We start from the raw sequence: 72,089 nt of genomic DNA, 5'->3' as shown, positions 1-72,089 counted from the left end.
AAAGTAAATTAAACTCATACTCCTATGAAAATTTCCAAAACGTAATTATCAAAATGCACTTTAGTTTCGATATTCAGGTAATATTTAAATTTAATACACTGCGTCATTTTAGGTACGTCACTACAAATACAATTATGTATATATTAGAAAAGGAGCTGATATTTTCTGACAATGAAAGTCTCTACAGATGGCTGCAGCGTTTAATAGTTAATTGTAGCTTTTTCTCAAGTTTTAATAACAAATTTATTACAGAATATACTGTAAAAATGACTCTAGAATCATGAGCTAAAATGATACAAAAAGGGTAAACTTTGGACAATAAAGTTTTTTAAAGATCAAGCAACTTTTGAAAAAGGAAAAATGCTTTTAAATTGGTCTTTAAAAATATTAGCCTGGCAACCCTGTGCTCGCGGTTCTTGCCTTGGAGCACTCATGCGTCTCCAATGATCACCATTGTAACTGCTCTCTCCCAATCAACTATCATTTTATTAATGCAATTACAATCCTATAAAACGAGATAGTGCAGAAACTAAGAAATCTTCATGACGTCGCTCAGTATTCTGAATGCATGCGATATCGTGAAGTTATCTTTGAAACTCTGTTATTAGGTATGACTCGTGTTCTTGCGATTGGAACCAACCAGCATTTTTTTTTTTGAGACATGTATAAGCGCTTCCAGATTTAACTACAGGTATGATGAGAGGCAATAAACGTGTATGGTTTCCTTCTCGCAACATTTCTACGTAATCAGTGACACCTTGGATATCACTTCACTCGTTTCCGTAGGCAGGCACTTATGATTTATCGTCGTTCAGTTTATTAGATGATCGTGGTTTCTTGGCGAAATGAAGTGTAAATCATTGCAGATGCGTATAAATTGAGATTTTAAGGGGAAAGAAAACAAAGATGCCAGTGAATGACAAGAGTGCACGAAAGGCGAAATGACAATTCATTATTAAAGGACAATTTCGGGAATCATCAAGCAGATTTAAAATTTGATCAGGTTGCGATTGTATTTGCCAACTGCAGGCAATCAACCTTTTTAAAATGGAGTGACATTCGATCACTCCATTTTAAAAAAAAAGACATGATGAAAAAACATAAAAACGCTATGCACGATTTTAAATGCACACATCTGAATATGTATGCGGTGAAAATTTCTTTTGACTGAATTTAGATACTTTTCTTGAAAGCCAATGTTTGCATACTTCTGTTCACTCTGAGATATGGTGGAAACTTAATACAAATGTGAATTAGAAAAAGTACGTACAGCAATTAAGATTTGGCTATTTGACCGCATGAGCTTGAGAATTCATTTGATGTACAGGGAGAAACGGACAATTCTCAGATCCCGTTCGTAGCAGTCGTTGATACTCGCGAAAACCCGCACAGAATGAGAATGACTTCAAGAAATGTGTTATACACAGAAGAGTGCTGATTTTAGATATTAAAAATGTTCAGCACTTCTACTCGATGAGACGGAAAAAAAATATATCAAATATGTAGGGATGGTATTCTCAGTCGATGCATTTGCCATTTTGAGGAATGGTTTACGGAGAACGTGAACGTGCGATTCCTACCCTCCGGACACAGTAAATGAGAGGGTAGTTTCATGGTAGTGAAATACTTAGCAAGTAGTTGTGCTTAAGGGATTTTTTTTTACTTATTAACTGTGCATGGAAAAGATTTGCCAAGAAGCTTGGGGAAGAAAATGAAAGTCGTTGCATTTGGCTTAAAATTAGAAATCATTACACTGAACCCTAATTTTTCATTTCTCTGATGAACGCAATCTTTGAGGGTTGACTGGGAAGTGTCAGTGCTGGCTGGTAGCCTAATGATTGGGGAGGTAGCTTCCATCGTATGTGTGAGTGATTCGAGGAGTGGTGGATCGATCGTGCTTCGCTCAGGGCGAGGCTTCATTCTGCTGAACTTTATTTCGGCAAGATACGGGACTGAGAGCCTATGGATGTCTACAAAAACAATTTCCCCATCATGTTTTGCTTGATTTATCTTCTTATGTTTTTGCAGCTGGTAAAGTTGACAGTACAGGTCTCTTTGCAATTTCTGTACTTAGAGTATTGATAATCTTTGTACAAATGCCGCATTCATGGGAAATCAATACACTTGACACACATTGGATCACTCGAGCAGAATTGTGAGTTTTGCGAGAATTGTATCGTTACCTCGGGCGTATCTTAGTGATGTAGTGGTTTCACAGTGACCGAGATAGGTCACTGTGGACCGTTTTCGATATCCGCACCAAAGAAAGTGGTAGGGGCTGTTGCTCACTCTCTAGCTAATGGGAGGAAATTAGGTAGCAAGTAGGTCAGTTTTTCAATTCGTTAATTGACAGGGAGGCCTCTGATGATCATTTTAAGTTGTTTGCCTTCGAGGAATTCAAAAAATAGGGTTTCCTGTCAAGGATGAGACATGAATGATATGGTAATCATCAGCTGATGCAAGAAAAATTCTGAGTTTATTACCTAGAATAATGTTGACTATAATTCTTTTCATAAAGATTTAAAATTTCTTCAAGTAGAGTCTTTGGATTCTCTGTCATCGGCAATGATGGCGATGGCTTTATATTATTATTGGTTCTTTGGTTCGCATTTCTCCTCAGAAATTATGCCCTAGTCTTAGTTTTGTATTTCCTTGCTTTAGGAGTGTTTCGATTCTGTTTACTTCGACTTGGATTGTTACAGGCGCAGTCAAATGTTGCATTGACAAGATTTTCTATTTCATTATTTTGGCTTTCGTTCTGGAGATTAGTTCGTATTAATTTTTTAAATCCAAGTTGTTGTTTGATCGGATTTCTTTCAGTGTGAAGCAGGAAACAAGAATTTTATACTTGTCCTTTTCCAGTTTGTATGAATCGGAATCGTATTCACTCGTAGAATTTTCTTCCGAGAATTTGGATTCATTAGAAGAGGTTAAATTTCAGGGAGAAGGAACATGCATGCCCTCTACGCCTGTTCAAGTCTGGAAGTGGCTTAAGATTTGATCCTGAAAATTAAACATAAATTCATTGTTTGACGTGAAATTTAACCAATTCTAGTTCGGTTCCATACAGTACGTACAGTGTTGAAATCGTGCTTGTTATTATTGCTACATCCCATTTATGTGCAGAATGCACGATTTGTTTGGAAACAAAAAGGTGAAAACATTGTAAAATATAGCGCTAAGGATATGAAATAATTCTGAAAGTGCCATGCTTTTCGTAGATGTGCTTTTTTAAATGTAACATTCGTATAGTAAAGCATAGTTACGCAGTTCCTTAACTAAATGAAAGATCCGAAGTTGCAAAACGAGATTTCAGCTTGCATTTCTCTTTTGCTAGCTTCATGCTTATTCAAATAAAATTGAATCCCATCAAAACTTGTAAAATTCTAAAATCTCATTCCTACTTTTTCAAGAAAGTCTTCCTAAATATAAGCAAATGTACCTTTTTTTTAAATAACGATTTCAGCTTCCAGTGGGAATTTTGATGCATTTAATGAATGAATACTCTTTATATTTAAATCCAATTTCTTTAATTCCAATTGTATCACAAGAAATGGTACATGTTCTTGAATTTTATAAGTTGAAACTTCCAATTTCAAAAATTTTGCTGAAGAAAGAATTGAAGCAAAAGTGCTAAGTGATCTTCCGAAAATAAAATGAGAGTACAACTCTTTGTACTTTTAAGTTAAAATATTATTTCAATCAATTTTGTAGATAAAGACAAAATTGCATTTCAAATGATTCTCACTCGTGTAATTAATCAATTTGAGCATATTAACTGATCAGGAAACAAAATTGAATGCTTGGCGAAAAACTTTTCATACAAGGCACAAAGGTATTCAGCTCTCAAAGAACTTCCGCATTTAAACACCGAAAAGTCATGTTTATTTTATGAACTGTATTCCACATACTTATATAGTAATTTTAACAGCAATTTCCAAATGCTTCTGAATGCATGCTATATCAGGGGAAAACGGGCATAAACATTCCTGTTTAACGAGAAGCTCATTGGTCACTTTTGAAAAAGTAAGTTCAATTATGTTTCGTAACAGTTCATCGGTCTCACCTTCAGTCTAGAAAATATTCAGCGTCAAATTATTTTTTCCTTTGTTAGTTTAAAATTTCATTTGCTTGCGTTAAGTCACTGTGCATAATACCGTGCATAAGACTATTCTCAAAGTTCCTGAAAATTTGTCATGCGCAATTAGCTTTAGAATTTTTTAATGTTTAGCTAATGAAAATGTTTTTCCTCTAAATTATGGTTTTTAAAATCAAAATAACGAATCAAAATTTCTACTGAAATATTTCGGAGTGAGTACTGAACAAATTTTAGCATAAGTACTTTTATTATTATAACATTTACATAAAATAAAAAACGCATCAAAATTTTGCCAATACAATTTAAAGTTAAAGCGAATAAATAAAATGCAGAGTGAAATCAATTTGTTTTGAAAAAGAAAATATTTTTATTTGATTTTTTTTTAATCATAACCTATTCCAAATGTCACAAGATTATTTGCCGTACGATGAGAAGCAATACGATCTTCCTTATTACAAAATTCATTTTTTCAGTAAAATTCGGAGGATTCATTAGTTTACATAATCCTTGCATATAGCGGATATTTTTCTCGAATATATTTTCTTTGCTTAGATTTGCCATTAATTGCTATTAATAAAATTTTAAAAAAATTTAGTTCATATTTAAATATTGCACTTCCCGCGGAGATTTTCTTAGAAATATACTTTGTTTCGATTGTTTATTTCAGTGAACAGTCTGTTATAAACAATGAATAAATCTAACAAACCGGAAATGAAATTTGTCATCTTTTACGCATTTATGTGAGAAAATTTGAATCTTCATCCACTAGTGGTCAAATTAACATTTTAAACAAATTAATTTTAAATAACTGAAACACTGGAATTTTTTTTCTATAGTTGATTTAGTTCAGACTATTTCCATCAATGACGAATAAATAATTCATGATAGATTTGAGTTTCTATGAAAAATAGACCCATTCCGTTTGATGGAAAACATAACTGAACAGTGAAATGTTCCGAATATGCTATGGTCAATGTTGTTAATAAAATTAATAGGAATAATATATATAATATATGAAATACTTGATAAAAATGAAAAAAACTCTTGATATCCTGAAATTTTACAATTTCTGCTATTTTTTTTTTTTTTCAAAAATTCAGATCTTTAGTTACAATTTATGAATTAAAAAATAAAATAAATTTATTGAAAAAATATTTTTAAATCTCATAGAAAAAATGAAACCTCTTAGAAAAGTTAAAATAAAATTAATTTTCCACAACAGCGAGTAAACAGAAAACTTTAAAAATATGTTTAAGTAGTTTTCTTTGCGAAATATGATTATAGAATTTGAGCTCACAATTTCTTGGCTGCAAAGAAAGTTTTATAAATATTCCATCTGTAACTATTTGTTGCAAAAGAAAAAAAAATACTTTTCTCAAAGATTCTTCTTTTAAAATAACGTTAGAATTCCATAGTATATAATTTCATTTGATGCCTGCCTATATATATTTAAAGCCATTGATAAAAATTTCATTGTTTCTCAAAAGCATTTTCTTCTGGTATTAATTTTTAAAAAAAATTGAAATTAATCATAAATGGTAATATGAATGTTCTTTAAATTAGAGTAAATCGTTTGCCAATTGAAGTTCTCCAATAGAATGTTCATAAAATGAATTTAATCAAAAGGTTATCATATTATACAGTAATCTTTGAAGTTAATATATGCAACCTTCTGGCTTGTACTAGCTGCTGCCCCACGTTGAGATTTGACTGTGCTGCCTTGAATTCTGCCATAAATATGTCTGCTGCAGTAATTTTTGGCTCATTTGTCTGCTGCCAGGCTGCATTGACTAGTGGCTCAGGTGCTGTCCGACTATCTTGTGGTACCTTGACTTCTGCCAGACTATTGCCTGGTGGCTTGACTTCTAACAGACAATTGTGAAGCGACTTGAATGTCGTGCCAGACAATTGTGAAGCGACTTGAATGTCGTGCCAGAATATTGTGAAGCGACTTGCTTGTCGTGCCAGACAAATGTGAAGCGACTTGAATGTCTTGAATGTCGAAAAGTGTCTTAACTGACTCCCGCAGACTGCCGCCTCGAATTGTGTCTGAACTGAATCTCGCAGACTGCCATCAAAGAAAAGTGTTTGAAATACCTCTCGCAGACTGCCGTCAAAGAAGTGTCTGAACTGCCTGTCCCAGACTGCCGAATCTAATTGTGTCTGAACTGCCTGTCCCAGACTGCCGCCTCTAAATGTGTCTGAACTGCCTGTCCCAGACTGCCGCCAAAGAATTGTGTCTGTACTGCCTCTCGCAGACTGCCGCCAAAGAATTGTGTCTGTACTGCCTCTCGCAGACTGCCGCCAAAGAATTGTGTCTGTACTGCCTCTCGCAGACTGCCGCCAAAGAATTGTGTCTGTACTGCCTCTCGCAGACTGCCGCCAAAGAATTGTGTCTGAAATGACTCTCGCAGACTGCCGATAAAGAAGTGTCTGAACTGCCTCTCGCAGACTGCTGCCAAAGAAAAGTGTCTGAACTGCCTCTCGCAGACTGCTGCCAAAGAAAAGTGTCTGAACTGCCTCTCGCAGACTGCTGCCAAAGAAAAGTATCTGAACTGCCTCTCGCAGACTGCTGCCAAAGAAAAGTGTCTGAACTGCCTCTCGCAGACTGCTGCCAAAGAAAAGTGTCTGAACTGCCTCTCGCAGACTGCTGCCAAAGAAAAGTGTCTGAACTGCCTCTCGCAGACTGCTGCCAAAGAAAAGTGTCTGAACTGCCTCTCGCAGACTGCTGCCAAAGAAAAGTGTCCGAACTGCCTCTCGCAGACTGCCGCCAAAGAAGTGTCTGAACTGCCTCTCGCAGACTGCCGCCAAAGAAAAGTGTCTGAATTGGCACTCGCAGACTGCCGCCAAAGAAAAGTGTCTGAACTGCCACTCGCAGACTGCCGCCAGAGAAAAGTGTCTGAACTGCCACTCGCAGACTGCCGCCAGAGAAAAGTGTCTGAACTGCCACTCGCAGACTGCCGCCAGAGAAAAGTGTCTGAACTGCCACTCGCAGACTGCCGCCAGAGAAAAGTGTCTGAACTGCCTCTCGCAGACTTCCGCTAAAGATAAGTGTCTGAACTGCCTCTCGTAGACTGCCGCCTCGAATTGTGTCTGAACTGCCTGTGTGCCAAAAAACTGTAGTGTCTCTTGCCAAAAAACTGTGTGTAGTATCTCTTGCCAAAAAACTGTGTGTAGTATCTCTTGCCAAAAAACTGTGTGGAGTGTCTCTTGCCAAAAAACTGTGTGGAGTGTCTCTTGCCAAAAAACTGTGTGGAGTGTCTCTTGCCAAAAAACTGTGTGGAGTGTCTCTTGCCAAAAAACTGTGTGGAGTGTCTCTTGCCAAAAAACTGTGTGGAGTGTCTCTTGCCAAAAAACTGTGTGGAGTGTCTCTTGCCAAAAAACTGTGTGGAGTGTCTCTTGCCAAAAAACTGTGTGGAGTGTCTCTTGCCAAAAAACTGTGTGGAGTGTCTCTTGCCAAAAAACTGTGTGGAGTGTCTCTTGCCAAAAAACTGTGTGGAGTGTCTCTTGCCAAAAAACTGTGTGGAGTGTCTCTTGCCAAAAAACTGTGTGGAGTGTCTCTTGCCAAAAAACTGTGTGGAGTGTCTCTTGCCAAAAAACTGTGTGGAGTGTCTCTTGCCAAAAAACTGTGTGGAGTGTCTCTTGCCAAAAAACTGTGTGGAGTGTCTCTTGCCAAAAAACTGTGTGGAGTGTCTCTTGCCAAAAAACTGTGTGGAGTGTCTCTTGCCAAAAAACTGTGTGGAGTGTCTCTTGCCAAAAAACTGTGTGGAGTGTCTCTTGCCAAAAAACTGTGTGGAGTGTCTCTTGCCAAAAAACTGTGTGGAGTGTCTCTTGCCAAAAAACTGTGTGGAGTGTCTCTTGCCAAAAAACTGTGTGGAGTGTCTCTTGCCAAAAAACTGTGTGGAGTGTCTCTTGCCAAAAAACTGTGTGGAGTGTCTCTTGCCAAAGAACTGTGTGGAGTGTCTCTTGCCAAAGAACTGTGTGGAGTGTCTCTTGCCAAAAAACTGTGTGGAGTGTCTCTTGCCAAAAAACTGTGTGGAGTGTCTCTTGCCAAAAAAACTGTGTGGGCTCTCTTGCCAAAAAAACTGTGTGGGCTCTCTTGCCAAAAAAACTGTGTGGGCTCTCTTGCCAAAAAAACTGTGTGGGCTCTCTTGCCAAAAAAACTGTGTGGGCTCTCTTGCCAAAAAAACTGTGTGGGCTCTCTTGCCAAAAAAACTGTGTGGGCTCTCTTGATGTATATAAAATTTCATTGGTGTGTATATAAAATTTTCATTTAAATGTATTGTAAAACTGTGTGGGCTCTCTCTTGCCAAAAAACTGTGTGGGCTCTCTCTTGATGTATATAAAATTTTCATTTAAATGTATTGTAAAACTGTGTGGGCTCTCTGTTGCCAAAAAACTGTGTGGGCTCTCTGTTGCCAAAAAACTGTGTGGGCTCTCTGTTGCCAAAAAACTGTGTGGGCTCTCTGTTGCCAAAAAACTGTGTGGGCTCTCTGTTGCCAAAAAACTGTGTGGGCTCTCTGTTGCCAAAAAACTGTGTGGGCTCTCTCTTGCCAAAAAACTGTGTGGACTCTTTCTTGCCAAAAAAAAGGTGGACTCTTTCTTGCCAAAAAACTGTGTGGACTCTTTCTTGCCAAAAAACTGTGTGGACTCTCTCTTGCCAAAAAACTGTGTGGTTTCTCTCTTGATGTATATAAAATTTTCATTTAAATGTATTGTAAAACTGTGTGGACTCTCTCTTGCCAAAAAACTGTGTGGGCTCTCTGTTGCTAAAAAACTGTGTGGGCTCTCTCTTGCCAAAAAACTGTGTGGGCTCTCTCTTGCCAAAAAACTGTGTGGGCTCTCTTGCCAAAAAACTGTGTGGACTCTTTCTTGCCAAAAAACTGTGTGGACTCTTTCTTGCCAAAAAACTGTGTGGACTCTTTCTTGCCAAAAAACTGTGTGGGCTCTCTCTTGCCAAAAAACTGTGTGGGTTCTCTCTTGCCAAAAAACTGTGTGGGCTCTCTTGATGTATATAAAATTTTCATTTAAATGTATTGTAAAACTGTGTGGGTTCTCTCTTGCCAAAAAACTGTGTGGGCTCTCTCTTGATGTATATAAAATTTTCATTGGTGTATATAAAATTTTCATTTAAATGTATTGTAAAACTGTGTGGACTCTCTCTTGCCCAAAAAACTGTGTGGGCTCTCTCTTGCCCAAAAAACTGTGTGGGCTCTCTCTTGCCAAAAAACTGTGTGGGCTCTCTCTTGCCAAAAAACTGTGTGGGCTCTCTCTTGATGTATATAAAATTTTCATTTAAATGTATTGTAAAACTGTGTGGGCTCTCTGTTGCCAAAAAACTGTGTGGGCTCTCTGTTGCCAAAAAACTGTGTGGGCTCTCTGTTGCCAAAAAACTGTGTGGGCTCTCTCTTGCTAAAAAACTGTGTGGGCTCTCTCTTGCCAAAAAACTGTGTGGACTTTCTTGCCAAAAAACTGTGTGGACTCTTTCTTGCCAAAAAACTGTGTGGACTCTTTCTTGCCAAAAAACTGTGTGGACTCTTTCTTGCCAAAAAACTGTGTGGACTCTTTCTTGCCAAAAAACTGTGTGGTTTCTCTCTTGCCAAAAAACTGTGTGGGCTCTCTCTTGCCAAAAAACTGTGTGGGCTCTCTTGATGTATATAAAATTGTCATTGGTGTATATAAAATTTTCATTTAAATGTATTGTAAAACTGTGTTGGCTCTCTCTTGCCAAAAAACTGTGTGGGCTCTCTGTTGCCAAAAAACTGTGTGGGCTCTCTTGCCAAAAAACTGTGTGGGCTCTCTTGCCAAAAAACTGTGTGGGCTCTTTCTTGCCAAAAAACTGTGTGGACTCTTTCTTGCCAAAAAACTGTGTGGACTCTTTCTTGCCAAAAAACTGTGTGGACTCTTTCTTGCCAAAAAACTGTGTGGACTCTTTCTTGCCAAAAAACTGTGTGGACTCTTTCTTGCCAAAAAACTGTGTGGGCTCTCTCTTGCCAAAAAACTGTGTGGGCTCTCTCTTGCCAAAAAACTGTGTGGGCTCTCTCTTGCCAAAAAACTGTGTGGGCTCTCTTGCCAAAAAACTGTGTGGGCTCTCTTGATGTATATAAAATTTTCATTTAAATGTATTGTAAAACTGTGTGGGTTCTCTCTTGCCAAAAAACTGTGTGGGCTCTCTCTTGATGTATATAAAATTTTCATTGGTGTATATAAAATTTTCATTTAAATGTATTGTAAAACTGTGTGGACTCTCTCTTGCCAAAAAACTGTGTGGGCTCTCTCTTGCCAAAAAACTGTGTGGGCTCTCTCTTGCCAAAAAACTGTGTGGGCTCTCTCTTGCCAAAAAACTGTGTGGGCTCTCTCTTGCCAAAAAACTGTGTGGGCTCTCTCTTGATGTATATAAAATTTTCATTGGTGTATATAAAATTTTCATTTAAATGTATTGTAAAACTGTGTGGACTCTCTCTTGCCAAAAAACTGTGTGGACTCTCTTGCCAAAAAACTGTGTGGACTCTCTCTTGCCAAAAAACTGTGTGGACTCTCTCTTGCCAAAAAACTGTGTGGACTCTCTCTTGCCAAAAAACTGTGTGGACTCTCTCTTGCCAAAAAACTGTGTGGACTCTCTCTTGCCAAAAAACTGTGTGGACTCTCTTGCCAAAAAACTGTGTGGACTCTCTCTTGCCAAAAAACTGTGTGGGCTCTCTCTTGCCAAAAAACTGTGTGGGCTCTCTCTTGCCAAAAAACTGTGTGGGCTCTCTCTTGCCAAAAACTGTGTGGCGCTCTCTTGCCAAAAACTGTGTGGCGCTCTCTTGCCAAAAACTGTGTGGGCTCTCTTGCCAAAAACTGTGTGGGCTCTCTTGCCAAAAACTGTGTGGGCTCTCTTGCCAAAAAACTGTGTGGGCTCTCTGTTGCCAAAAAACTTTGTGGGCTCTCTGTTGCCAAAAAACTGTGTGGGCTCTCTCTTGCCAAAAAACTGTGGGGACTTTCTTGCCAAAAAACTGTGTGGACTCTTTCTTGCCAAAAAACTGTGTGGACTCTCTCTTGCCAAAAAACTGTGTGGTTTCTCTCTTGCCAAAAAACTGTGTGGTTTCTCTTTTGCCAAAAAACTGTGTGGGCTCTCTTGATGTATATAAAATTTTCATTGGTGTATATAAAATTTTCATTTAAATGTATTGTAAAACTGTGTGGGCTCTCTCTTGCCAAAAAACTGTATGGGCTCTCTCTTGCCAAAAAACTGTGTGGGCTCTCTCTTGATGTATATAAAATTTTCATTTAAATGTATTGTAAAACTGTGTGGACTCTCTCTTGCCAAAAAACTGTGTGGGCTCTCTCTTGCCAAAAAACTGTGTGGGCTCTCTTGCCAAAAAACTGTGTGGACTCTTTCTTGCCAAAAAACTGTGTGGACTCTTTCTTGCCAAAAAACTGTGTGGGCTCTTTCTTGCCAAAAAACTGTGTGGGCTCTTTCTTGCCAAAAAACTGTGTGGGCTCTCTCTTGCCAAAAAACTGTGTGGGCTCTCTCTTGCCAAAAAACTGTATGGGCTCTCTTGATGTATATAAAATTGTCATTGGTGTATATAAAATTTTCATTTAAATGTATTGTAAAACTGTGTTGGCTCTCTCTTGCCAAAAAACTGTGTGGGCTCTCTGTTGCCAAAAAACTGTGTGGGCTCTCTCTTGCCAAAAAACTGTGTGGGCTCTCTTGCCAAAAAACTGTGTGGGCTCTTTCTTGCCAAAAAACTGTGTGGACTCTTTCTTGCCAAAAAACTGTGTGGACTCTTTCTTGCCAAAAAACTGTGTGGACTCTTTCTTGCCAAAAAACTGTGTGGGCTCTTTCTTGCCAAAAAACTGTGTGGGCTCTTTCTTGCCAAAAAACTGTGTGGGCTCTCTCTTGCCAAAAAACTGTGTGGGCTCTCTCTTGCCAAAAAACTGTGTGGGCTCTCTTGCCAAAAAACTGTGTGGGCTCTCTTGATGTATATAAAATTTTCATTTAAATGTATTGTAAAACTGTGTGGGTTCTCTCTTGCCAAAAAACTGTGTGGGCTCTCTCTTGCCAAAAAACTGTGTGGGCTCTCTCTTGATGTATATAAAATTTTCATTGGTGTATATAAAATTTTCATTTAAATGTATTGTAAAACTGTGTGGACTCTCTCTTGCCAAAAAACTGTGTGGGCTCTCTCTTGCCAAAAAACTGTGTGGGCTCTCTCTTGCCAAAAAACTGTGTGGGCTCTCTCTTGCCAAAAAACTGTGTGGGCTCTCTCTTGATGTATATAAAATTTTCATTGGTGTCTATAAAATTTTCATTTAAATGTATTGTAAAACTGTGTGGACTCTCTCTTGCCAAAAAACTGTGTGGACTCTCTTGCCAAAAAACTGTGTGGACTCTCTCTTGCCAAAAAACTGTGTGGACTCTCTCTTGCCAAAAAACTGTGTGGACTCTCTCTTGCCAAAAAACTGTGTGGACTCTCTCTTGCCAAAAAACTGTGTGGACTCTCTCTTGCCAAAAAACTGTGTGGACTCTCTCTTGCCAAAAAACTGTGTGGGCTCTCTCTTGCCAAAAAACTGTGTGGGCTCTCTCTTGCCAAAAAACTGTGTGGGCTCTCTCTTGTCAAAAAACTGTGTGGGCTCTCTCTTGCCAAAAAACTGTGTGGGCTCTCTCTTGCCAAAAACTGTGTGGCGCTCTCTTGCCAAAAACTGTGTGGCGCTCTCTTGCCAAAAACTGTGTGGGCTCTCTTGCCAAAAACTGTGTGGGCTCTCTTGCCAAAAACTGTGTGGGCTCTCTTGCCAAAAACTGTGTGGGCTCTCTTGCCAAAAAACTGTGTGGGCTCTCTGTTGCCAAAAAACTGTGTGGGCTCTCTGTTGCCAAAAAACTGTGTGGGCTCTCTGTTGCCAAAAAACTGTGTGGGCTCTCTCTTGCCAAAAAACTGTGTGGACTCTTTCTTGCCAAAAAACTGTGTGGACTCTCTCTTGCCAAAAAACTGTGTGGTTTCTCTCTTGCCAAAAAACTGTGTGGTTTCTCTCTTGCCAAAAAACTGTGTGGTTTCTCTTTTGCCAAAAAACTGTGTGGGCTCTCTTGATGTATATAAAATTTTCATTGGTGTATATAAAATTTTCATTTAAATGTATTGTAAAACTGTGTGGGCTCTCTCTTGCCAAAAAACTGTATGGGCTCTCTCTTGCCAAAAAACTGTGTGGGCTCTCTCTTGATGTATATAAAATTTTCATTTAAATGTATTGTAAAACTGTGTGGACTCTCTCTTGCCAAAAAACTGTGTGGGCTATCTCTTGCCAAAAAACTGTGTGGGCTCTCTTGCCAAAAAACTGTGTGGACTCTTTCTTGCCAAAAAACTGTGTGGACTTTTTCTTGCCAAAAAACTGTGTGGACTCTTTCTTGCCAAAAAACTGTGTGGACTCTCTCTTGCCAAAAAACTGTGTGGGCTCTCTTGATGTATATAAAATTTTCATTGGTGTATATAAAATTTTCATTTAAATGTATTGTAAAACTGTGTGGGTTCTCTCTTGCCAAAAAACTGTGTGGGCTCTCTCTTGATGTATATAAAATTTTCATTGGTGTATATAAAATTTTCATTGGTGTATATAAAATTTTCATTTAAATGTATTGTAAAACTGTGTGGACTCTCTCTTGCCAAAAAACTGTGTGGACTCTCTTGCCAAAAAACTGTGTGGACTCTCTCTTGCCAAAAAACTGTGTGGACTCTCTCTTGCCAAAAAACTGTGTTGACTCTCTCTTGCCAAAAAACTGTGTTGCGCTCTCTTGCCAAAAAACTGTGGGCTCTCTTGATGTATATAAAATTTTCATTGGTGTATATAAAATTTTCATTGGTGTATATAAAATTTTCATTTAAATGTATTGTAAAATTGTGTGGACTCTCTCTTGCCAAAAAACTGTGTGGACTCTCTCTTGCCAAAAAACTGTGTGGACTCTCTCTTGCCAAAAAACTGTGTGGACTCTCTCTTGCCAAAAAACTGTGTGGACTCTCTCTTGCCAAAAAACTGTGTGGGCTCTCTCTTGCCAAAAAACTGTGTGGGCTCTCTCTTGCCAAAAAACTGTGTGGGCTCTCTCTTGATGTATATAAAATTTTCATAGGTGTATATAAAATTTTCTTTTTTGTATATAAAATTTTCATTTAAATGTATTGTAAAATAACATGGTTTGCTTCTCTTGTTTAGAGTGTATATTAAAGTTATCATATAATCTGAGCGTCACTTTTTAAGATAGTTTTAAATACATTGAGACATAATACTGGTAAATGTTAAATAGGAGATTCTGGAATTTTTGAAAATAACTTAGTTCGATTTCTTTTATAAATCGGCCATGTTTCTTATTTTGATGTTTTCAATTAATAATTTTATAATCGATGTGGGTTACTTTTCACAATGCTTTTTTACTCGTTCACTTCACTCTAGCAAGAAAATTTGTACATTGCTCGACTTCGATGGTTCTTTATCTCAGGAGCAATGTGAAAACATAAATGAATGCACAAAGAGAGAATATAACTACAATGTGGAGTTAAATGAAAAAAAAATTGGCGAAAATTGAGTGCTTACTAAATTTATCAGCAATTTAGCTTTCAGTCATGTTCGTGCGCCGTGACTGAAAGTTGACAGAGGAAAATTTCCAGAGTAATATCCTGGGATTATTATTTTTTGTGTTGTATAATTCAGATACCCATTTTTAGGACCAGTATTTTCGCAGTTATATTATTTTTTAAAAATTCTTCTTCAGAGTTTTTGGAAATCGTTAACTATTGATAACCTGTAGGTTTTTCTGAATGTCCATGATTTATATAAACCACGGCATGTTACTAATTTATCTTGCAGTTTTGTTCTGAAGTTTTCCTAATTAATCATTCCTTTTTACAGCAGTTTTATAAGATACGAGATGAAAAGCCAAAAATAAATCTATAAGCAACCAATTTCTTTCTTGATACATGAGGGTTTGAGTTTGTGCTGGGATGAAGTTTAGATTTCGCACTTGTGAATATATATTTAATTATTTGAATGAATTTAATTATTATTATTTAATGAATTTAATCAGTGTTAAGTCAATAAATGCGATTTCATTGTGTTGGTATACTGGTTTTGATGAGTTTTAGAGAACGAAGGTGATTTTTTCAAGCAAGAATAAAACTTTGCTTTAGTATTTCCGTATTGGCCATTTTTTGTTGAAGAAAAATTGGGCATCTATAGTTTATTAGAGCTCTTATCAGCGCAGAGCAGTTTCGGGACATTATTTCTGAAGACACTGAACCTCGTAAGATCTAGTAGTTAAATGTTCCTGGACAAGTATTAATGTTTGCTGGATTTTAAAGTGAGTTTTCTATTGGAGAGACAGAATATTAGTTTTGCAATACAATCTAACATTTTCATTTGAAAAATTTTATAGCTGTGACCATTTCAAACTCGGTCGAATGCTTTTGAATTATCAAGGAAGACTCGGTGGCGATTTTTGACAAAATAAAGACACAGGAGCTAAATTATTTTGATGCCTGTGGAAATATGTGTTATATAGGAGTCAATATTAAACAAATTTCAGATCATACTATTTTCAGAAAAAAATTCGTTGGAAAAACTTACTTTTCTATCGACTTGAAAAAGTTTTATCCTAAATGTCTTCTACAATTTTTAATAATTCAGTGTTAAATTTAGGAAAGAAAATGACTTTTTCTGATAGCCATTTTTCGAGGAACATTAAAAAGCGGTATCGGAAAATGAGGTGTTTTTTTCCTCACTGCTGAATAACTTCCATTGGAGAGCATTTGAGAATTGCAAAGCAACCTTCTCATTATTATTATTTTTTTGTCCTATAAATATGATCTGAAACTTTTACCAGGACTTTCTCCTGCTTAGCATGTATTTTAGTGTAGTTACAAACTTTCTCTCAATAAAAAAAATTCGGCTATAAAACTGCTTATTTAGTCCAAAGTTTTTTCGACTTTCGTCCTCACTGGTGGACATACTTGATTTATTTCAACCAGAATGGAACATAAATCCAAATGTCCACAGACTTACTTTTCCGAGAGGGCGTCCAAAATCTTGGAGAAAACCTCGAAAGCAGAATTTTTTGACAATCGCGGTATTTTTCTTGTATTAAAAGAAATTAAAAATATCACTGTAGAGCTTCTAAAAACTTTGATATAACTTGTTGAGCCATGGGTTGTATAAAAAAGTTGTATTAAGAGAGGATTTTTTTTTTTTGCAGCTTATGTATGCTAATATCAATCAAGACTTTGTCTTTATCAGTGGTGTAATCGTAAAATATGAAGTGCCTGAAAGTGCTGACCTGGATGACTATTGTTGGGGGAGGGAAGGTCTAAATAGAGTAAAATATTTTTGGCATTTAAAATGTATATTTTATTTAAATATCAAAATCGTGAAATAATAAAATATCGACCAAAGAAGCAATGAATACAGAGACAACACAAATTCGAAAGCGGGATATTTTTCAACTGATTTTATGCGTGTTTCATAATATGAAACAAATGACATTCCTATTTGCCCATTAGTTCTTATTTGCGAGATATGACAATGCCGTCATTCACATTAAAGTAGGTTTAGGATAGGCGTTAGATTAAAAATTTTTGCATAATTATATCTAAAGAATTCAAAACAAAAGTTCTTTTATTCCACATTCAAATATTCTTTTTACATTCTTGTATGAATTGTACGTAGCCTCTTTGCGGATCCTAAACTGCGATCATGTGAGTATCCAATCCATTCTCTTTGGTCAAAATCATTCACCTTTAATCTTTATTAGCATCACCGAATTTTTTCAGGAGAGTGATCTAAATGGCTGTGAAAGTAATAAACATTGAAATTCACATTATATCCAAGTTTTCTGAATCTGTTAAGCATGCTTTTAATCGTATCAACAAAGCATTGTGAGTAACAAAGCTGAAAACTGTCTTGATAACTAGAACAAATGAGATTCGATTTTTCACCCTGTCTCATTCATCGAACTTACTTGAGTGTCATGATTTCAATTATCATCGTTTAAGATGTTTTAATGCCTCAGCAGTGGACATGCAGATGCTTGTAGTGGGAACGCCCCCACAAAAATCTTTAGAAAAATTAATTGCTTTAAAAAAATTTAAAATCTTATTATCTTTCATTTTGTTGCCATTTTCCTGCATCTTATTGATAATGTTAAGAGACATTGCCATGTCATTTTATCAGTTTCTACTTTTACATAAAGACAAGCTTTTTGTATTTTACCGTATGTCTGGCCCAGTATGGTCAGGTTGTTGCACCACTAAACCCCACAACCCAATCCATTTATCGAACCTACGAAAAGGGCACTCTGATTACAAAAGCTTCAATTAATTTTTTCTAAAACTTATGTATTCAGTTCAAGATTTTTTTATCCCCTATTTGTATAAAGCATGAATACTGTTATTAAAAGAATATTGAAATATAGTAGTGCTTTTGTAATCAGAGTTAATAATGCTTCGCAAAAGTGTGGTATGCAGTAAGATAAGTGAATTTTCATAACTTCTTGTTGCGCTTTGACCCTGATTTCCATTCAGTTAGAGGCATTTCTTTCCCTGCTTGTCGGGATAGATCGCACTATTTTATTTTAATTCGGAACTAGTGTATTCATTGCTCATATGGCTAATTCAAGTGACAAAGTTTTTAGGGTTGCGTTAAGAATATTTTATATATTACTAAATATGGATGCCGAGAAGCAGTAAGCTGTGACCTATTCCGTTGACACATCCTCCAAAACGGGTCGTTTACACTGCCAATGTTTCGATTAACACTGTTTAAAAGATTTGTCTAGAAGATAGACATGAACTGAATCAAAAATTTGCTTCACCTAAAAAAAATTAATGATTTGAAATTCTTTTCGCTAATGTTTGCTAATGACTTACTGCTTTTATTAATTTGAAAAAAGCAATTATATTTACGAAGGTAAGAACTAGATAAAGGTCCAGCTCATTTAAGGAGGTTTACTTTCTTTTTAAAGAACTGGTGAAGTAAACGTTTTGGCTCCGCTACGTTCTTGAATATTTTGAATAGTTGAGTGTATAGAGGTAACATTGGACGATTCAATTTGGTTCTAATAACAAAGTTCAAATGACTGATGCCTGGAAAATCGGTGATCACGCAGATTTTTTCAAGTTGGCCCAATCCAAAAGCAATGGCAAACAGAAATGAAGTGCACATAACCCATGATAATCAGCTTAAAAGTTGAGTAACTTAGTGAATACCCTAATTTAATTACAATATTCTACAGTGTAGTTAGTAGGCAGAGTTTTATTATACGTTGCGAAGATACCTGTATAACTTAAGTTTGGCTTCGCTTCACTTCGAATAGCTTAATAATTAATTTGTGAACAACTATTAAATTTTTGATTTGATAAAGGTCATTTTTATAATGAAATTTTAATTTAGAAATTAAAATTTTTTAAGATTATTACTGATTAAGATTTAACAAATTTTTACAATTCTTTTTTTGTGCTCCTTAATTTCTTTTACAGGAATCGAGACAACAGCGATAAAAAAAAATTAAACGTTCTATTAAGCTTTGTAATGATTATTGAAGTAAGGATCAAGATATTTACTGGTATTGATGAAAAGTATTTAAAATGAAGCTTCCTCTTCTGCTTTCCTTTCTAGCGGAAATATAGAATTTTTTCCTTTTTTGTATATATGGCTATTAAATCATACGGAGATATCCGTAGGCAGACAAGCATGATGGAATTCATTCAAAATCTGATGAAAATTCCCAATTTTGCGTTCGCATTATGCTATCTGATTCGTTTTCATATTTGCATGAACAAACTGATATAATTTCAAATTTTCTTTGAAAAAGGAATTCCAGGATATCTAAAATGTGAAGATCCATCAAAATTTCGAAATCGTAAACTTTAAAACTACAAAATTTTGATTTTTTTATACTATGTATTCTAAGAAATCAATTTATGGTAGATGAAATGCATTAGTTTTCAGTGAGAATGAATTCAATGACGCTGCTTTAAAGATAGCATTTCTTCATTTTTCTTTCTTACACCTGGAAATAGAAATGTTATTTTTGATATTCTTTATTTCTTGAAGTTTTTCCCGTTTATACAATCTAAAACAGAAAGATCATATTGAAATCATTAAAAAAAAAAAAAAATGAAATTTTGCGAAACTCTACATTTCAGACCTAACCGAGTCCTAAAAACGCATTTTTAGAGTGATGCACGTACAAGAACAGGGTAACTCAAAAACATTTTGAGCTCGAAAGTTGAAATTTGGTAAATATAATTCGAAATTTATAGACTTCTATCAAATTTAAAACGAAATCTATTCCACGCTAATCTGCCTAAACTGTTCGAATATAAATTAACTAGAAGAGAACTAGATGAATGAAATTTGGTATATAGAATTAGCATAAAAGTTTATATTCGCGTTAAATTTGGAGACAAATCCGTGAACGCGTTGACTATCAATACTTTTGCAATCATACAAACGCGGTAACTCAAAAATGCAATTACTTACTTAAATATATATAATTTTGTAACTATAATAATAGTTCTCTGTCAAATGTTGGTTTCAATCGGTTGGAAAAAAGAAATCCAAAATTCACATTCACTTTTCCCATACTTACGTCTTAACCTTATCCCAATGACTAATCGCCAATATCGCAAGTTCTTTTCACGAATCGCAAGTAACTTTTGTTCACGAATGGCATTACGGTTTATAATACGCTAATACATTTCTTGGAGAAAACGAGTAAATCATGGCGAAATAATTTCCAGGGGTTTCCTATCTTTCTTCTGTCCCATTCTTAAGAGTATTGAGAAGAAAAAGATTGCAATATAAAAAACTTGTAGACGCATGTAAAAAGTGAAAGCGAAAACAGCTTTGAAAACATCATGAAACCTAATTATCAAAATTAACATCAATGATTTTTTTTTCAAAAAATGGTTCCTGGTTCCTCACTTTGTACGAAAATATTTTTCTCCCTCCACAAAGCAGAACTACATCTTTTCAAGTGGGAGTTTTTCAGTTTTGGTGTATTAAAATCGCAACTTCAAAAAAATTCCATTCAAACATTTAGATTTGAAATTTGTAGATCTCAGAAATGAAGTAACTTCCGTTTATAGGCCAGAGAAATGTCAAAATGTAGATATTTTTTGTCAGCACTTAAGCCTTTGGACACTAAAAACTAAATAACTTGATTGAAACATTCATTTTCATATTTTTTAGAACACTTTGGCAAAAACGTGATCAGATAGCTGGGATACTATGTGGTAAAAGGTAGTATTCTAAGAATATAATGCCGTTTACTTTACTACATGCAAAATTGAAATTTCATCAAGGGGAAAAACACTATGTATTGCAAACTGATAAATGTTAACAGTAGGTGTAAAAATTAAACTCGTATCAATTTCAATAATGTTTTCATGCAATAATCATGTTTGCGAAAAAAAAATTCTTTTCTTAATGCCACATGTCCGCTATTTAAACGCGCAAGTGAAATTCTTCTATTCCATTGATAATTTCAGAAATACAGAACAACATAAAAATATTTACGCGGGTGTATTTCTGTTAAAGCATAAAAACTAAAATTTAAGAATTGAGAGCAAACTCCTTTTCAGCATTAAAACTGGGAAGCAAAACGACTAATATCAGCTTATTAACTTTCGTAAAACAGTTTGCATATAAACATTGTCTAAAAATTACTCCTGTGCAAAAGCCTTCAGAAAAAAGTATTAAACTTGATTGGTCATGCACAAATATACATTCTAGAACAGTTTAGACTTTCGCAGTAGAATTTAAAAATCGTTTTTCTCAAGAATACAAAGACGGATGTCCTAGTTTTTAGGGAAAAACTGCAATGCAAATTTCTGAGTGCGTTGAAAATTCTATTTAATGTAAAGAGAATTCTTCAGTGGTGTGTTTGAAAATAGACTTTTAGAATTTTCTTTACAGTCGAAAGTATTATTAAACATATGAAGGACATTTTGTTATCTCTATTAATTGATGAATTTTTCTAAAACACAATATTTCAGAGAAGAATTCAGAAATATTCTCTGTAACGCTCATTAATGTACGGAATTAAATCTTTTTATCTATTATTGCACTTGGCCAATTTTAACATTTAATAAATATCAGTTCAAAGGTATCAAATTCAAGATAACTTCAACCTTCGATTGTAAAACGATAAAGAACTTTATAAATATTAATTATCGTTTTCCGTAACGCAATGTCTGAGAGTGTCAGGACAAACATAGGACTAAAACGTTGTTCTGTGTGTACTATTTTTCTTTAAGTTATCCCACTGATGATGTTGATTTTTCCAAAGAAATAATCGAAATTTTTCACGATTTAATTTTGTAGCCTGTTATGTAAGCTTTCTAAAACTGTTTTAACATTTACTCTGCATGAATAAAAAATAAAGTTATAGCTTATTATTACCGCAAGCAAATCTAAACTAGAAGCTGCATTCAGAAAGCTGCTTTTATTACTAGTATGCAAACATCGCATTCATTTTTCCCAATTCCAGTTCTACCTACTTCAGTCATAGATTTAAAAAAAAAATTAAGTAGTTAAAAAAAGTGTCTGCATGGTATAATACAGAATTGCAACAAAATTCTCAATAATATTGTGTGAAGCGATGTCCCATAGAAATATACCTTTGAATTGATAACACTCCAGTTAGGAATGAACATTGCCTTAATTCTTTCTAATTTTGGTTTCTCTACTTCTTTTTTAATTAGGATTACCTACAGGACTCTACTTATATTTTACTGAAACCTTGATAGTACGGAGATTGTTGATTCAACGAGACAGCCTGAATCATCCTCAAAACATTCAAGAAAAAAAAACCGTAAAAAAATAATTATAACAGTTATGAATTTGTGATTAAGGAAGGCACTACCTATAAACCTGAAAAAATTCAGAGTCGTCCAAAAACATTCTGCTATTGTTCCCTAATTGAAGTGTTTTAATATTGTTGTGTTCGATGATTTTCTCTAAAACAATGTCGATGTTGAATTAAGTAACATTTCTAAGCGTAAATAAAAAGTGTTTTTTTAATGAAAAGTCACTAGTTAGTAAATCTGTACAACTATACCTGAAAATCATCGGTATTTAAGAAATATTTTAGAATAGAAAACAGATACAGACGCTCCAGGCCAAACTCGGACACCACAGAAAAGATACTAACACTATCAAATTTTTAAATTAAAAATGATAAGAAACATAGCTAAATGAATTTTTAATAGTGTATTTATCACAATTATAAAAAATAATAATTATTATAAATTACTTCATTTTAACCAGAAATTATGTCAAAAAACAAAGCGAAACAAAAAAATTATGCACAATCCACACTCGGACAGATAAGATTTTGAAAACTAATTAAATTTTTAATTAATTAATATTTTGTATCAGAGCCCTCGTTTTCTATAACCATTTAAAGACGGTTGAATAAATTTTTCACAAAAATAAGATTTCATATTTTTTTCCAATCCTGCAATCATGCTCTTTCCAATCCATCCTCAGTGGAAACGGTCTGAATTTTTGATGGGATTTATATCTGGGCTTTGAGGGGGGGGGGGGGAGTGTACATGACGTGAGAATAATTATATAAGAAGCAGGAAAATAAAAAGCCCGAAATATAAAGCCCAATGAGCTTTATATTTCGGGTCTTTATCCTGATAAAATTGTCAGTTGTTGCAAACAGAAAGTTTCTACACACATTGTGGAAGTTTTCTTTTTCTTTTTAAAATGTCGAGGTATTCTGATCAATAAAATGCAGGATTCTGGGCTGAAATGACCCTCAGACCCTTACTGATCCGCCGCTATGCATCATAGTTTCTTTCAAATTTTCTGGGGGCAATTCTTTGTTCAATTTTCTCCAGATAGAAGGTTTGCCAAAAATATCGAATTTGCTCTCATCAGTAAATAAGTCATTTTTCAATTAAGAAAAATCCTTGTGTCTCCCCACTCCTTGCGAATTTAAATCTGATTGCGCTCATTTACAAGGTTTTTGTCTAGCTCTTCTTCTATTGAGATCTGCGTTAAGAAGCGTATTTCTTATTATGGATAGGTTGAATTTTTCTTCCTAATTCTTTTTCAACAATAATAGCAAGTTTTTGTGTACTAAGAAACAAATTTGCTGTCACTTTTTTTAATGAATAGCACATATCTGCGTCAGTGAAAGGCTTATTTTGGGCTGGCTGAGATTTATTTTCCACCTGAATATTGGTTTCGAAGCCTTGCATAGTGTTATGAAACATTGAATGACCTTTGGAGACAAGCTCTGATATTTTTGGTTCTGACTCTACTTCTTCCGCATGTGTAATAAACGATTTTCTTAACTCAAGGCTCGTTTGGCCCCTTTGCCTTGACATTTTAATTAAATTAATATTTACTTTCACAGTAAATGAAAATGACACACAATCCTAGAACAATTACAACGCTAACCATAGTTGTAACCCGGAGTTGCAATTATTTGCTGCTTAATTGTGAGAGGTCCGAGTTTGGCTTACGAGTTCTTTTCCACAAATGTTACTTTTATGTCTGAATTGTTAATAATTTATAAATTGGCGCTTTTTGGTTTTGTTTTTAGATGTACAATAAATTCACTGTTAAAAAAAATCCTTTCCACGTTTTTCTAATTCCTTTTAATTGAACAAATTTAGGCAGAACAGTATTTTTTACCTAAGGTGTCCGAGTTTGGCTTCTAACGACTGTAAATGGCACGAGTATTAAGCTGAAAGGGTTTATGCATATTTATAATTTAATTTTACTTATAATCTTTTAGCGTAAGGATAAAGCTTTAGTTGTTTTTCTTCAAATTTCAAAATTTTTTAAAAAAAAATATTTTGCAAATTTAATTTTAATATATTTTTATGCTTTTGCACCATATACAATTAAAAAAATAGCATTATAAGAATGTCTAAGCATAAATTGATTTTTCATTTAGTCTACTTACGAATTACTACAGAAATTGCTGTTTCAATATACCAAACTCGGTTAAAACTGCAAGCGATGTACTCCATTTCCGATTCTTTGAATATTTATTGTGCAATTATAAAAAATGTTTATTGTATTAACATTCCAAAAAGCGAGGAAAATTATGATATGAATTTCGTGCATGAAATGCGCATTTACTGGTGAATGAATTATCGACAAACTAAAATGACTCCCGATATTTCGGTGCCAAATTTTAAAAATGCATGTCCGAAGATGGGAATAAAAAATATATATAAGTGGAAGCAAAATGTTATAAAATGGCCTTTAAAATGCGTCATGGGCGTACAGATTTCAGGATGAGAGGAAAGAATCAATTAGATTTTGTACAAATGAATACTTTCCTTCTGAATCCCAGTAACCCACCCAAGCCAAATATTATTAGTATCACGCGATATCGCATAGATACTCGTCATTTAAATAGGGTGAAAAAAAAGATGCTCGGTGTCGGCGCTGCCGAGCTTTTTTATTATTTCTTATTTCTCATCAGAAAAATTAATAAGGCAAAGACTGCCCTTTTAGTAAATAAATGTAAACGAAAATAATTGGCCTGACACCATATTTAAATTTTTTTTGATAACATTTAATTGACGTAGGACGAAACATAACATATAAGGACACTATTACAAAATTTAGTACGTTAACATCATAGAACTTTCCAACATCCAACCGCTTTCTCTCGGGCCCGTCTCTCTCCCGCCGTCCTTCTTCTCCACCCTCTTCCCTTCAGTTCGTTTTCTGGTTCTAATCATCCGCAGCGCCCTCACACGCCGCCCCTAAGAGAAAAACTGGTCTTCAAACGGCAAAAGTTTTTCTCTGATTCCTTTGGACAAAGTTAAGAACATATAAAGAAAAATAACTAAACGAAATAAGAACACCTCATCCACATATTGAAATAACAATGAATGCTCCGAATATATATATATATATATATATATATATATATATGAAAAATAATTAAACGAAATATGAACATAGCATACATATATTAAATAAAAATGAATACATATATTGAAAACAATTAAACACAATAAGAATATAGCGTACATATGTTGAAATAAAAACTGAACAAAACATACATTAACACAATGGATATTGAGAACTAATTTTAACAAGAAAAATAACTAATGTTTAGTTTGTAGACGAGATAAAGCATCAGCGTCTTTGTTTAAGATTCCAGGACGATGAGTAATTTTGTAACTCCATCGTTGCAAAGCCAATGCCCACCTAGTTAATTTAGGGCTTTTTGGAGTTTTTTCAATTAAGTATTTTAATGGATTATGATCAGTTACGATTTCTACCGTAGTTCCATGCAACCATTTATCAAATTTTTTAAATCCAAACAAAATGGCATAAGCTTCCTTTTCAATGGTTGACCAATTTTTTTGAGTTTTGTTAAATTTTTGGCTTACAAATGCGATGGGTTTATAATTTCCCTTTCCATCTTTTTGGGTTAGACAACAACCAACTGCATAGTCAGAAGCGTCTGAGTGAATTTCGAAAGGTTTACCAAAATCAGGGGCATTTAACGCTGTCGCCTCACATAAAGCTTTCTTCAATCTAAAAAACGATTCTTCTTCGCGTTTTCCCCAATTTACATCTCCTGATTTTTTCCCTTTGGTTAGTTCAGTTAGAGGGGTTGCAATTTCCGCATAATTAGGAATATATGATCGATAAAACCCCATTAGTCCTAACACAGATCTTACTTCCTTTTTCGTCTTTGGCCTTTCTAGTCGTTTTATTGCCGCAATTTTTTCCTCGTCTGGTGCATGCTTACCTCCTCCTATCTTATGGCCTAAAAATTGTAGTTCTCGGGCCGCGAAAGTGCATTTTTTAAATTTTACAGAAAACCCTGTCTTTTCTAATTCCTGCAATACCTTTCTCAGATGAATTAAATGTTCGCTCCATGTTTTGGAGTACACTATTATATCGTCAATGTAAGCTTGAGCATAACTAGAATGGTTTCGAAGAACACTATTCATTATTTTTTGGAATGTACCCGATGCTCCCGATAGACCAAAAGGCATAACCTTCCACTGATATACTCCGTTATGAGTAGAAAAAGCTGTTAAAATTTTGTTCTCATCATTCATTTTAATTTGGTAATATCCCTTTAGCAAATCTAGACAAGATAAACATTGAGCCATCCCCGCAGTAAAAACTAATTCTTGTGTATCTTTCATGGGGTAATTAGGAACTTTTGTTACAGCATTAAGAGCTCTATAGTCAATACACATTCGAATGGATGCGTCCTTCTTTGCCACACATACTATAGGATATGTAATGTCTGCATTCGAAGGTTCAATCAAGTGTAAGTCCAACAGTTCTTTCACTTGTCTGTCCACCTCTGCTCTATAAGACATTGGAACACTGTAGGAATGCGGTTTCCGTCTAGTAATATTGGGCAAAAGTTCAATCACGTGCTCCCCGATTGCAACTGGTTGCACTGGTCTTTTGAATAAGGGTTCAAATTCTTTTAATAATGTCTCCAATTCTGTTTGCTGCGTAGTTGATAAGTCAGGTGAGGCTACGGATTTTACTTCCTGCCAAAAGGAGTCTTCTTTCAATGGAGTATTTTCGATGTCACCAAATTCTTCTTCCCCTTCAAATATGACGTTCACACTTCCGGAGCTAGCAATAAATTCTCTCATTTTATTTTGATGCACATGCCTCAGACTACCATCAGGCATCTTCACTAAAAATGAATGTTCATTCTTTCGTGATTCGATGGTACATGGACCTTGCCATCTAGCTAAAAGCTTGTTTCTAGAATCAGGTAATAGAACAATTACCTTGTCTCCTGGATTAAAGAATTTCTTCGTAGATCTCAAATTGTAATAACGAGCCATTTTTTCTTGCTGTACTGCTGAAATCAATTTTGCTTTCTCAGCTGCGTCTTCTAGCTGCTTCTTAAGCTTTCCCATGTAAAGAGGTACTGGAGTAGTATCTAACTGCAAACCCTTTTCATCTGCCACCCAAGTGTTCCTCAGAATAGATAAGGGTCCTTCTGGTTTTCGTCCATATAACAACTGAAAAGGTGCTACGCCGGTCGTGCTATTGGGGACTTCTCGATAGGCCCACAAAATGAATGGTATTTTTGTATGCCATGTACGTGGCTCTTCCAAAATGACATGATGTAGCATGTGCTTCAACGTCTGATTAAATCTTTCTACCAGCCCATTCGACTCTGGATGCAATGGTGTCGAGAATCTTGGGCTGGATCCCATTCTTTTTTCAAACTCTTGTGTCAAACTAGCATTGAAATTAGTCCCATTGTCTGATGCTATTATATTAGGCACACCTGTCCGCATGAAGATGGTTAACAGTGCTTCACATGTAGCTTTGGCAGTTAAACTGGTCAGTGGTACTGCCTCAGCCCATCTCGTGTGTTGATCAACTAGACATAATATATATCTGTGACCTTTTGCACTCGGCGGATCTATAGGTCCAATGATATCGATGTTTACAACTTGGAACGGCAATTCTGGTCTTGCCACAGGAGTAATTGGTACTCTGTCCTTTTGATTTATTCGCCTTGTCAACTGACACTCTTTGCACTGTTGACAAAAAGCTCTGACATCTTTGGATATTCCATGCCAGTAAAAAGAATACTTTATTCTTTCAGCAGTTTTTCTTGCGCCCATGTGACCTCCAAATACCGAACAGTGAGCTAAATTTAGAACTTCAAGTCTACGCTTCTTAGGCAAAACTAGCTGAGCAACGGACTCTCCTAAAACTTTTTCTTTGTGAAACAAAAATTTATTATGGAAATAATATCCTCCGGACTTTTCATTTGCACATTTTCTAGCATATTCCAAATCTGGACAATCCACTTGATCTTTAAGAAATTCGTCCGACCTTGATTGTTCTTTAGCATTCTTTTCTGAATTTTCCACAGAAAATGACTTTATTTCTTCACTATCCAATACTGGGTTGTCATAACTTGTTTCATCGACGATTTCTCTATCTTTAATTGTCTTCGGTTCTGTGTCCTTTTCGGAAATATCAACGAAATAATTTTCTTGAACACCCTGCAGCTTGTCCCTTATTTCTGGGGGCAACAGTACATCCTCCACCAGAGTAGGAGCAACTGCACACAGCACTTCTTGGTGAATCATGTTCCCGTCTTTGCCAACGATGACACCCATTGGAATATTGACAAGAGAACATTTCTCTGCTGGACCAAAAATGCCTTTTATATAAATTGAAGCCTTATCTTCAACAGGAAAATCAGTCAATATATCTCTTCTGACTACGGTTATTTCAGTACCAGAATCAATTAAAGCTGTTGCAAGCTTTCCATTCACACTTATACGTATCTTTTCTAGATTACAAAGACCTTTATCAAGAGAAGGTCGTCTGTGAGACATTACTTTAGCCACTACTGCCGTTTCCTTAGTTACCGGTTCTGGGTCCACGACAGTTCTGTGAACATTTGCCTTTCTTCTACTATCTTGATCTGAGTTCGTCTTTAAAAGTTTGGGACAGAACTTCTTTACGTGACCATCCACTCCACAGAAATAGCAAGTAAACTTTGGACGGTTTTTCGGTTCGTATCTATTCCGTGTGAAACCTTTATCTTGCTTCATCTGTTTAGGACTATTATTATAGTCTCTGTTATCACGGCTAAAGGCGTTATTTCTAACATTTACTTGTTGATGTGCCTTGGGATTTGGATTCGACGGTCTCCGATAAGTTTTTCGAATACACTCGTACTCGTCTAGCTTGTCTGCTAAATCTTGGGGTTTGACTAATGTCCCCCACACATCAACAAAATGGTCACGAACCTCTTGTGGAACTCTCTTCTTTACTTGATCCGTAATGATCAAATCTTTCAGTCCCTCCAAATCTGTGACATTCAAAGCACTTATCCAGCCTTGAAAGTAATTTGTAACTTCATAAACGAAATCTTTCCAACTCTTCTCTGGATTTCTTTGGTGCTGAACAAATTTCTGCCGAAAACCTTCAGCATTCAATTTAAACTTCTTCATCAAGATTTCCTTCACATGTTCAAAATTAAAAAATTCTTCTTCTGGAATTCTTGCGATCAGTTCCACTATCTCTGCAGGCATGAGAGGTATTAAACATGACACCCAGTTTTCCTCATCAATTTTCAACCTCTTGACTTGTCTCTCAAACAATGACATATATAAGACAATGTCACATTCTTTTTCGTCGAATTTTGGCATGGACTTGGAAATTTCAATCTGCGGATTGATATGAAATTGTCCACCACTAGCTGAACTAGCATTAGTTGCAGCCATTCCTGCTTCTATTTTTTTCTTTTCCAATTCAAATTCCATCTCTCGCTTTCTTGCTTCCATCTCCATCTCCATCTGTAACTTCGACTTACTCTCTTGTTCCTTTCTTGTAGAGATTATTGTTTCTAGTAAAGTTTTGACAAATTCCTTTTCATATACCTGACTGCCAGTGATTAATGTTTTTAGCCCATATACTGTCATATCAGATTTCGGTTCTTCCCCCATTTCAGTTGCCAACACTATAAGATCACACTTGATACCCTTTGCCAAAAACGCCATTATTAAATAATAATTCTGACCCGAAAATAGAAACTTACCCTGTTTCTTTTAAATTATACAAATACTTTTTTGTTGTTTTAAAAACGCGCACCAAGAATTCTGTTACTGCGGAGATACTCTTTACAATATTGAGAAAAAAAAAAACTCAAATGAAAATAAAGTAAAATAATAATAATTGCTAACAATATTATCTTGATAATTCTTAAATTCATAAACTTATTTTAACAATCTAAAATGCAAGTACATGTTCCAAACAATTTCTGTTTTATTTGAAAACATTTCTTAAAATATTAAACATAAAATGGTTTATGCACTTGCGACAAACTTTTTATAATGTAACACAAATTAACTTTTAACAACTTTTGTTGTTGTTCTATTTCACAACAATAAAATATAATCTCTAATACAACACTCCCTTTATACTTATATCAATAAAAAAAGAAAATGCAAAAGTAATAAATCTTCCATTAATAAAGATCATTCATATTAAAATATTTAACCAGAATTATTTATTTGAGCTATAGTCCAATGTTACGAAACAATAACTGAAAGAATTTAGTACATAAACAATCATAAAATGAAGAGAGTATTAGAATGCTTTCCCGAATAACAGCAAATAGTATTAATTCTAAGAAATATCCTTTTAATAAAAAAAAAACACAAATGGCATAAATTAGATGATAAAAAAACACCCATAAATCTGCTCTTTCCATTTACTTATTTCTTGTTTTCTTTTTTTTTTTTAACTGCCGTCAACAGGATTCATAAAACAAGAATGATTTATCCGGAACACCGGAAATGCGTATATCAATCAGAAAAGTATTATTTTTAAAATATCTTTCGTTCGGAATCGAAACGAAAGTGTTACTGGTAATTATTTTTCAACTAAAATACAGAATTATCAAGCACAAAATTCAATTAAACATATCACTTATTTACTAGAATACAGAATAATCAAGCATAAAATTCAATTAAACATATCACTTATTTAAGACAACAATCAAAATAAATTCTTTAATGTCCAGAATATCTGAAAAAAGAACATAAATATCAAAACAAGTGAAACAAAAACTCGTAGAGCTTATTATTGTATTTTCAAAGAATTAATTCCTTGCAATGTTTATGGAACAATTACTTTATTATATATTGAAAAAAATATATCAAAAGAACACCAGTTTTATTTTTATAAAAAATAAAAAAAAATTATTATAAAATGCTATACAATTATTTATGACAGCATTCACCCTTTCAAAACGAAACGATAATATCAACAGTTGTTCAGCTCATTTCTTGATAGAAATAAATTTTTAACACAGCATGTTTTAGTTTTATTTCTCACAAAGGTACAATAATCAACTTTCTTTTTTTTATTCTTTTTATTTTACTGACGTAAAATATATTTAATCATCGTAACCACTGACGCGGTATTATCACTGACGTAACAAATAAAATGGCAAGTTCCTGGCGGAACAAAGTATAAACTATAATAAATTAATACTTATTTGTGCTGTAAAGATATATTACCAACATGTTAGAAGGTGACACAACATGCAGAATTTAGAAATCTGGATATCACTGGCGTGATACAACAACTTATATTCCTGACGGAACAAAATCACTGACGTGATACAACAAATTATATTCCTGACGGAACAAAATCACTGGCGTGATACAACAAATTATATTCCTGACGGAACAAAACTATATCTTTACATGCGCACCAAATCAGTAAATATTTAGCTTACCTGAGTTCCTTTAGCTACTGCCGTAACTTCCCTCATCACATACCTGGATTCGTTGGGTTACCTCGATTTCCTTCTGGATTAAAAGAAAAGATAATAGACACCTCCATTAATCCAGATCCCGTTCGCTGCCACCAAGATGTCGGCGCTGCCGAGCTTTTTTATTATTTCTTATTTCTCATCAGAAAAATTAATAAGGCAAAGACTGCCCTTTTAGTAAATAAATGTAAACGAAAATAATTGGCCTGACACCATATTTAAATTTTTTTTGATAACATTTAATTGACGTAGGACGAAACATAACATATAAGGACACTATTACAAAATTTAGTACGTTAACATCATAGAACTTTCCAACATCCAACCGCTTTCTCTCGGGCCCGTCTCTCTCCCGCCGTCCTTCTTCTCCACCCTCTTCCCTTCAGTTCGTTTTCTGGTTCTAATCATCCGCAGCGCCCTCACACTCGGTATAGAATGAATCTTGTATAAAAACTTGGTTAATATATATATATAATTTCTGACTTCATCGTGAAGGCAGTTTTTGAAAATGTTTCCCTCTTCGAACTATTGATTGTAACAATCTTTTTTATACATCTCGCATTAGATCCTAAAGCTACTCGTGAATAGTTTGGATGCCGTAACCATATGCACTCTGATAAGTCATCAAATGCAATTTGCACTTACAGTGCAAAGAAACGCTCCCTCTCTACTAATTAACACTCTATTGGCATAAACCAGGATTTTCCAAAAAATGAGTCAGATTTTATAACGTAGATGGAGGCTTGCTTTTTGAACCAAGCTCTAAGAAATAGCTAAATCGGTTCGGAAGGTGTTTAAAAAAATGTATTTGAGAGTAAAAGGTTTCATTTCCGTACTCCCAAATTGAAATAACGCTACAAGCACCATTCTAAATGAAGTCAGTAAAGATAAGAAAAGGTGCAATATCCGATTGGAATACGGAAATCTGGCTGAAGAGGAAATGAATCATTGATCCAGTCGAACCTCCTTTAACAACAGCTTTATAGTCATACATTCAGATAATGATCAGTTGGATGAAATTAAAATACTAAGCATAGTCATGTGAAGGTATTCGTAAAATAAAAATTATGTTTCATATATCAAATCATTTGTAAACCAGGGCGAATGCTCTCCTCAAAGCTTTATCGCATACTCGCTAATAAAGATGTTATTCCTCCACCCCCTGCAAAATGTATGGATCGGGTTGAATGTAAAGTTTTCTTTATATAGCATTGGTGTAGAAAGTTACAAAATATTTAGATTTCGAGTGAATGTCGCCTCTTTACTGGACCTATCGTGAGATCTTTGGAGAGATGTCGGACAATTAATCCAAGTTTTGCAGTCCACAGCATCTGATAGAGTTTGGGTTTTAAGCGCATTCTTTCGAAGCGATTGTAACCAAAATTAGTAAAAAACAAAACTACATACCCAATTTGATATATTTAAATCGTGTGTTTTTCAATTATCGCGTTTACAGGCTTCTGAAATTACTGACAGATAGACTGCCAGTCCTTTGTGGGATTTGGCTCAAAATTTGATAGGTGCCTTCATGTAGATGTTAAATCCATCTTGTATTTATCTTTTCGTACAGCCGAATGGAACACGCTCAAAATTTGACAGGGACCTCAAAATTGAGTATTAAAATCATATATTAAGTTTCGTCCGTCTGTCTAAAAGCATCTCTGCGTTACCTTTGTCCCGGACAGACATTTTTAAAAATATGTTTTTGAAATGAACTGAATTGCGGAGATTCGTCTAAATCCTCATATTTGGCTGCATTTTTTAACGATTACAGTACGTTGTAGTTGAAAAAGTAAAAACGACTAGACAGAAGAGCATCACGCTATCAGCTTTTGCATAGAATAATCGGATTGTTCCGTATCTTTCTAGAGAATGCAAGGAAAGACAAGCAAACACATCTACCTACCAGCCACCCAGCTGTCGCATCCAGCCACGACCTTCGTAATACAAGGCCTCACAACTCCCAACGCGTTCAGCCCGTGACGTCACGAATTTGGATGAATTGTTTAGAAAACTCTAAAGGCAGCTGGTGTAAAAGAGTGCGGTTAGTCACGGTAGATGTTGGCGTAGCGAAGTGCGGGTAATGTGTTACTGGTTTTATTTAAAAGTTTTCTGATCTTTTTTTTCATATTAATTTTAATTTATTGTAATAAAGATGCCTAGTGCCTGCTGTGTTCCTAATTGTAAAAGTAATTACACGAAAAATAGCCCCAATATTTCAGTATTTTCGTTTCCAAGAGATGAAAACACTAGAAGAGCATGGATCTCTGCAATAAAGCGGGACAATTTCGTGCCAACTAAATATAGTAAGGTAAGTTTGATTCTTTTTTGTACAGTTTTTAGTTAATTAATTCTCTTGAACTGTGAAACATTTAAAATTAGGTATAACTTCCATTTATCTTCTGTCATTTTGTTTTCTCTACATTTAGTTGCTTATGCTTCCAATTACTTTGTTATTGTTTGCTTGAGCTAAATAAAAAATTTCTTTGCTTTATTGTTATTTCTCATAGTCTTTTTATTTGTTCTTAATATTTGTTCTTTTGTTTCTGTATCTTTTTAATTATACTTCATATATATTTTTTAAAATTTGACTTAGGCCTAATATTTGTTTCATATGTTATGTAGGTCTGTGCTAAACATTTTCCAGAAAATCAGTTTTTAACTGTTAGAGAAGCGTTTAATACCAGTACAGGAGAACTTATTCAAGTACCAATGGAGTATAAAAGATAAGTTTTTTTTTAGAAATATGTAATAATTATCACCAAAATCTTACAAAGTACTTAAGTGATTTACTGTTATTATACTCTTATAAAAAAGTTTAAAATCATCTAATGAATAATAAAACTTAATTTTTAATTATATATATCATGACTATAGATTGTAGCAAATTAAATTTATATTTTGTTCTAAAATATTATGTAAAAAAGTTAGATATAGTTGTAAAACAATATGAATTGCATGCTCATATAGGTTTAGAAAATGTAGTTTTTATTTGTTTATCTATAAATCATCAGATTATATATAAAACAATTAATATTTATTATTTTTAAATATCATTAGTTATACACAATCTTTAATTATAAATGAAAGCAACTTTTACAAAATATCTTAAACTTTTTTAAAAAAGTAATGAAAAGTTAACTGTTTTAAAATCAATTTTTCATACCTTGTAAAATCAATTGATTAATTCATGTAGAATATTGTATTACTTGAATGGTAGTATAAATAATTATTTTAGATATTCCAACACAACATTGAACTATTTATTTTGGATGAATGAATGTTTCTGTTGATTTTAAATTTTATTATTTAATAGTATGATTTTATTTAATACTGTCCAACATACGTTAGCTTTCAGTTTATGCATTATAAAATTACTAATTTTTTTTATCTAATGAATTCCACTTTTTTTTTTCTAGGCTTGTACCTGGTGCTGTACCTTCAATTTTCCCTAATTTACCCTCATATTTTTCCTCGAAATCAAAAGCAAGAAGAGAAACTCCAATGGATAGGGCAACACGTAAGGATATGGAAAACTTAAAAGCAGCTTTAAATAGCAGTCTCCAGGACATAGCAAAAAAAGAGGAGTTAGAAAAAATCAACACTTTTTCTGATTTAATTTTAAAATTTAAAAACTTTGAATCAAATATATGGAGTGTAATTCAAAAAGCAAACGAAATAATTTTTATTTGTCTAGACACTTCTCAAGTTCCTAAGGTAAGTCATTCTTTATTAATTTCTTCCAAATTAGAAGCCCATGTATATGTTGCAGATCATAAGGTTAGAAGTTTAGGCAATTTTTCTTTTCCATTAGTCATAAGTAAATCAGGTACAATTATAGAAATTCTAGATCATTTAGAAAATTTTATGTATGAGTTAAAAGGAAAAATTGAAGTAAAAGATACAGTCCAGTTAATCGGCAACTTATTAAAGGCCCTTTCGGAAAATTCTGAAGTTAGCTCGCAAGCAATTAATTTTTTGATGGAGCAAGTTTCTTTTCTTGGAAATAATAAATATGCACGCAGATATTCATCTGATATAATGATATTTTCATCTTTACTGTATACTATAGCACCATCTGCATATAAATTCCTAAGACAAAGTGGATATTTGGTTCTGCCTCATCCAAATACTATAAATCATCTATGTTCAAAGTATAGTGTAAGCCCACAATTAGAACAGCTAGATTCATATTTTTTGTTGTACATAAAACAGAAGTTTAAATATTTGCAGGAGAAAGATAAAATTGTGACTTTATTGCTAGATGAAGTTCACATAAAAGAATATTTTGAGTATAAAGGTGGTTGTGTAACGGGCATGTCGTGTGATTCTGAAGCTTCTGCTTCTAGTGCCCAAGTTTTTATGGTCAAAAGCTTTAGTTCAGAAAAAAAACCTAGCTGTAAAGAAAGCAGAAAAAAGAAAGGAAAAAAAATTAAAAATTACTAACTTGAAAAAGAGGAGGGATGATAAAAATATTTAATATTAAACTTTCAAGCATAACAAGTAATATCAGTTTAAATTGTTAATTGACTTTTATCACAATTGTTTCTTTTAATATCGTTATTAACTTTTATTTATAAATTTGTATTTTAACTTTATTTAATATTATAATTATTTTCATTTGTCTGTGTGAAATTTATAATAAAGTTGGGAAACAAAATGTATTTTGTTATTGTCTCTCTGAAAATAAAATGTTATGATTCAAATAGTGTGTGATTTTTTTTTATTTGTGTTATCCTTTAATGTTACTTCAGATTAAGTATAAATGCATTGAAATGTGAAATCAGATATAATAAAAGCTAGTTTATTAAATTGTATGAATTACTAATATATTAAATGAAAACAATTCTTAATGTGAAAAAACAAGGTGTGAAAGTAATTCTTTTTTATCGACAGAATTAGTTGGTGTAAAATTTAAATCTGATATTAAATACATTAATATTTTATTTGAAAGTTCATAAGTAATTTGAGAAGTAAACAATTATATGTTAATTTATAAAATACATGTATTACCTGTCACTACAATAAAAAAAATCATCAAAAACTTTAAAAAGTCTTAATGATTAATTTAATTTCAAGCTTTAAAAAATATTTTCAAGGAAAAAATAAAACGATTTTTAACAGCTTTTAATAAAATAAAAAAAACTCTATTAAAACAAGAAAACTAACAATACCTCAGTGTATATATCTAATAAATTTACATCTTCGAAAGTTTGAATGTTACTAAATGGTCAATACGCTATAGAGGACTTTCAAGATTTTCTATCATGTCGTTTCTTTTATTCACTCGGGAAAAAATAAATCTTGAATTTTATGCAAGATTAATGTCTTAATATTTGGAATAGTAAGTTATTTTTAAGTGAATTTAAAATATATCTAAACATCAAGGAAAAAAGCAGGATTCTACTCACGGCAGGCAATCATCCTAATCGTGTGACGTCACAAACTAGTTGTGAGGCCTTGTATTACGGAGGTCGTGATCCAGCTCATAAAACAAGGCGTCTGAATGCGAGAGATGCGGGCTTGCAAGAGCCTGTTTCGACTACTTCGAAGCCTCCTTTTCTTTTGCAGGAGGACACGATTGTCTTAAATTAATCTTACTTGAATTAAGAAGAAGCACAGAACAAGGAATACAGGTAATAAGCGAGTAGTCATAACACTGTGCAGACCAATGACATGAGTGAGTTCATATTTGAAATCAGTCAAACGTAATAATGTCATCCGTAAATAATCAGCAAATAAATAATCGGCTCATATAAATTAATCAGGACGGTGAAAGTACATTAAGATGTTCAGTTCATGAAAGATAGACTCAATCAGCTGATTCAGTGAGTCAGTCAATGATCAACCTGAACTGAAGTATTTTTACAAGTCATCAGTATTCACAAATTCCTTTTCCTAAGCAGGTAGCATATCCACAGGAAGTAGATTCCGTGAAGCATCTAAATTGCAAATGAGTTTGCAAGGAAGATTTGATTTTTTCGTCTTTGATAAGCAGAAGGAAAACTTGCTCTAGTCAGGTTACAAGGGTTTTTTTTTCCAGTTGCATCTCCATCCATCTTCTTGCAAGAAAGAATCACCACTGCGAGATAATGGCCCGTGCTCCGAGAGAACCCTCTCTTACGCAAAAAGATACATAGAAAAAATAACATATGTTAATAGAATGCTATAAAGAGTTTTCAGTAGAAAAAGACAAATAAGAAATTGCGTGTAAAGCAAGGATTTTCTATAAAAGTTTAGGATTCCATTTCATATAATTACATAAAAAATGAACCACTTGCGGTGGAAAGACACATCGAGATGCTTTTGTTACAGAATCGCCAAAGACATGCTACACACGTCAGCAGATAATTGTCATTGAAGTAAAAATATGATCACGACCAGTCGATTGACACTGTTTTCCAGAGCACAATTGACAGGATTGCAGTTTTAGGTCAAAAATTAACTCACTTAGAAGATATAAATCTCCTTACGATTTCTAATAGGTATCGGATATTTTATGTGGCCTCATTGCGAGTTGAAGTGAACTGCTTTGGCACGAGTGCCTGTGACTTTCTTAACAACGCACGATGAGGTATCGAATGTTGGTAGTTTTGAAAAGCATCAAATTATAAAGCTGCTGCTCATTTCAAATCCTAAAATATTAATTGAAAACAAGCAAAATTAAAAACAAAAATATTTGATTTAACTCTTTAACTGAAAATAAAATATTGTTTTTGTACCACAATTTCTACTAATATAAAGCTCTACTGATCACCGATACCCAGAGTTAAGTAATAAGTCTAACATAAATACACTTCGTTTTATGGCACTATAAAACAATTTTTAAAGATTTCAATTAATTATTAATTATTTAAAATTTCTAAGTGAAATTTGGAATTTTCATTTAATAACTTCTGAAAACAGTACAGTACAAGAATGGCATATTTAAACCACGTACAGATTTTAAATTATGTGACACTAGTTTAATCAAAATATAAATTCCTTTTTTAATTTTAATAAATTTTTAAAATATTTTAAATATATTCTACAACATTCATTTTTCGTGTTTTAATATTTTTTTTTTGTTTTCATTTTACTATTAATATTTCATCCTGGATTTTCCTACATTGTTGAGACGCAAGGGGCAGTGGCAGCTGTTGTTGAAGTTCCTTTGTATATCGCAAAATACCATCTTTTATCATTGACTGAATTTTATGTTTGCTAATTAATTTTGAATAATTTGATTAATGGTTAATAAAAAGAAGATTTTTTGATTGAGGTAAGCAACATTTCAACAAAGATAATCATTTCAATTAAAAATAAAACTTTAAATTCAAAGTTTTGATTCCGAATTCTCGCACATAAAGTTTTGTACTCAGCAACGGTTGAGGAATAAAAAAACTATAGCAGTGTAAAGCCTAAAATAAATACAAGTAAGAAGCAGGCAAATTTTGTATTTATTTGCTGAAAACTTTTGAAGTACAATACTTTTGCAATTCTTATTTATTGGTAATCATCCTTCGTTTTTACTTTAATTTCATGTTTGAGAAAAATTCTCTGGGAAATCGATACTTTTTGGAAGTTCTCCCAACGATGAGATGCGCACAGTTTTTCCCAGAAAATTGAAAGTTCTCAAATGATTGTTGTTAGACATGATTCATGTTGATAAACTAAGTCTATCAACATGAAAAATTCAATTAATACTATACTCATATATTGAAAAAAGGCTGGGAAGCTGTAGTTCTGGAATGCGTATGAAGAACCACGCCTCTCAAAAAACGGCAATTTGCTTATTTTTTAAATATAGAATGGTTTTCTGTTCAAAGCATGGTTTTAAGAAATCTTTGAAAATTTTAGACGACGCTCGATCCATTCAAAGATTGCCTCAAGGGTGACCAATCGACGGGTGATATGTTTTCGATGTGGACATTATTTAGATTAAAGTAATGAAACTCAAAGCCTCATAAATCGGCTAGGCTTAATGGCAAAGTATTGAAATATTTTGTCAAGCTACAAAGAAATATAAAAAAATATTTTACAAAATATGATTAAGAAGATCCGGGGTCTTCATAAAAACCTGTAAATTTCTTAACTTTACATTTATTGACACAAAATGAACCTAAATGTAATTAATTTTGCATTTGGTAGTATTTTTCTAACGATCACAAACGATTTTGGAAATAAAATATTGCATCAGGATTAGAATTAGAATAGACATCTTATATAGATGGAGAGAAGCTCCGCAAAACTGATATGTAATCTCCTAGAAATAGGACGCTTGCTCTGATTAATTAGCTGTATGTCTTTCCTCTTTTAAAACATTTTAATTTTTTTAGTTAGGAGTTGAACTTTACACTTGAAGTACGAAAAGGTAAAGTATCTTTTCCTAGCTTATGATTGTTAAGTTTTCCTTATAGCTGTTTCTTCTCAACCTCTCTCACGCTCCTTCCCTACACGTTCTCTCAGTCTCTCACCTTCTACCTTCGCCCAAATTTCATTCCCCCACTCTCACTCACTCCTTCCTTCTCCAACCTTCTCTCCTTTTCATTTCCTCCTACCTTCCCCAACCGTTTCTCATTTTCACTCCCTCTCCTTCTCACTCTTTCCCTCCACTCATTCCCTCCACCCTCGGCTTTCTCTCATTCTCCCTCTTCCTCCTCTCATTCCCTCCACCCTCAGCTTTCTTTCATTCTCCCTCTTTCTCCTCTCATTCCCTCCACCCTCAGCTTTCTCTCATTCTCCCTCTTCCTCCTCTCATTCCCTCCACCCTCAGCTTTCTCTCATTCTCCCTCTTCCTCCTCTCATTCCCTCCACCCTCAGCTTTCTCTCATTCTCCCTCTTCCTCCTCTCATTCCCTCCACTCTCAGCTTTCTCTCATTCTCCCTCTTCCTCCTCTCATTCTCTCCACCCTCAGCTTTCTCTCATTCTCTCTCTTCCTCCTCTCATTCCCTCCACCCTCAGCTTTCTCTCATTCTCCCTCTTCCTCCTCTCATTCCCTCCACCCTCAGCTTTCTCTCATTCTCCCTCTTCCTCCTCTCATTCCCTCCACTCTCAGCTTTCTCTCATTCTCCCTCTTCCTCCTCTCATTCTCTCCACCCTCAGCTTTCTCTCATTCTCCCTCCTCTCATTCTCTCCACCCTCAGCTTTCTCTCATTCTCCCTCCTCTCATTCTCTCCACCCTCAGCTTTCTCTCATTCTCCCTCCTCTCATTCTCTCCACCCTCAGCTTTCTCTCATTCTCCCTCTTCCTCCTCTCATTCCCTCCACCCTCAGCTTTCTCTCATTCTCCCTCCTCTCATTCTCTCCACCCTCAGCTTTCTCTCCTTCTCCCTCCTCTCATTCTCTCCACCCTCAGCTTTCTCTCATTCTCCCTCTTCTCCCTCCTCTCATTCCCTCCACTCTCAACTTTTTCTCATTCTCCCTCCTCTCATTCCCTCCACCCTCAGCTTTCTCTCATTCTCACTCTCTCCTTCCTTCCTTCTCTCACTCTTCTTCACTCCACCACCCTCCCTCCTTCCTAACTTCCGCAACCTTCTCTCATTCACCCTTCTTCGTCCCTTATTTTCTCTCACTCCCTCTTCCACCTTCTCACTTTTCCTCCTCTCTCCCCACTTCAATACTCATTTGAATCTGTTACCATCTCGCTTACATAAAGTGTAAATTTGAGAAAAAAATAAAATACAATGATGATTTTAACAGGAAAAAAAGGCAGAAAAAACAGAAAATTTTTGAGAAAGCAAAGAAATAGGTTCGAGTTTTATCAACCAATGAGAGTGTTGCTACCATTCATACTTAACACTAAATATAAAAATGTGTAAAAATTAGAGGAAAAATTAAATACTAACCGAATATGTATCTTTGAATTATAAAGATTCTTTTACATACTAACCGCTTTGATCGATCCATTGACTTTCTAGGTTTAATGAGTGCCAAAAATTTGAATTGCTTCCTCAATAAAATATTTTTAAAGCTACAAATTTTGATAAATAAGTAACATATTTCAAAAGACTTGCATCGGTCGGTTCATTGTGCTTTCCATTTCCCTCACGATCTGTCTACATGTTTATAAATCCAATTCTATTATAGGAAAAAGCAGCAGTATTTTAAAATTGGAGCTCTTTAAAATATTTCACCATTGGTTAATTCTGAACTGAAACCTTTATTTTTTCAAAAAATTTATAAAACGCATGTCTCATTTTGAAATCTACTCAAGAAGGAAAAATAAGCTGAATGGTGGGAAAAGCCAGGATGAAATATTAGTAGCAAAAACGAGAACGTTGTGAGAACGTGAAATCTAGATTTGTAAAACACGTTTAAAATATTTAAAAAGTTAATTATTACAAGGTGAACGGTAAAATCATTTTGATCCTTTTAAATTCAAAATGGCGTCTCGTATAGCCAAGGAAGTAACTTGTACTTATAGAAAAGTGAATATGCTGAATTTATTGAGACAAGTTACAGAGCCCCAAGAGACGAAATAAGGAAGTTAGAATAACTCCAAAAAATAATAATAAATAAAGAAGAGGAGACAAAAAGTCCATTTATATAAATATAAACAGCACAAGATTCGTCTCTTCAAAATCTTAAATCTCCAAAAGTTCTTCACCAATTACAGTGAAATTTTGAAACAAAGTTGCATTCGGAAGTCCATCGGCATTGTTGTGGAAAAAGAGGAAGTGATTAATATTAAATAAATTTTTGAATTTACTCGATCTGCTAGAGATACTACCGAAAGTACCGCAATCAAAAATCAGCCTGCCAACTATGTTACGAAATATCAACCAACCAAATCTTTCCTTACTTCTTGCCGTAAAAAAAGTTAATAAGCAATCTAAATAGGCCCTTTCAAAAGGAGCTATTATTCCTAGATTCCAACGGATGCGCCAGTTGAATTTAAGATATTGCAACTCCAGTTCGTCTGGAAATTACAATTACAAACAAAGTTCAAGACCTACGGAACTGCGCAGTTTCGATACGGATTACTTCTCACATGGACAATTATATATTGTGTATTCTAAAGTCGGCAAACCAAAGAAATTCTATTTTTGCACTGCCAATGGAACAACAACAAAAAAAATGCTATGAATCCAAAAACATTATGAAATTAAGCGTATTAGAAATATGAGCTACTTTTTTTTTTCATTTAAGCAGACTGAGCCACAACAACGCGTGGTTAAGTACAGCTAGTATCGTAATAAAAACACGGAAAAAAATTTAATGGAGTAATCCGTAAAATTGGCAGAGATATTCGAGATTAAAATTATAAACTTTCAGTGACTTGCAAAAGAATTGGTCTAAAGTTGAAAAATGTATTTATATACTTTTGCGCGTTAAACAATGGTGAAGTGAAATTCAAGCTACGAAGAAAGTAAACAAAAATAATCTGAAAAATCCACTCGGGGTTGGAAAATTTGCTACATTCTTCACTCTTTAAACGAACCTTTTTCAAACCACTGAATGCTCATAATATTAATGCCAAATATCTCCACACATTTTACGGATAAATCCATGAAACTTTTTCCCGTGCTTCTATTTAGATATACCGTACATTTTCCTAACTGGTGGGTGAACGATCTCTTATTTTCCCTCCTTTGGTTGCTGGAGGTGCTGTAGACTGTCTCAGTAAGCTCACATGGTATTTTACTTCAGCTACACGTTACTTCACTGGCTATACGAGACGTCGTTTTGAATTTAAATGGCTTAATCTTTAAACGCCCTAAGTTTCAAATTCGGTATTGAACTTCTGAATCGAACTATAAACTTGTAATTGGTTTGTGTGTAATATATGACTGTATGTATGTTACCACTGCATAGTGTTCTTTTGAGCAAAAGTTTAAATAAGCGTCAGATGTCAAAATTGTTCAAATAATACGGTTTGTTTTTCCGCCGTACTGAGTGATTAACATATTTTATATAAAAAGTTTAGCAGAATGAATGTTTGACACACTTCATTTTCCCTAAAATTAAAAATAATATTAAGGTGGGTAAATCTCTTATTTTTACTATAATATAATTATTTTTAGCAACGGCGTGTTTTGCTTCAAAATTGATACCTGCTTTCCTTTCAAAATGAATATATAAAAAATATATATTGTAAATTTTTAAAATTATTTTTTCCTTTATCAAGCAACTGCAAAAAACACATTGATATTTTTTTCAATCAAATTCAATTGATATTCAATTGAATTCAATCAAAACACATTGATATTTTTTTCAATCAAATCAGGCTTGTAAGGATTTACCATCACTCTGTAACATATATATGCCCAAATAAATCCTACCCTAACTTCTTTTATCTATAACTTGATGAAAGATGTTTAATATTAGATATTTTAAAAAATTATTTTGTATTTTTATCCTTATTATTTTATATTTTCACTCGCAAAATTCGGCGATTGATTACATTAACATCTCGTTTTGGATTAGCTACAAGCAACCATTGGTAGCTGAGCGACACTTGAACAGACATCTCACTTCTCCAACCTCCGTGCCATATAAATGTTATTTAAAGCCTCCAAGTCAAAATGAAGAATTACAAGATCCACATATACAGTAGCGTTTTAATGAAACCCGATATTTGAATATGGAATTTTCGGTTTGGAAGCCGAAACGCGATATCAACCCACATGCGGCTCATCTTTTTAAAGAGTGTTGTCTGGGGACTAAAATGAATGTTAGATACCATTCATTCATACCATCTCATTCCATTTAAATAAGACTAAATAATTTAGTCGGTAGATTAACTATTTTCCTTCCAAAATATAGTAACATGCTACACCGTTATTTTCTTCTTTTTCTCTCATCGCACGAAATTTCTTCTGATTAAACATAGGCTTATTCCATTAATAACCGCCTTTGCCGACTGACTAGGTATACTGGTTGCGATTCCATCTGTTCCTATTTCTTTAAGCGAGATTTCAGATGAAATAGACATTTAACTATTGCTTTAGAATTTTGTTACTTTTAGGGCAAAGGAGCTTACCAAAAGCGCCTACAAAAAGATTTATTTAAACACTAGCCGCCTTTGGCGACCAGCCGGTTCTCAGATGTTGATGCTCCTTAAATTTTTAATAATTAAATATTTTATGTAACTCCTATTTTAATAGCTTCTTCATCAAAATATTTTAAAGCTTCGAATTTTAATAGCCATATAATTTACTCATAATATTATAAAGGCCTTCAGCCATAACGTAATATGTATCTCTAATTTTCTGTTAGCTCCCGTAGAATTTATGCTTTAAATTAAAGTGGAAATGATTAAACTGCAATTAATATAAGAACATTTTTTACTGAGACAAAGCATTTTTTAAATATATGAGCACTGAAAATAGCGTCACTGAGCATTTAAACCTTATGGGCATCTTTCTTAATTTATGTAATATCCCAAGAATTTTTCAACAAAATTTTCACAGATTCATCATTAACATTTAAAATTAAACATCGTTAATTAATCGTAATTAACAATGTTTAATTTTAAATGCATCCAACATTAAGAAAATAAACAGAATCGTTTGAAATAATCGGTCGAAAGCATGTTAAGCCTACCCTCGTTAGTGTGATAAAAAACCTGCAGCCTTACTCATTTGGCGGTGGGGAAATGCAAAGATTTTTTTGGCGGTAAAGTTAGTTTTTAATTAAAAATTAAAATTCTAATCAAAAATTCAAGAAAAGGACCCCAGGTGCACATTCCCGACCTCCAAGGTATACATGTACAAAATTTGGTAGCTGTAGGTCAAACGGTCAGGCCTGTAGAGCGCCAACACACCCAAACAAACACACATATTAAGCTTTATTATAAATATAAATAAATGAAAAAAAATTTCAATCGCTGCCATTTGAATTTTTTTTTTTCAGGTTTGAAAAATCTCAAATTTGCATGTGTATTTGTATGCATCTAAATCTGCAATTATTACTATTTGATGAGTACAGATTTTCATATTTCGTATGTGACATTGTAGCACAGAGCTAAGGTTTAGTTTTACAAACCGTTTTTCATAATATTTTCTACGAAACAAACATTTTTGTTCCGTTCAATTATTTTTCCGATTTGAAAACTGTACAGCATTCCACGTGCATAAAAGTGGTTCGTTCTTAATGAAACCAGAAGGAGAGGGAACACAATTTACTGCTTTAGAAAAACTAAAAAGATTCAGAGTGATGAAAATATGCTAATAAAGATGATAGTGTAAAGTTAAAGAATAATTTATCTATGAGAGACTTGAACATGCATTCTTTATACATGAACTGAATGAAAAATAGAATAACAGAATGACGTTTTACAAAATACTACAATAAATTAATCGCAAGGAAAAAAAGCGCAGAAGTTATCCTTCAACTATATTGAAATAACTAAAAATCAATATAAATTTGCTGACTTCCGCCCTTTTAGCAAATGAGTGGGTAAATTATTATATATATATATATATATATATATATATATATATATATATATTAGACCTCGAAATATAAATTTTAAACGTGAATAAATGCAGTCATCTTATTTAAACAGTGTTTCAAATTTTCTCTGTCTTCCTTTACTATTTGCAGCTTCATTTTTTAAATTTTAAATTAAAACATAAAAATGAAAATTTTACTTTTCTAGTACTTAATTTAAAAACATAATCCGAATATAAATTTCAGTTAACTGAACCATTATTGTTTCATTTTAACTTTTGCCCAAACTATTGTTAAATTCATTTAGATAAAATTGCGTAATACGGTTGCAAAATAGAAAATTTGGCTGCAAGTAGGCAACATTTGCTGAGAAAAGGCCTTTTATATTTCATAATTATAAATTTATTCTTTAATACACCAGCGGGAGAGGAATCCCCGAAACTTTCTCACATACACCCTCCCCCTTCCGCCCTTCCCAGGAATAAAAAATTCTGGTCCTTGAATAAGGCCAAAAATGAAAAGTGTATTCAGAACTTTATTTTTAGTCCGAATCATGTGCGTTTTATTTATCGTGGTACATAGAAAAAAAAACACAAAAGGTATTCTAGATTTCTTTTTTTTTCAACAGATTTTATTGATCCTGCTCCAAAATTTGTAGTTATCACTCTCACTTGAAATGGAAAAGACCCCTGTGTGTAGAATCCGTTCAAAATTCGACAAAAAGTACCTACGAATTTGAAGTCAGAACTAGATTACAAATTTCATCTGTCTAACTTAAGGCGTTTTGAAGTTGTCGCGCTCTAAGGCTGACATCATTCCAAAAATGCAATGTTCGGACTCTAAAATGAGGAAATTTGTCAAAATCTGGAGGTCGACTCGTTTGACAATTACAATACTTTTTATTACTTTCTTGCATACAAAATATATAAAATGTATGCACATTCATTTAAATTACTTAAGCAAATTAAAATTTTAAATACAAATTCAAGCATACTTTTAATTATAAAACAAACAAGTGAAACAATGCGTACAACAGCTTCAATGATAAATTGTTTCTCTTCCTTCATTTATAATTATATTTATTTTGAACACAACAAAAATATATTAATTATATTTTCAGTTTAATATAGCACCTTTGAATCTCAGTTTTCACTCTACGCAAAAAAAAAAAAAACCCTCAGTAAATAAAATTTAATACAAAAACAATTTTCCCATTTTCTGCTTTAATTACCAAGTGTAAGATTAAAATTTAATGCATGTACTGACATCCATTTTGCTACAGAATTTCCTCTCCGATTGCTATAATTTCATTAGGAACAATTTTTCAAGCAATCCTGTTCAGTATTTAAAAACGTGTCTTTTTAGATCCATTCATTTAATAATCTTTTTGCATATCGCTTAAAAGTATATGACAATTTTAATTGAGAAATTTTTATAACGACAATTTTTTTTCTTTGATATTAATTATCTAAAAAAACTTTTTCTTACATATTACTTATAATCTTAACCTTCTTATTTGTATTGAAATGCAAGTAATGTTCACTGATTAGTCAGTTTATCTTAATACAAGAAATAATACAAATACAGATTTCTTTCAATTTTGAACATTTTGCAGTTGATTTAATGGTTTCTGGTAATAATTAATGTTTTGAATTAGCCAAAAATTAAATAAGATTTTAAAATAACTGAAAAGGCTGTTTCAAAATTATTTGTAAGTATAAAATTGCATGAATTAATACATTTAACTTTTTAAAAAATCTTATAAAAGAAAAGAGCATTTAAAGAAATTCAAAACAAAACAATCTTAATTTTTACTTTGACTAAATGAAGAATGCTTTAATAAACAACCAATAAAACAAAACTATATTATAAAATACATCAGACTTTATATTTCATTGTAAATATATAAAATCGACATTTTATTTGATTGGTAAAAATATTTTCGGAAACATATTTACTGCTATATTGTTAAAGCTTTAAAAAATAAAATTTAAAAATCAAACATTATAATGCACTTAAGCAAAGTTTACATTTACAGTATCAATGCATTCATAAGAAATCCCTATCATAATACACATATGCAAAATTTTATTTTTAACATGGTTGCCGAACTAGGCATATACAATGCTGAGAAATTCTACAACCCTCTCATCACTGCCACGATTCTAACATTCCGTTCTTTCGTGAATGTGACTTCGCGCGGTGTCCAGCGATTAAGCCGACACGACAGTCTTTTGGAGCGACTTCGCGAGCCCCACACTGTTGGGCAAGCAAAGGCAACTTTTCATGCATCCCTTCACAGCATATGGGGAGGGGTTGAAAAGTCAATACTGCACAACAATGAAACGAATTCGAATGATATATTTTATTTCATACACATAAACTCTAGACAATCAGATCACTGGTTGTTTGACCCTCTTATTCCTAAGATCATTTTAATTTTGGTACCTCAAAATATTGGAATGCACGAATTTCTCTTTTAAAGATACGAAAAATTATTTATTCCTTCAAAAATTGCAATTACAACTCATGTTCTTACGGGGTTGATATACAAAGCTTAGCTGATAGCCATTAAGTAAATGCATTCTCCGACATCCTTTAAGTGCACCCAGAAAACTTATTCGTTTCCCAAACTCAACTTTGCAAGCGCCTCAAATGAATAAAGCATGCGACTCGGGGATTCAATCAATCGCACTTAACTGAAAGGGAAGGAATTACGCTGCGATATCAGGAGGCTCAAGCACCTTCTGTAGCTTCGCTGAACGGGCATTTGAGGCCTTTCCGTATTAATAAAGTTAATACGAAATATCTCCACAGCCTAGGCAAGACGAATTGGACGAAGTTAAGAAAATCCCGGACAACAAGCAACTATTTTCGTAAGAGAATATAAATACATTGTTTCAAAAATTATTTCATCATACACTGTCTGAGGTGCAATTTGAATCAATTCAGTTTTTCATAAAAAATTATGTAGCTTGTGGGATTGCATTAGAAATCTCTAAAATAGTCATTGGTTTCATTTGCATAATTGCATCCGGTATAAAAATAAGTGCAAAAATTATGTTTTTTAACACGTTTTTAAAAAAATTTCTGATGTATTTTTATAAGCTTTTCTTTTTTTTTCTTTTTTTTTTTTCAAATGTCTAAAATTATAATGCAGGGAAAATTCCAAATGCAACCAACTGAATTTCTAATTCTATTTCCAGATTTTAAATATTTGGGTGTCAAATTCTATTTGCTTTTTTTTTTTGACGTTTTATATGCAACCTTTGTCTTATATGAGATTGTCAATATGGGATCCATAATCACACTTTTGTGCTATTTTGATCCGGAACAAAAAATTAATTCGGTTCACCTGAATTTTAAAAGTATTTTCATTCGAAATTTTGAAGTTCTTAAAGATACAACGGAAAGGGGTGGGGGAGTTATAATACGAGGATACATTAATCCCAGTTGTGAAATTTAATATCTTTCTCTAGAATTTTTCAGAAACCGACGTAACTAACTATCTATCTGAGGATATGGCAAGTAACAGAATGCAAAGATCAATAACATCAAATCTGTGCAAAAAGCTCAGCAAAAATCAGGGGAATGCAGATGAATTTGTGTCATTCGATGACTTCACATGAACCGGGGAGCCATTCAGGAATCTTTTCAACATTTATTAATTCCTAATTTTCCTTAATTTTAGTAAAACCTAATTAGTACTCAAACATTTGACGCTTACACTCCTTCGCTTTAGCTATATGCTTCTGTTTTTGTAAAAAATTTCGATATAAATTCAAGATTCCTTTAACTTTTAGCCCACATAAATATACCTCGATATACAATTCTTACCTGACTGCTGATTTTACATGCTTTTTATAAAAATAAATATACGGAAAAGTTTGATAATTTCTGAGTAAATAGAGTTTCATTGTGTAACACTATTCTGCATAGACTTCGCGGCATAACATTCGGCATTTTTCACGTCAATGTAATCAATCAATAGCATCACTAAATTAATGGAAGGTATGTGTCGTAATAAAAAGCTTCGCTTTAAAGAGGACGAAAGCGGCATTTTCATTGAAACAATCACATGAGGGAAACAATTTCAAGCGGCATTAAATTGAAACAATTACATGAGGGAAAAAAACCGATTTGGTTTTTAATATCTTATTTCAAAGCTTGAATATTTCTCAATCCATTTCATGAGGTTTAATCTTTCATGTATTCGAATGAATGTAAATTATAACTCTTTTGTATTAAAACAAAAACTAGCTACGGATGAAAATGGATGAACAGAATCATTCACACAGATAAATTAGCAGACATACTTTTTTTCGTTTATAATCTATTTTGAATTCCTTATCAATTTTCTCTCTTATTATGTTCGAAGTTCGCAATTCTTTTGCCTTTTTTTCCGTCATTTTTTTGAAAGGGAGGAAATTTATAGTCATATACCTACCGAGTTACTTTAGGTGACAATTATTTAGGCATAACCAGTATGCGAACTGCACATGCACGAACACTACAGATTGAATATTTCCGAATTGAGTACTTTGTGAGTCGATTTGAAAAGCGATTAAGATATTTTTATAATAAAATAAACATCGTAAGTAAATACCATTTTAAAATAAAATTATATCAATGCTCCTGAAGATAAATACTTGAAAATTAATCTTCACAAGATTTAAGACTTAAAAATCTGTTTGAAGAATATGTTTCCGCTGTCATTCAGAAAAGGTTCCATAGGACAATTTAAGTTTTTTTTAATGAATTCTAATCAATTTAACATCTACTGACTGCGTCATTGAATGAATTCAACTACATAAATTGAGAGAAAAATTCCATAATTCGTAGAACAAATTAAGCTCTCTATAAATTACAAGTGGTTATTTTTGCTGCTCCTTATTCAATTCACGTTTTAGTCAAGTGTGTTAGAATACAAGCTACAAAGCAACGTTATCAAAAAATGATGAAAACACTCAATGGACAATATATAAGAGGCGGAACCCCACGACTGATGGAATTCTGAAAAGCACCCATTTAGCAATAACTAAACGAGATATTTGCACTTCCAGGAAGGGAGTGATGATCAAGTCTCTGATGATATTTTCAAACAAAATATTATTATTTTGGTTTGTAAATCAGAATAAATACCAAGATTCGATTGTTAAATGAACATTGAAGTTGTTTATAAAGCATTAAACAAGTAAAATCCGGAGAAACATTTTCCCAAGATAATTGTAAATCTATTGGTTAAACGCTGCTTCTCCATTTTATTCCTCATGTGAAAAAAATTATTATGTCAGCTTTAAAAAAATATCATCTAAGAATCTGAATTTATTTATTATAAACTCAAAAATTATGCGCAGTGAAAAAAAGAATTACCAATATTCATTGTATTAAATAAGAAAAAGACCTCACATAGCATTGCCACAGAAACTGAGAAATAATCTAAAATATTATATTTCTTATCGTAGCTAGTACTACTATTTTGAAGTTTAACAGAGGTAACAAAAAGGATAGGAAAAATAATTCTTTGTATTTTGAAACGAAATCAAAATTGCTGTCATCCTTTATTTTCAACTCTAATGATCGTAGTCGGGATCGAACAGCAGTCTTCGAAATATTTTTAGTTAATTTCTTGATGAATATCCTTTTGTAGACACAAGATTGAATGCAAAATTCTGAACACCATTCATGCCTAAACATTAAAAAATTTAATTTGTTCAAACCAAGCAGTGGAAATTCTCCCTAATTATCAAGTATCTCGCAATTTATCGCTAGCATAGAATATATAATAAATGTGACTTATGCGGGCTTTTTTGCCTATTGTATTCAATTTTCTTCTTCACAAGCACGTGTGTTTTTGATAAAAATCTTCTAGAGTTTTTTTTTTCGTGAATTACTCGGTTCTTTGGATAAACAATGAATGAATTATATCATTTTTACGGATAAAAATGGCACATTTTTCTCAGATATTTATATTTTGTCATGTCACACTTTTAAAAATGACTCATTTTTCTCAGATATTTATATTTTGTCATGTCACACTTTTAAAAATGGCACATTTTTCTCAGATATTTATATTTTGTCATGTCACACTTTTAAAAATGGCACATTTTTCTCAGATATTTATATTTTGTCATGTCACACTTTTAAAAATGGCTCATTTTTCTCAGATATTTATATTTTGTCATGTCACACTTTTAAAAATGGCACATTTTTCTCAGATATTTATATTTTGTCATGTCACACTTTTAAAAATGGCTCATTTTTCTCAGATATTTATATTTTGTCATGTCACACTTTTAAAAATGGCACATTTTTCTCAGATATTTATATTTTGTCATGTCATACTTTTACCAATTTTAAGAGAAACTGTACATTAAGGAGGAACTTGAATGTGGATTTATTTTCCAAAATATTTTTCACATTTACAGCACAAGTTTTTTTTAAATTTTCAATCAGATATTTCCTTGTTAGGATTCCAAATATATTTATAAAAGTAGACATGAAAATTTTCAAATAATATTTTTAAGTGAACAAATTTTTCTTGATTTCAACCAAGGACGCATTAGGCATTGGATCAGAGAAATTCGTAAAGTTTCTTTAGAAAACAGGGATTCCCCTCGCCCCCCCCCAAAAAAAATCATCAAAAATAAGTTATATAAAATCAGGGCACTATCTAATTATTGGTGATATTCCCTTGCCATATGAATGAGTCTTTATGCCGTTTTGCTTTTTCAGAAATAAAGAGAAAAATGTCCAAAGCAATAATCATTTACAAGTAAAGCTGAATTTTATCTCCATCACGCGAAAACCTAATTAATCATGTACTAAACATATGTTCGTGTTCCATTACGATTCTAATTTTCTCATACCCTATCAAGCCAAGGGTGGGGGGCAATAAATATGTGAACGAGAGGCTGCCGGATTATTGGTGTAGTTCTCGCTTTCCTAATGGCAGAGCAATAATGGAGTGTCGAGTTGTCTCCAATCCAATGACGGAACGGACCTCATACGGGGGAAATTATAACGTTTCCTGTGACGATCATTAAGACTGTAACGATGACAATTGTTTAGTTCATTCTTGTTGCTAAGGTAAGATTGGGGTAAGTCTTTTGTGATTATTTCGAATATCAAATTTCAAGAAATATTTTTATAACTTCTTTATATTATTAGAAAGGGAATCTCGATTTTTTTAAAATCCTACATCAAAAATTTAATTTTTCCGCGTTCTTTAATTTAAATCGCCAAATTGAAAGAAAACAAGAATTTGTTCTGAAATTTTGAAAGTTGTATTTGTAGCTATCAATCATTTATCAAAACAATTTGCTCTGCTTGATTTGATTCAACTTATTATAAAACGCAGCAGAGAAAGGCACCGATAGCGATTAAGATTTTTTGAAAGAATAGAGTTTAAACAAGTCATTCAAAAATGTAACAGTTTCAAGATATTACATTTTTGTTACATAAATATAAATTGCATTCAAATTCTTTTAAATTAAAAGCTAATAATAGCAGGTGAAGTTTATTAATCCACTTGACTTTTCAGGATTTATTCTATTGACGCATAATACATTTAAAGAATAATCTTGTGTTCAAGCCAATTCTTTTTTGGTAATGAAATTTTAAGAATATATTTCGATTCAATGTAATCAGATTCACTTCTCTTCCAGAATACTAAAAGATAAGGATTTTAAATAAATACTGAAATATCTGCAATTCAGTATATTTAGATAGGATTAGTTATAATTGAATGGAACTGTCTGTCAACGAATGACTGAATTTCTGTATTTTTTTAATATAATTTAACAATATAAGGATATGTTTAATATTTCTAATAAAGCTACTGACTTCTAAAGTAAAATTTTAATCGATCTGTTTTAATAATCAAATCTAATAATACTAATATTTTATAGATATAAATTTTTGCATTTATCGCAAAATTGATTTTGCAGTTCAATCATTTAGGTATACAAAGATAATAAAAAAGAAATTTTTTGGCACGATATAGAAATATAAAATCCCTGATTATCTACAGATGCATGGTATTTATGGTAGGTACTCGACTCTATAAAGGCTCGAACTCGCCAACAGTAACTATAATAAAATCCATAGAAATATAAATAGCAATAGGCGCTTACAACAGATATCGATAAAAATTAATCAGATATATCAGATGCATTCTTCAAACATCTTTTTCGCCAAAAACAACCTCCTAATTAATTTATTAGTATGAGTGTGCGGCAGAATTGGCAAGATTTATCATTATTTCGGAAAAAGAGCCGAAAAAAAGTTTTTACTAAGTATTATTTCATTTATAAATCATATGGAATTTGTACTTAGAGGAGAAAAAAATGACGAGTTTCTCAATTACATAAAACGCTGGATTATTTTATACAATATTAATAAAATGGGAGTCAAAATCAAAGAACTGCATAAATATTAATTTTCTAAAGATTAAGATGATTTGAAATTTGATTTCTATAAATATTTCACATATAAATTTTGATGTAACAAGACGCACGTTACCAGTTTCGTAGTGAATGAAACGGACAGGAACCATATATCTATCCTAAAGCAGAACGACTAGCTTGCATGTATTTATGCATTGAAATGTTCAGTTTTTACTCTCCGAGATGCGTCGATTCCTTTCTGGATTGTTAAAATATTTTTTTTATTCATTCGGAGAGATGTCTGGCACAATCCAGGGTTGCTAACAATAAAAAATTATATATATTTTTTAAATTATTATTCGCTATTTATGTTTTCAACATCCCAATCGATTTGTGTATCCATATGTGTAATTATATGATAAACGTGTTATACTGTTATGAAATTTCCGGGGTTCGTTTGGATAGTGGAAGTTATATGGTGTGGAGAACGCTCAATCAGCATTCGGTAGTAGAAAATAAAACAACGACGTTTATTTACACGAAGACACACAGGACAGCACAAAGACGACAACTATATACAGCATAGAGAAGACAATTATCTTCAGCCCCGAGACGTGCACACAGCAGCGCACTACAAGACTCTACTGCAGACAATAGCTCACAGCTTAGTTCAGCACTCACTTGACTCCGTCGATGCTCCGCTAATCTCTGTAAGGCGGCCAGTTCTTTACCGTCGATTCCGACTACTCTGTCAGCTGCAGACTGCCTCCTTTTATAGGTCTCAGAAGGCGGGGCTAGAAGCCTCTCAACCAATCAGGAACTTTCGAGGCGTATCTCAGTTCCTACTGGACGGATCTGGAAAATCCTCAATGTTTCGTGTATAATCTATTTTGGGGCCAAAGTCGCCAAGTTTGTTGCCAAGCTCTGATACCTCCGACGCGACATCCGGACTCCGTTCAATACAGATGACTGTAAAACAATCTTTCTGATGATGGAACCAACTATGCTGAGAAGCAGCATCACAGATTCGTAACAATACGATAGAATGGGCCGATATAAACGCGTTTTTAATTAACTTTTGACGTTACTTGGGTAAATTATTTGAAAGAACATTTTTCTGGCAATTCGGTCATTGTTGTAACATCTAGGGAAGGATTTTCTTTGAAAAATCTGAACACTTTCAAAAATTTTAAATTACATATAACATTGTATTAAAATGTAAAAAAATATTTTGACGGAACACTGACAAGCTAACAAAATTTCTTCTCAGTCCGAATTGAAACGAAACGCAAGCTAGATAGCTTGTAATAAATTTTCAAAAAATATATTTTGTTTACATTTTTTCCGAATTTATTTCTCATACCAAATTCGTATAATTGATTCCTTGATTTCAGAATGGGTCCAAGTGACTCAAAAAAACTATAACAAGTGACTCATTATTTATTAATTTATGAGAAATGACTTCCTAAAATAAATGGCAGTAAATTTTATTCTTAAAATATCCATCTATAAATTTACCAAGGCCTATCTCAAATTTAAATCAAAATTAAAATTCTCAAAAACCTATTCTTTTTACATCTTTAGAATTAAAAGAATAATGTTATTAACAATAAATTATTCAAGAGTAATTCTAAAAGAAATCTGAGATAAATTATCTGAATGACAGTGATTGTACAATGTCGAATTCGATGAAGAGTTACGTAATCGCGATGGTTTGTTTTTCATTTACACAAAGTAGCTCCGGCTAATTTAATGCGTTAAGACATCTTTTTCCAAACATTTCACACATTTGACTTCCACGACATTCATTCAAGGTGTATTAGCACCATTTGTGTGAGGATTTATATCCTAAGCATTAAAAATGTATGTGAAATTAGTCTTCTTTAAATGGTCTAATTATTCACACATTTTTCAGGTCTAAATGAGCATTTAAGCAATTTACACAAATTTCCATTCAGTTTGTGTATATTAAAAGCACACCAAATTTGTCAAGGCTTTGTAACTGAATAATTTTTAATATAATATGATCTTACCACATGCAAAGAATGCATGTCGAAGAAGATCAGAGTGTGATCTTATTAAGCCATGCAAAGGTTTCATAAGGTTTGTTCAAAATTATCATGACAGTCAAATACTCACAATTTGCAAAAATATATTATATACGTTAATTTTTGCTTAACAACATACTTTAATATAAATAACTCATACGGGAAAAATACATGAAAGTAAAATATAAAATGAAGCATTTGTGACAGAAGACACTCCTTATTTTTATTTACTATTTTTCTTTTTAATTTATGTTCTTTTTTTATTTTTTATTTATTTTTTTTTCTTTTTTCTTTTTTTTCTTTCAGATTTCCTTTATTTTTCATATAAATTTATTTTTTCATTTTTTATCACTTTTTTTTATTTATTTTCTTTTATTATTTTCTTTCTTTTTATTCATCTTTTTTATATTTTTTTCCTTCCTTTTTTTTCGTTTTTTTTATATATCTATATTTTTTCTAATGTTTCGGTCTTCATGTCACAAGCAAAAAGAAAAAAATATAAAATATTTTATCATTTAATTAAGATTATTTCTGAACTCAAAAATGTTACATAGCCTTCACGTATTCTCGACATTCATCGGATTGCACATTTCTTAAATCTGACGGCACAAACTTTTGAAATAATTTTTACGTACTGTATTGGTAGAGCTGCCAATCCGACAGAACTGCATGGACGTTTAATTTGAAAGAGTGAAAAACGGTATAACATTTAATCAAATACATTTTGAAAACGTTTAATTATATTTAAGCATACATATTATATTCAATTAATTTTGTTTTCAAAATGCTTCAATTAAACACTTAGCATTCATTAATATCTGGCAATTCCTAAATTAAATCACTATTCCACTAAATAGACTATAAAATATTTTTCACTAAAATCTGTACTCAAACAGAAATCATTTGGTCCATGCAGTCTATCTGAACAGATAATAAATTTCACCTTAGTACTTTCACACCTTTATATTTTATAAAAAAAACTCGGACACCAAATGAACAGTGTTAAGGAAGAATTTTCAAGCCTTAATATGTAATTGTATATATGCTTAATACAGGGTGTTTATAAAGTCCCGGACCCATTTTGATGTTTAATAACTCATAAAATAATAAAGATATAAACACACTTATGACATTTATTGATGGAATAACTCATATATTTTCCTTTTCAGGTTTGAATATTTTTACTTTTGTAAATATCGTCTGCGCGTGTGGTTAATTTCAGATAATTTCATTTTCCAGTCTAAATATCTGTACTTTTCTAAATATTGTCTGATTATTAATTGCATTTTTCTCTCTTTTGTTTTTGTCAACTATTGCAATGTTATGTTTACTTTTGATGTGTTTGTTCTATGTAGTACTTTTGTATGTGATGTTTTATTCGAGCGAATATTAAGGAGAATGCATACACCACAAGAGAAAGCACAGATTTTATGATGGTTCATAGAAATGAAATCGATAGTGCAAGCACAGAGAAATTTCAGAAGAATTTACCAAAAAGATCCTCCATCCAAAAACAGCATCTTGCGGTGGAAAAAGAATTTTCTAGAAATCGGAAGTATCTAAGATAAGAAACGTTCCAGACGTCCTTGCACAAGTGATTTTGATGTTGAGCGTGTCAGAGAGACATTTTTACACAATCCTAGAATATCTGTGAGATCAGCGGCAACAGAATTGGATATGCCAATTTCGACGGTGTACAAGGTTATTAAGAAAAAATTAAGACTGCATGTATACAAAGTTCAAATTGTTCAAGTTTTGGAACCGAACGATAGACCTAGGAGGATGGCCTTTGCAACAGATATGCTAAGGAGGATAGAAGATGCTGCTGATTTTCTGAAGAGCATAATGTTCTCCGATGAAGCATCCTTTCATGTTTCTGGCATTGTTAATCGCCATAAAGTGCGCAAATGGCTCTGTGGATGCCGACATGCTTGTCGCTACCTGGCGGGAAATTGACTATCGACTTGATATTCTCCGTGCGACGAAAGGGGCACACGTGGAAGTTCATTGACAAGGGTCATGAAACTTTTTGAGTCTATTTAACCATTTATGTTATTAATTTAAATCTATCTTTATTATTTTATGAGTTATTAAACATCAAAATGGGTCCGGGACTTTATAAACACCCTGTATAATATTTCAGATATTATTGTCATGTTTGATTTCTAGGGTTTTCATTTAAGTTCATTAAAATAGAGTCCTTTAACGCAGACTTTGTTCCCTTGCAGATATGGTGTTTCAACACTTTACAAGGATTAAATCGAAGAACAGCACACGGCTTTTAAAAGATTGTTAATCTCGAAACTAGAAGTTGCCGAAATAAATATTTTATTTGTACAAAATTCTTTGAATGCCAACATTAAACTTTATATTAGAAGTATTTACATTATTTGTTATATAATTAATTATTGTCTGAAATATATATACCTAGATTTAACAAATAAATATTTGTGAATAAGCGATATAATTTGCGCCATTGTTTCAGCATTGCATTTGACTAGCTACAAACAATTAAGGAAAACTATCAGGATATTTATAAATACTTCAGAGTTAGGGGTTTTCTTTCCCCATAACAAATGCCAATATTTCGTGGATGAAATTGATCACTCAGTTTTAAAATTATGAAATCTGCCAACTACTATGAGTGAAAACTGCAACATCAAGACAATTTATAATTAAAAATGAATACATTAAACAAGAGTAAGTCATGAAGTATATGAAATGAATTCACTAGAACAATTCATATCAAAGTTCTGTTTTTTCTGAAGACACCACAATGAGAAGTTCCGGATACATTCAAAAGGAGCTGCTTACCTACCTGCTCGTGTGTCTGATCCACAAGTGAGACAGATTTTTTCCATTTGGTGTTGGAGATTAAGGAGCACCACCAACATGTTAGAAATGAAATTCATCAGATATCCCTGATGAAAATACAAGTTTCTCGACTTGGAAGATGCCTTTAGCAAAAGAGTTTTTTTTTGGTAGCCTGAATATAACTTTCTTTTGTTTGTTGTTGAACTTTCAGCCTGGCATTTGCGAACATATCATTAAAGTGGCACAATTCTGTACTTGAACGGTCAGTCGTTCAGCTATACACTTCTCTCGACATCTTGCTATGACGAGGAGAACATTTATTAAGCGAAATGTCTGAAGTCATCAACAGTGTATACTTGTACTAGAGATAGAAACAATTACAAAAGGTTCGATAAAGTTTTCTTAAGTCTTTTCAGGCTCAGTCTATTTTTGGATCTTTTGAAGACGACCCACATGCTTAATTAAAAGCTGCACTTATGGCATTGGTCTTGCTGTGGTTATACTTTTCATGAAATCCACTGCATTCATTGTAGTCCTCACAGTGTTAACGGATGGATCACAGCACAGTCATTGCATTTCAAGTTCATTGAAGATATCTTTGAACATAGCATATTTTGCTTGCTGATGAATCCGATATTCAAAACCAATGTCGCCGGAGCTGCTCACTTATTAGGCATGAAGAGCGATTGCAAAAGAAAGGAGCAAAGATGATACAGAGCTCCTATCCAACTATCCGTATTAAAACTAAAACAGATATATGTGTGATTGTAATGAAGAACGGCAGTCAAGCTTTCATCATAGTTTTTCATTCTCGATATTTTCACTGCTCCGGAACAAATATCTTAGTAAGATTATTCTATTCCGTATATCCAAAAGTTGTTTTTTTTAATGATTCTTCGATTAGTTTTTTTTTTTTTTTTTTGCCAATCAAAGTCATATTTTCTTCATTGAAAATAAATTTATGAACTAAAATAGTCAGGCAACAAACAGGCGGTCAACAACGCCACACCACCTCTTTGCTACTTTCTCATTGACAGTACCAGTAATTTACGGTTGCACAGAATCCATTTCTTTTTGTAAATTGTTGTTCAAACTTAATATGATCACCATAACCGCTCTCGGAAAGGTTTCTTTGGAAATTTTTTAAAAAAGGCAGTTTCTTAACAGAGTACAGTTAGTTAATTTTTCTCTTAGCTTTTCATCCGTTTCTTTAAACAATATTTTTGCTATTTCAGAATGCTTCACAATAGAATTCTCGGCATGAGTACTCTATCCTGAATATTTAAAAGTAGTTTTTTTTTTTGTACTACTTTTTAATGGTGATTCTAGAATAGTTCATTTTTGAACAAATAAATTTCACTTTTTCCGATCGGTAGTAAATATATGAATAAAACTGAACCAACTCTTCACTGCTTTGCCATTACCAAAATATTAATCTATGGTTGAACAAAGCCTACTTCTAGTTGCAAATCTGTTATCCAAACTCCTTGTGTTGACAAGCATGAGAGTAAGGGCTTCTTTAGTAAACTGACACAAGGCAGCAGGCTTGCAGCTCCTCAAGGAAAGAGTACACACAGCGCATCCGAATTTTTTTCATTTAAATTCAACAATTTGATATAGATATGCAAAATTCGTTAAAGTAAACTTACTTGTTTTAACTCTACACTGCATAGTTAAAAAAACTTTTTGATCTCAACAATCAAAACGTTTGTTATCTTAAAGTTTAACATTTACAACATAATAAATTTTTCTACAGTTTTTCCATTTTACTCAATTTTATTTCCTTATCAATTTTGTATTCTAGTTTTTCTTGTCATTAAAAAATTTCTGCTGTAAATTAAAAACTGTCATAAGTTATGTATTAAATTATTCAGAAAAACTAAAATACAAGAGATACAGATATATATCATTGAGCAGTGTAGAATAAACTTTTGTGCTGCAGTTTTCAAAAATCTTGTTTCATACCGGAGACCAGCATTTGTTTTTAGTTTACCATTATCAGTGTGTTACTTTATTATTTTAATAGATAATTTCCAAAAAACTTTACTAATTTTATTACGAGAAGTAGAATATTAAATTACAGATATGGAAATTAAAAGAAAGCAATTAAAAAATTTAGTAATGAATTTGCAATAGTTTTATAACTATTTCTAAAGTAGTGAAAATCATAAATTTACATGCACATTGGCAAACATTATGTTTCAACGGAAACATTTATAATATATATTAAGAAATAAACAATTAAAATATTATACATAAATTTAAAATCGCCAGATGTTTCATTTGCATAGTTTTTATCTCTGTTTTCCAACTCTATTGAGCTATGAAAATCTGAAAGTAATTTCTTTTTTTAAAAAAAAAGCTTACTCCAATGGCGCAACAAAGTGCTTTTTTTTAAAAAAATAAGAAATATGTGGTGTCCAAGTCTTTTTAGAAGCAAATAATAAATTTCATACATATATATAAATTATATTGTCAATGATAATTAAAATATGAATACAATGTGATGCAAATATTCATTATCATTACTTTATATACCAACATGCAAGACAAAAATTAATTTTACAAGATACTTTTTCAAAAACGTAAATACTTTGTTGGAAAAAGATGCAGAATACGTATAAACAAAGAATATTTTTTGAGGCCAGAAGGGAGCTCTTACAAATCTGCATTCTGAAATATACATTTAAGTAATAGAAATTGCACATTACTGAATATTTTTTCAATTTTAAAGCTTAAAAATGGGCAAATGAGCAACCTGGACGCACACAGAGGAGTTGAAGATAATTGCAAAAACTGCACTTGGATGTTCCCTGCATTTGTTATTAGTCATTACATTAAGTCAAATGCTCATATGTAGATAGTTTCATATTTTAAATATTGCACGAAAAATAGGGTCTGTTTCATTTGAACGCCTTTCAAATGAAAACAATATTTTCGTATCTAATAAATTTTGCATGGAATCCATTATTTTTCTACTCAAAAGCAAGGAATCCATCTTTTCAGACGATAATCATTAATAACTGGGAAATGAAAATTCCCACTTTTGCATCATTGCATTTAAAAAATTAATGGATACACCTTTTGGAATAAAAGGTTCATTTTTCAAATACGAAATTACGATTTTTTAATTTAAAAGTAAAATTTAAACAAATTTTTACTTTTTTTATGCTTTATTTTTTAATTACATTGTTTGAAGTATAACTTTTATAAGAATCAACATTGAAACATAGAATGAAAATGCAATATCAAAAAAGTTCTGAGTAGTTTATGATTTTATTGAAAAAAGAAAGCTCATGTGCTTTTGAGGAACAAACAAAACAAAATCAAGGATCTCCTCAAAAGTACTTTTAAGTTTGCTAATGAGCTAAAAGGTATTAAACTAAAAGTTGAATACTAAAAAATAACTCATGGCCTATTTTATGTCAACCGAATTCACCACAAAACTGATAAACACTTAGCTAAACGAGTTGATAGGAGAACTAGTGCAGTTTCAAATAGTTTCATTAAAAAGACAGCAAATAATTTGGAAATTTCAAATCTTGTCGAAACATTTACATTCCTCGTAAGTAATAAAGATTTCCAGATTTATTAGGAAATCGGATCTTTCAAATTTAAAGTACCATCTAAACAAGTTTTTAAGAGAAATTCAAAGTAATTTACATCGATCTCAAGTTGGTCCAGCAAGCCATCTAGGTATTTATAATGATATAAAAGTAACTGAAAAAAAGTAAGTAATTTCCTATCAAATCAAATCGATAGACGTTGTTTCATAATGTTTATTTAATGAATAAAAGATTTTAGTTATAAAATTTGCTTATAAAATGCATTTTGCCCTTTGTAGTTGTTCCATCACACCTTCAAAATAAATTTCAAGTAGCTGTCAATTTATCAAAAGAAAAAAATCAATTTCCAAACATTTAAATTAGAACTTGTACAATTTCTTTCTCTATATAGTTCTGCGTAATTAAATGCTTGAAGAATGCATCGTCGTCGTAAGGAAATTTCAAATATTCTTTTGTAATTAGTAGCTGTGTATGTTTTTATAAAATAGATTTTTTTTATTGACTAAACACACTTCTGGTAACTGAAAATTAATGAGTCAATCCTTCACTCTTCCCAAATTTATTTTATCAAGTTTATCGAAAATTAGGAGATGTGTTGCCTCGCGGGGAAGGAGATAAAACTGACGCATGATAATTTTTTACAGGAAGAAGTCAAAGTTTCTTTCTTCTTCCGCGCTTCTTAAAAACCGGAATCCATTGCATATACACAAAGAACATCGAAACGATACTGGGATTTACACACAATGAAATTCTTTGATAAAATCTTTCAAAGGCGCATCAGTTGTTCAAAGTAAATTTCATTATATATATTCTTTATTTAAAAAATGCATTAAATCTTATTCACCGTGAGGGCAATACTTTTCTTTTTAATTTGGTGGTAAGAAAAGATATGTGGCAGGAAAAAAAACACGCCTTCGTTTCCATTTAAACATATCAGTACATCAAAGCAGGGGAAAATTGTTGGCAAAAAAAAAAAAAAAAGAGTTAATAAGTATTTATTGCTTTATGAATAATATTTTCTCACAGAGTGTGATCATGATTTTTAAGATTATTCAATGTTTTCAAAGAATAATTTTTTTTTTGCTTTATATCATCAGACTGTCTATCAAAGTAAATCCTAATCAGCCGATTATATAATCAGCCAATATAATTGATTACCTTCTCTTAAAAAACAAACTAGAATCAAGGTATTTTCACACTAATTTTATATTGGATAATTGAAGCGTTTTAATGTAGGCTTCTTAATAAACATGCTGCATACTAAAATAAGCCAATTCCTGAAATTTTTTAAAAATTATTAATTTTCAGTTTTAGTACGAAATTCGATGGATTGTTTTTTTTTAATTAATGATGGTGGCAATAGTTATATTTCAGATTCTCTGTCTTGTTTTTCTACCTAACATAAATAAATGAAGAAAAATTTGAGGTTATATCTTTCAAGGACTATTTTATTAAGCAACGCATTCATTACAGCGTTTTCCTTCTGTTAAAAATAGAGATTTTGAGAATCGAACAAAAGAATATTAAGCGAAAGAAAATTCAGAGCGAAAAATGAAGACTTCATGTTCACATAGAAGAAAATGCAAATTTTTAATACGTTCATTTCACAGAGGTTAAACTTGAAACAATGTGAAGTTCCTCATAAAAATAAATGGTGGGGAGGGGGTGGGGGATTGAATCGTAGCGGATTATACCAGACAAATCTAAACGATTCAGGAAGAAAAAATTATCGTATTTCTTTTAAGTAAAAATATTACTATTAACATTTGTAAAAACTAGTTTCTAATTCTATAAAAGAAATTTCCCCCTAACGAATTTCTCAGACCAAGCCTAATTTGTATACTTGCTTTCTTTGGTGATTTTGCTTCTCAGTTTCCACATTCGCATTCAGACTGAGTAGCAGTGACACTCACGAAAGAATTTCATATAGCATTCAGGAATGAAAACTATTTTAAGGCGTAAAATAAAACTTCTAATATTAAAGCTTCATATAACGACTAGTTTAATACAAAAATGATCAATTTAACCGATTGTTCCTTAATACTGACATATTTACTTAGTAGAAACTGCTACAAATACACTATTTTTTTATTTAATTAAACAAATATTTTTTATTAATTTATTTTGCGATACATGCGCAACCCATTCCGAATTTTAAATATAAATCTCAAAAAAAAAAAATGTTAAATACTCAGACAATTAAATAAAACAATTCAGTTTTTAAAGACTGAAAATGTGAAATCTTAAAATTGAAAATGCATCATAATAAAAATAAATGATAATAAATGTTTGGGAAAGTGATTCATCTACTACTACTTTTTAAGTTATTTTCTTTCAATATCCACAATTTTAATCCTAAATCTGCATTTATACTTTCATCTGGTGCAATTATCTCGAGTTTCAAGAAGATACGAGCACACTGTTCATTTTAAGCAATTCCTTATAGTTTGACTCATTATTAATTATGTGTTCAAATAACGTATTCAAATATCCACTGCTCAGTTAAGAAAAGCCCCGAATATCGATTTCAAGATAAATTTAAACTGAAGTAATAAGCCTATTAGGATTCGAAATTTTAATTTTTCAAATGCTTTTTTTCCATGCTTGAAATAAATTCAAATTTTTAACTATTGGGATGCATAATATTTTTTATTAATTCAGATGAAGATTTTTGAAAATAAATACTTTATTATTAAAAGACAAAATACTGATGAAGATTACAGATAAAGAAGCCGCAAAATACGAGGAATAAATACTTTCTAAAGCAAAATATGACAACTGGAAGAAAACGATTACAATACGAAGATGATAGAAGTGCATCAATGAAAGCGATTGTCAATATCTTTTGCTACTTACAGATCGTTTATTGTTTACAAAAGTACAAAAAACGAAAATCTATTCATACACTACCTAATAAAAAGAAAAATACTTTAATTGGAATTATTCTCGATTCATCCTCTCTGAAATAGGATGAAGATACACAACTCTAGGAAAATGGGCACACAAAGAAATACACAGAAACGAATTTATATCCAAAACATCTTCAAAAAGCGAGATGAGTTATGTGAATTCGAAATTAAAATGCATTCGTTGTCAAAGCAGTGAACTTTCTATTAATGTAAATTCATAGATTTTGATTGCTCTTCAAAAGAAATGTCACCGAGATTCTTGGTAATTTAATTTCTGAAACTGTTATTAGAGTGAGGTTTTTAGGGTAGTGTAATTATTTATATGTTTATTGCAAGATTAATTTCTTTATAATCAAGATGAAATGCAAGTTTAGTCTACTAAAAAGTTATAAATGGCATATCGGAAAATAATTCTGCTAGAGATGGCTAAATAGACAAAAAAATTGAAATGATACATTTGTTATTTCTTGGAAATGTTTCTCCTAAATTTAAGATTTCAGAGAAAATAAAGTCGCACATTGCCTCGTTTTATATCCAAGTTATAAAGAATGTCTATAAATTTTTTCATCCAATAGCATAATTCAATTTAAATTAAACTTTAGATTCTTTAACACTTCCACGGCAGAAAGAGTACACGATTTAAAAATCTCATTATAGATTAACACCTTTGAACAAACTTAATTGCTTGTATCCAAGTTTTCAGTTTGCGAAAAATAAATCGCGTTTTTTCCCCCCTCACTGAATTTATCTCGTCGTTTGAAACACTAGCAACAATATGTTAGATGAAGTAATATAATGTATCTAAAACATTCTTTAAGTATCAGACTTAGCCGAAATACAATTCAGAAATTTATTATTCATAGAGTGCTTTCGTAAAATTTTTTCAATAACCTAACAAGAACAGTTTGCTAAATATGTGAATTACGGAAGGAAAAATTTTTTTTCAGCCATAATTTTATTTAATTTTTATTTATGTCATTTTTAACAAAGTTTCCACCGTCGCAAAAACAAACTAAGGTACTTGATTATCTTTCGTATATTCGGTTATTTGATTCTGTGGCGTAAAAATAAAACTTGTGAACCATCTGTTAAATTGATACGATTGACTAGTGTTTATGTAAGATTTAGCAATAAAACATCTGCATATCTAAAAAGAGGAAGTCCATGATTTTGCCCTTTACTTTAAATAATACTCAAAGGGTTTAAAAAATAGTTTGTTCAACCTGAAATAAAAATAAATTTTGCCGTCGATGTTCATTTGTGAAACAACATCTGCACTCCCCTCTTTTTGCTGTTGTGGAAACACAGCTGCAGTAAGCAATGAAGTCATGATGAGTCACGTTTCCTCACCAGGATTTAAAAGTATTTGAATTTCTTAAACAATGGATGAATGCCAAAATGCACTCAGAAAATGTGCAGACAACCTATATATTTGAAGATTTTATTCAAACAACCTTAACGTATCATTACAACCTTAACCAGAATGTTGAAATTTTGATTAACAATAAAACAGAGCATTTGCATTCGTATATTCCGGAACTTGATCTTGCTTTATATGTGCCAAATATTTTTAATATGTACACACGAGCTTAATATACGATTACAAAGCAACTTTCAATATTATTTTAATCTTTTCCTTTGCTTCCTTGCATTAATATTTCTTTAATTATTTGAATGAGGTTCTAAAACAATTTTCATATTAGAGCGATGTAAAAAGTAATTGCAGCACATCCCTAGATAAGCAATTGTTAAGAACTTCCTAATTTTTCATTTCTCGCTCAATTGTTGACACTTCTTAGGACTTAACTTCCAACAATAAATAGGAGCGTGATTCATAAAGCTGAGTTCCCTTGTTTAAAGGCGATAAATAATCTAATTTTCAAAAATTAATTTATAAATTCGAATATTATACAATATTGGATCAAAGTAAATGCTCTTTTGAATTAAACTACATAAAAGATTGGACTTTTTAGGTTAACTATAGATGAGAACAAAGCGAGGTCGTAGTTGAAAAGCAACTACCTTCCCTTTTCTCTTTAATTTTTTATGATCTGGAAAGTAGAGGTTTAAAAAAAGTTATCTTTCCTTCGAGTGAAATGAATCCGAGTTTTATAAAATTCACGATGTAAATTAAACAGGAACTCGAAATGTAGCAATTCTCCATTTCAAACAAATTTAATACTGTGATCCCATTCATTCTTTTATTGGCCGATATTAATTATCTGGTTATTTCTTCAGCATTTAAGGATTTTTTGTCAAAGAACAAGTTTTAGAGGCTTTTAAAGGATTAAACAATTCTAATCATTATTACAATATTGAAGTCCAAAGAAAATTGATAACGTTATTGAAAACGGCAATAAATTTTAAGAACCAGGGATTCATCTTTTTTAGGTGCGTATCATTACTTTTCGTTTGATTTTTGGTTTTCTATTTACATTTGTTTCACTTTCTTGCCTATTTTGTCTTCAGTTTACGAAGTTGTCTATTTCATCGGACAGATGAACTGCTGCTTTGGAGGTAGAAAAGATATTCTATGTGAATGGGTGTTCTGTAGCTTTGATGGGAGTTCTTTTCGAGTTGCTTTAATTAATAAAACTAACAATCCTGAAATATTTTTATTAAAGAGAAAAATAACGATTGCAATGTTCTTGGCTTCTCGATACCTTAGATGCCTCATAGCTTTCCATGAAATGCTTGGTCTGAAATACAATAACCTGTACAATTTTATGCCGGGAAAATGTTTATCTTTTCATACATTTAAACATGATTACATTGCGTTTACAATTTGTTGTTTCGAGTTTCAGATACATTCGCTTTACCATTGTCCTGACCTCCATTCAAGTTTTAATCAGCAATAAAATAGACATTTTAATCCGTTTGCTACCATGGTTTATGTCTACGATTCTGGTCATTTAATCAGAAAAGAAGTAACTAGGGGATTAGCTGTAGTAGATAAGGGGCTCTGCTACAGTTAGTACAATAAAACCCTACAAAAGTGGCGAATAACATACGAGTCAAATGCTGCCAATATGTCTAGTATTATTCTTCATAAATTATTCATACCGCATAGACCCATTATAATAGACATTACTTTTTAAATGATTCTTCACTCAACAAATCTGATATGACAATAATTCTTATTATACCTTTAGATGCTGCAGATTCGTCTATTTTGTGGGTTCTGTCTATTTTTATACTACATCCTGTTGTGCGAGAGAGCAACTGTTATTTTTTAATGCGATTTTTTACTTCCGATTTGAATGAAGACAGCATAGCTTTTAATGACTCGATAAATCCTCATGAGATGGGTCTATTAGGGTCCCGGATGCTTTGTTTTTGTGTGTTCCTATTGCCCGTTTGGAATAGGTAACTAACTCTCTGTTCTTCGACAAGATGTCATGTTTATTTTTATCATCACTGGCCCGTTTTCGGTATCGTAGATACAACATCCGTCAAATCAAGCTCAGGCGCTGATTTGTGACGTATCTTTCCTCTGCAAATGGGAAGTACTCGGCAACGCCCAATCCAATCCAAATAAATATATGTGGTATTATTATCAGCATAAAACTTCGGTATTTAGAAGGCTATAATAGAAAGGGTCAGAAAGGATATGGTAGAACTCGGACAACATATAGCAAGGATATGCAAATTCAAAATATTTCAACATTCCGAGTCAAGGCTGTAGTTTACAAAACCGCAAAATATATCATTAGAGTTCATTTCATTGCGGTGCAATATTGCCTTTTCAACCCCTCCCTATATGCTGAGAAGCGATGCATGAAAGGTTGACGTTGCGTGCCCAAGAGGGTGGGATTCGCGAAGTCATTCCAAACGTCTGTCGTATCGACAAAATCACTCGAAACCGCGCGATGTCACTTCACGAAGGAATGGAAGGCCAGAATCGTGACAGTGGGGAGAGGATTGTAGAATTTCTCAGCACTGAATATACAGAGTTAGGCAACCATGTTAAAAATAAGTTTTGTATGCATATTTATGAATGAAATTCGGAACAAGCACTTTGACACCATAACTACAAAATTTCACTCTCTGTATTCTGAAGGCCATTTCTAAAAAAATTTAAATGTACAATAAAAAAATTATTTAAATTTGAAAAAATAAGTAACATTTATTATATTTTAACATTTATTAACTTCGTATAATCGTGTTCGCAACAGTGATCATTCCTTCATTTTCATTTCAACATTAAAAAAATAATTAAAATAATTAATTTACATTTAAGTTATTTTCAAACATGACAATGTTTTGAACCTTCATAATACCTATAACATGCAGCGCGCATGTGCAATGATTGAATAGAATGTTCCTGGAAAGCCGACCGCTACACCTATAGCTACCACATTTACCGCACCGTCATTACTATGAAGGTACGGTAAAAATACGGTAGAAAAATAAAATTTTACTGAGGGCACTAAAACGTAGATTTGATTTTGGATTAAAAAGAAAGTGAACTTCTAACTTTTTTTTCTTTAAAAATTAGAGAGTATATTAGCGCACAAAAACCACTTTTGCATCAATTTAAGAAGTGTTTCAACGGTACTAACTTTATTTCCGATATTCGTAAGTTCGTTTTACTATAATTCTCATGGTTTTAAATTAACTACACATAAATGTTACGAGGATTTTAAAATACATCCTTGAATGTATTGACAATTAAAAATACATTTTTAACTAACGGAAATAAAACTCTCGTATACTATACACTCTACCACTTTTTCATACAACACCGTGGAACATGGAAAAGACTGCGAACGCTATCAATGGTCAGAGACTGGCACTTGATAATTGTGTTCTTCATAAGTAAGGAAAGTCGGTACTTAATAGCATGGTATAGGTATCATAACAATACAATAACTGCGGAATATCGATCTTTGGCTTAAATGTACCAGATGTACCAGAAAACTGAATATGTATTTTGGCGTTCCTTCTAACCTATAAAACCTAAATATGACAGAGCTCCGATGGTAGCCGCAATACCAAAAATCAAATTTCATTTAGTTAACTTACTGTGTTTCTGAGTTACCCGTTTCACATGCCTGTGAAAGTACATACTGACAGATGGTCAACTGCCAACCAGGATTAAGTTCCGAACTTGATATGAATTTACATTTTAAATGCTAAAATTGTGGACAAATTTTATCTACTTAACTGTAGGCGTTTTATAAATGTGATCCCTTATAAGCGAATAGCCAGTCTTCCTGTGAATGGATTTCTTTCAAAATTTGATAGAAATCTATAATTTTGATGTTAACATCATGCCAAATTTCCTCCGTCCAGCTCAAAGCATTTTTGAAGTATCATGTTTAAAAAAAACAGACAAATATAATTCTGAATATTAGTTTTTCGGAATTTGGGAAGTATGAAACATGGAGGTACATAAAAACCTCGAATTTGAAATTTTAGTGATAACAATATTTTTTCCTGTGTCCAATCCCAATTTTCGTCTTGTAAAAATGAGCCTCCTCGTTTTTTACATGCAAAAAAAGAAAGAAAATGCACTAAGAACGAAACGTATGCGGAAATAATTATTAGAGAATTATAAGCACCAGATAATATATGCGATTGCTTAATTTATTCTTGTTTGTTTTCATTTATTGAAAAGAGAGTGAGCATTACCAATATTTTTTGCATTTAATCGTGATATTTTTACCGCCCTAATTATTAGCGGGATAAGAATGCAAATCGAAGAACAATCAAATTAATTTCTCTGTCAAATGAAACAAAAAAACTAAAAAATAAATTAAAAAAGTCTTGAATTATTATTCAGTCTAATATGGGAATGCTTTAATTGTAACTTTTTGAACTCGCTAAAATATATTTCGATCATAAAAGTGGTTTTCGGTATTTAATTTTCTAAGAAACAGTTACTACTCAGACAGTAAGTACTTCTTACTAAGCAATATTTTTCAAAATTTTAAATATATTAAAAGGAATCAAAATTTTATTTCCTCCTCGAATTGCACAGAAACTGCATTTTAGTATTCAGAAATTCTCATTAATATCAAATTTTATTCAGCACAAATTTTTCTTAAATGGTCTTTGGTTCGACTGTCGATACCATCATTTTTGCCCTTTATTGAAAAGTTCGGTAGTTGAATTGTAGCTTTCAAAATACCACTTTTAATTTAAAAGAAAAATAAATTTACTTTTTATAAAAATGTATTCTAATTTTTAATACCTGCTTCTCTCTCTCTCTCTATATATATATATATTTTAATTTGCTGAAAGTATTTCGTATTTTATATTACTATGATATAATACCGTGATTATAAAAACTTGATTAGTGAAGCAGATTTTTAAAAATTTGATGACAGCAGAAAAAGGATGAAAACGCAGACAATAAAATAAATCATTTAGCATAACACTAATGGTGCATCAAACTAGACGCGATCAAGCCAGAGAAATCGAGCCTAAATATTACAATGTTGAGATGTTTCACACTTGAATGGTTTTTTTAAAGTCTTATAAGGTTCATTCTCCTGAAATTTTAAGTTTGAAAAACGCAACTATTAATGGTTACCGTAACATAAAAAATATATATTTAATGATTTCAAAAAAGTAAAAGC

At 32.5% G+C, this 72,089-nt stretch overlaps 1 protein-coding gene across 1 annotated transcript; it reads left to right on the top strand.

The window, feature by feature from the left end:
* The first annotated feature begins 35,723 nt into the window (after positions 1-35,723).
* Positions 35,724-41,047, top strand: LOC129962556 (polycystic kidney disease protein 1-like 3). The gene is made up of 2 exons (XM_056076321.1): positions 35,724-35,762; positions 39,806-41,047. Exons 1-2 carry the CDS (start codon positions 35,724-35,726, stop codon positions 41,045-41,047), a joined length of 1,281 nt encoding a protein of 426 aa, XP_055932296.1.
* The last annotated feature ends 31,042 nt before the right edge of the window (positions 41,048-72,089 follow it).

The sequence above is a fragment of the Argiope bruennichi genome, chromosome 1 (assembly GCF_947563725.1).
Source record: "Argiope bruennichi chromosome 1, qqArgBrue1.1, whole genome shotgun sequence".
Taxonomy (NCBI): domain Eukaryota; kingdom Metazoa; phylum Arthropoda; class Arachnida; order Araneae; family Araneidae; genus Argiope; species Argiope bruennichi.
The sequence above is the reverse complement of the archived record's forward strand: the minus strand, read 5'-3'. Positions and strand labels throughout refer to the sequence as shown.

Bases quoted from the DNA above. Each gene is read 5' to 3' on its own strand.
- LOC129962556 (XM_056076321.1), top strand. From the start codon at position 35,724: ATGTCGTGTGATTCTGAAGCTTCTGCTTCTAGTGCCCAA. The intron at 35,763-39,805 runs GTTTTTATGGTC...TTTTCCTTATAG, and splicing joins CTTCTGCTTCTAGTGCCCAA to CTGTTTCTTCTCAACCTCTC.